Genomic DNA, 65,320 nt, shown 5'->3' on the forward strand with positions numbered 1-65,320 from the left:
CACCCTCGATTATACACAGTACACTCCACACTACATTCCACACACGCCACACCATACATAGCACACTCCAGACCACACACTGCCCACCACACATATACACAAGGAACATTCCTGTGTGTGTGATGTGGAGTGCACATTCAGTGTTTCCAAACATTGCCCATCTCACACCATGCACAGCACACTCCACACACACACACACACACACACACTGCTCTACACACAGTGTACACCCCACACCAGGTAACACGGATGATGTTACCCACACACCAGCTGAGAAAACATGCACTGCATCTCCATTGCTCTTAAATACTGTCTGTCATCTTTTGGACACAAGTTTTGGCCCAAAATAGTGCATAAGCTTTTGGGCAAACGTTTTGGCACCCCACATTTTGTCTAAAAGTTTGTAGACATAGGTCTATTAGCCAAACATACTGAACTGCTAAGCAACCACCTAGAATACGATAGCAACTGTTAGCCGATAGGTCTATTAGCCAAACATACTGAATGAGCTATTAAGCACTTAGCTGGGATACTAGAACAACTGCCTAGCAACACCTAAGCAACCACCTAAGAGACCATAGCAACCACTTAACAAAACCTTAGCAACCAACTGGGATACCACAGCAACTGCCAAGGAACACCTTAGCAACAATTTGGAATAGCATAGCAACTGCTAAGCAACCACCTAGAATACGATAGCAACTGCTAAGCAACCACCTAGAATACAATAGCAACCACTTAGCAACAGGTAAACAACCACATTGGATACCAAAGCAACAGCCTATTAACACCTTAGCAACTATCTAAGGTACCACAGATACCATAGCAACCATCTAAGCAACCATCTTTGATACCATTGCAACAATTAAGCAGTCACCTGGAATGGTATAGCCAGCATGTAGCAATTCCACAGCATCCACGCTCATACACTTGGATATGCACTTATACACACATGACCACCACAGAGCAGGTACTAATTGGGTGGTGGGTCATTCTCAGCACCACAGTGTTGTTGTGTTGCGCTGGTATGAGTGGTTTAGACACAGTAGTGCTGCTAGAGATTTCCATCCACTGTCCGCTCTATTAAACACTCCTACCTAGCTGGTCAAGATTGTGGACGCAAAATTAGAGACTCATCTCTGCTGCACAGTTTGTGTTGGCTATCCTCTAGTCCATTACCCACTGATATTGCCATTGTAACAGGATTATGTTGGCTGGATATGTCTGGTTAGTGGACTATTCTTCTTGTCTTCTGTGACATCAGCAGTGAAGTCGATGTCTTTAAAAACTCCAGCAACACTGCTGTGTTTGATTTACTTGTACCAGTGCAATACACACTAATACGCCACTACCATATAATACCTGCTCTGTGGTGGTCCTCTGAGGTCTTGACCATTGAAGACCAGGGTGAAAGGAGACTAACAAAGCATGCAGAGAAACAGATTAGGACAGATTTGGATAAGTGGAGCTAGTATAGTTCATCCCAAACCAGGGTGGTCATAAAATTCTGATGAGAGATTTCCTTACAATATTAAAGTGACAATATCCCTGTCAGTAGTCCATCATTGACGTTCATCCATTTACATCAGTTATCATTCAGTATAAGGCTGCACAATATTGGAAAAAAGTGACATTGCATTTGTCTCCTGTGATATTTTAAATGACATAAATTGTATATTATGCAACCCTACTTGAAAACAAGTGAAATTAATTAACCAAAAAAAATAAAGCTTACGCTGCAGATAATTATAAGGCAGTGTGTTATTGATATGTCTATAGTAACCCTGTAGTCATTCTGTCTGCCTGTATTGTAGTGGCTGTTGTGCCTCATTTGAAAGTTGATCATGGCTGTTTGTTTGGTTTGATCAGCACTTAAGGGCTTTGCCCTGGTGCACATATGCTCTGACTTGCCTGTGGCCTGACCACATACTATGATTTGTCTTGTATTTTGGATAAAAAAATATAATGAATAAAAAATATGTCTTCTCATGCCTACAGTGTGTAAATGTATATATTTATATATGTGTATGTAAGAATATGCCAATGGAGGGTCGCTTTATGAATACCTATCTAGACCAGACAGTGAAGAGATGGACATGGGTCAAGTAATGACTTGGGCATTGGACATTGCTAAAGGTAGGGCTATCTGCAAATGTGTGCAATCTTTTTTCATTGGAATATAATAATGTAATGTAATATAACTTTAGGAATTGACAATTTATTTTCCTTTCTTAGGAATGCATTATTTACATGCAGAAGCTCCAGTAAAGGTCATTCACAGGGATTTGAAATCACGGAATGGCAAGTTATATATCAATTTATATGCAGATGTATAGTTGTGTGCACTCTAAACAGTAAAGCCTTCAAAATGGCTTTGACAGAAATATGTTTTTTGGAATGTATTGTTTAAGGAATTAATTCAATGGATGGAAATATAATTTTCTCAAAAACATCATTTATATCCAGGTGTTTTGGTGCAATTCTTAAAACCCAATTATACAAATGCTATCCAAGATTAAATATCTTGGTCAGAAAAATATGAATCTCTTATTGGCTGGTGTGACCCTCACTCCTCTCTCGTACACCTCTGTTGATCCATCAGGACTTCACAATTGCAATCAAAGCTATTCATCCTCTTTGCAAATTTGGTTTATTTGCAAAAACTACAAACATTTAGCTGTTTGCAATAAACCAATCAAAAATATTCTCCAAATTCAACACAAAATGCATCTTATAATGACTACTGCAGTTTCAGAATTATTCAACTAATCATGGGCTTCATTAGTTGCATCATGTGTTTGGGATGCAACACATCAAATACCTGGACTGGCCAAGGGTTTCTTGATTATGACACTTCATCACTTTAGTCTAAAAAGTTCAAAGAAGTGTTAATTGCCTTGCACAAACACCGACATTGATGCAAAAACATGAACTGAATGCTCATAGAGATACCGTTGGAAGCATAGTTTATAAGTTCAAAGTTAAAGGATTTGGCTATGCTACCTGGATGTTAAAAATGAAACAATCACCAGCTGCCACTAGACCAGGTGGTCAAAAACAAGGGAGACTGCAAAAGACCAGCAGCAAGGTTTGGTGGTAGCAGGCCCTGAGGTTTCAGTTTGCACATGGAGATAAAGAATACTTTATCTGAAACTGAAAACATGCAGCATGTACAGGGCAGAATGGACTTAATCAAGTATCAGGAAATCTTAGGAAGAAATCCACTCATGCCTTCTGTGAGAAAGCTGAAACTTGGGCATGATTAGACCTTTAAATAAGACAATGCTTCCAAGCATATTTCAAAGTCCAATAAGGCTTAGATTCAGAAGACGTCCTAGAAGATTCTGGAGGGGCCTGACTTGAAGTTTGGGATTTAAAGAACATGGTTGCAGAACACAAACCCAAGCATGTTAGCGAACCATTGCCCATGTGGAATGGGCTAGGATCCCCAAGTTGAGCAGTGTTGAGCTATTAAATTGCCATGTTTGATTGGTTTATTGCAAACAGCTAAAAGGTTATGAAATTTAGCTAATAAACCTCATTTTTAATGAGTTGTATAAATTCTATTGCAACTTGTCATGCCGGGTCAGGCGTGGCAGTGAACACAAGGGGAAACACTCGCAGGGTTGGACGATGCAAGACTTTAACCTAAATGTGCAAAACTAGAGAGTAAAAGCAGAACACAAACCAGGCAAAGTACTACTCCTGGGACTGGGAGGTAGCTGAGCGGTATGGGAAAATGAGGAACACAAAACAAAACTAAACACTCTACAGGGTTTGGGCAAGGATACAGGAAGAAACAAAACAATGAAAATAAGATTGCAAAGCAGGGCTTTGGACAAAACCATAAACCAAACAAAGAACCACAAACTGCGAAGCAAGGCTTCGGGCAAAACCAGGGAGATAAAGACCGTGACAAAACAAACCGGATATATCTACCAGGGCAGACAGGGTATCAAGGACAACAGACGTAAGACCAAACAAGCAATGACAAGAGCAACATACTTCCCCCTTTGAGCAGACAGTAAACCACTGTGGTACAGAAGCTGCAATAGCACTAACTCACAACAACAAGAGAGTAAAACGCTATGGCTTATGAACCACCAGTCCCAGGTGTTCGTAGTTGCGCTTAACGAGGGAAGCCGCCCGCAGAGCACATGCGCGACCGACTTCCGGAATCCACGGCTCCTTATTTGGGCTTGGGGCGTGGGAAGACCCAGATAACACAGGCCTAAGACACTTTTATGAACATGAACGTGTTTGTCAGTAAAAACAATAATGACTTTCTGAACTAACTCTTTTTTCCAGTGGTGTTAGCTGCCGACAATGTAATGAAGGTAAGTATTATTTTGCATAGTTCCAACATTTTCACATCTTAGGGTTACATTTGTCATCAGTGTTTTGCTTTTGATGAGTATAAACTACTGTCCCACTTTTCATTAGATCTGTGATTTTGGATCATCTAAGTTCCTGTCTCACACAACAAATATGTCTTTGGTGGGCACATTCCCCTGGATGGCACCAGAGGTGATCCAGAGCCTGCCTGTATCTGAAACTTGTGACACATATTCATATGGTGTGGTAAGTATTTGGGTATTGTCATGCATATTGTCAATTTTATATTGAAGTCATTTTTTTGGGTCATTCTTTCAATATAACTTGTATTATGTATTGGTATGTATGTATTGGTATAAAAGGTCATTCTTCAGGCTCATAGACCAGCTATACAACATAACTTTGTATATGCAAAACACACTGAACAATACATACACAACACTAACAAAGCAGGACAACAAGAGAACATATCATACTATATACATTCAAGAACGTAAGAAATTCCCATACATTTTCTGGTATTTTATATATTTTTTTCAAAGTCCAAACCATTTTCTGCTCCATTTTTGTCTCTTGCAGGTTTTGTGGGAAATGCTGACCAGAGAGGTGCCCTTTAAAGGATTTGAGGGCTTGCAAGTGGCCTGGTTGGTTGTGGAAAAAAATGAGGTAAAGTACTGTGTATCCCACATTTTTCTTGTGGTCTCTGTAACTGAATGGTTAGAAAGAGAAAGCTCACTGCATTGGCAGCATTTGAATGCTTGTTTATGATTCCATTCTTACTTACCACCCCCTTCCTGGTTAGAGAAACAGGATACTAATGAATTTTTTAACGCATTACCCATTACAGTGTCATTATACAATGTTCATATCAGCCCTGTGTCATCATAGTGCTTGGACAGAAATTAACAGCTCATTTTATTGTGATCTAAAAGCAGCACTCACACTAAAGCATTCTGTTTATTTCTAACATAGCATATTTGGCCCTTTCACACATGCAGAATCACCAAATCCCTCCCCTAACCCTATGTTAAAAACCTAGCCCCAGGGGAGAATGTTTTCATTAGTTAAGTTCGTATTAATTGTATGTAATAATGGCCACATGATTTGTTCTGGTTTTGTTTTTCAGAGGCCAACCATTCCAAGCAGTTGTCCTGCCAGTTTTGCGGACTTAATGAGATCATGCTGGGTGGCAGAACCCAAGGTAAGTGTGGTTCAGTATATGTTTTGAAGTTACAAATAGGCACCTTTAATGAGGAATACATGTGCTTGTATAAGTGAATTTTGTAGCTGGTAGAAACTGTAAGTATTTATATAAATGTCATAGAAGAAGAATTACTATCTCTGTGCCTTTTCTTGGTGTGTTTGTGATTAGAATAAAATAAATTCCACAGGATGGAATTGTTTTGTTCGTTCAGTTCTCAGGTTACAATATTACCAGGATCACTAAAACTGTAAACACATCTGATGAATTAATTTACAGTTACAATACAAATGTTCTATTTTCACAGGAGAGGCCTGTGTTTAAACAGATCCTGTTTACTCTAGAGGCCATGTGTAATGACAGTAAGCTTTCTGACCAGTGCAATTCTTTCCTACATAACAAGGCAGAGTGGAGGTATGCCTGCTTGTATGCACACATACACACCCACCCACACTAAAGTTGTACAAGAAGTGTTAAAATAAATATACATTTATTTTTTTACATACAAACAGATACCAAGATGAGACAAACATCAGGAGAGCTGCACATAAACATATTTGCACCCAAAGAAAGAGAGCTATTTTAGAAAAGAAAGTGTCAGAGAGTGAAAGAGTGATTAAGTCAGAGAAAGTTGGTGAAAAATTCTGAGTGCCTGTCAAGAGAATTGCAGAGAAAACCAGTTCCAGCAGCAGGAGGGACAATTTAGAGAGTCTGTGTGAAGAGGGAACTTGGCAGAAACAGACAAGCCTTCAGGGGTAAAATGCACAAGTAGGGGATTTCTGGCTCTGCATTGCATACCTGTTTATAAATAGCTGTACCAAAGGCTTCGTGCCTGAGCAGCCATGCGACTAAGCAGAATGACCCCTGCTGGTTTGATTAGGTAAAACACAGTCGGATATGATAAGAAACATCCAAAGAAGATTTTATCAGTTGTGACTTTCGTATTTGAGTTGAAAGCCTATGACTTGTTTGTAGTACCTCTTAAGCCAGAGAGATTGTGCTGTGTGGAGGGCAGAGTTATACCAGCCTCTCATCATCTGTTCCTAAGGTGTGAGATTGATGCAACTCTGGAGCGGCTGAAGACCCTGGAAAGAGAGCTTACCTGCAAAGAGCAAGAGCTGGATGAGAGAGAAAGGAGACTGCGAGCATGGGAGAACCGACTCGTGGAGAGATCAAAATCATGTAGTCCTGTAAGAATTTCATAATGATCCTATTAGAGAACTTTTTTTATAAGAATGAAATGCATTCTATGCTAAGTTTCCTATCAGCATCTGCCTGTATGGGTTAGCATTGAATTATTGGGAAGTAATAATTAGCTATATTTCTGAATACTTCATAGACTTGATGTTGAAATACTGCATAACGTAAAAAAATTCACACTTCACTGGGCAATTTCATTTTAAATATGAACAAAACCCCACATAAGTACAACTTCTAGTAATTGTACCTGTTGTGGAAATATATAAAAACTGATTGATAATGTGATTATAAATTAAATATTGTCTCAGTATTTAGTATAAAATGAAGATGCTACTATTCTGAAAAAAATGTTATCCACATTTCAATGGTCTGTCTTTTTGTCTCATTCTCAGTTCTTCTCTCATACCTCTCCGATGACTGTGAGTGCTGAGTCTTTCTATGAGTCACGCTCTGAGGAGAGCAACAGCTCTAAGATGAGCTGTCAAATCTCCTCCTCCTGCAGTAATGGTGATCTGTGCGGGGCTGACCTGCAGGCAATCATGCGTGGTTTCGGAGGATTGTTTGATTTGGATGTGGGCATGCCTGGGAGTAGCCCCATGCGGCAGTCAGGCATGCAGGTGAACATGCAATCCAAGCAAAACTCCTCCAAGTCCTGCAGCATACGTGAGGGTCACAAACTTAATATGGCCATTACCATTGATCCCTTTGGATGGTCTGATGACGACAGCAACTAGAGGCTCTTGTGAAGGATGTGGTCATCGTCAGAAATGAAAAGGAACAAGCCAGTTGGTCAAAAAATCATGGCCAAATATCATTAAAAAAAGCTTTAATAGTGGCATTAAATCATTTTTACACAAGTTTGATGCTACGGTTGTGGTCAAAAGCTTACACACATTCATCATGGACATAAACACCATGACTAAGTGATTCATGAAAATGTTTTAATGTGTTTTTTTTTTGTGTAGATTATCCAATCTATTTTGTTTAATGTACCAGCGCAACTAGCCCTAAAACAGCCCCAGAGCAAGATACTTCAATTAATATTCTTGGGGTGAATGACTTGCTTGCAATCCTGCAAACATACCTCAGGCTATTGTGTCCAAACAATTAAATTTGATCCATATACACATAAAGTTTCTCTAAAAGCCCTTTCTTAGTTTGTATATTCAGCTGCAAACTTAAGTTGAGCTTGAAATTGGTTCCAGCACCTTCTGGTTCAGGGCAGATCTTAGTCATGGTAGCTCTTGGGTTTAATCCTGACCATCCAAACAAATTTTTGCTCAGTTGAGAGTGACTAAGTTGCACTGGCTCTGTATGTGGTAGAACTACTGGTATCATTTGTAATAAGCCCAACCAGAGTATTATAATCAGAGATGTAACAAACCATTTGTCATGTAAAACCATCCATTTGTGTCAACACCAATAATTGCTGCAGCAGCAGCAGCTAAATAGTTGATAGTATGACTTAATTTACGAATTGTGTTCCCTCCCCCTCTTTTGGTTAAATAAATAAAAACTACAGGGATTTATTTTTCTGGGATAAGCTTTGAGGATGTTTATTATCCAAGAAACACAAAGGCTCATCAGCCATTAACATGATGGCAGGGACAAAATTGACAAACCACTGTTTTTGGCCCAGCCTCCAGCATCTGAGATCGGTTGGATGTAAGGATGGAGAGACCCATTTTGCATGAGTCGTAAGTTTTTAAATACTGTTGGAAAGACTAGTCTTCTCAGAAATAAAATGTGGTTATGCACAGGGACTGCACATACAATAAGGATACAAATTTTTTTTTTTTTTTTTTTTTTTTTTTTTTTTTAAAGTTGGTGCAATGCATATAAGAGGCAATAATTCACACATTCAGCTTCTTCAGAACATTTATTAGGAATATTTTGTGTTTTAAGCAGAGTAGTTTGTTTCACAAACTAGACCCCACCCCACCCCCATTAGCCATCTTAGTACTCTTCTCCCTCTTCCTCCCCCTCATCCCCAACGCTGTCAGTGCCAACCTCTTCATAATCCTTCTCCAAGGCAGCCATGTCTTCTCTGGCTTCTGAGAATTCCCCCTCCTCCATGCCTTCTCCAACATACCAATGGACAAAGGCTCTCTTGGCATACATCAGATCAAACTTGTGGTCCAGACGGGCCCATGCCTCAGCAATGGCTGTGGTGTTGCTCAGCATGCAAACTGCCCTCTGCACCTTGGCTAGGTCTCCTCCAGGAACAACAGTGGGAGGCTGATAGTTGATGCCCACTTTGAAGCCAGTAGGGCACCAGTCCACAAACTGGATGGTACGTTTGGTCTTAATTGTAGCAATGGCAGAGTTAACATCTTTGGGCACAACATCACCACGGTAGAGGAGACAGCATGCCATGTATTTTCCATGGCGCGGATCACACTTAACCATCTGATTGGCCGGTTCAAAGCAGGCATTGGTGATGTCAGCAACAGAGAGTTGCTCATGGTATGCTTTTTCAGCAGATATCACAGGAGCGTAAGTAGCCAGAGGAAAGTGAATGCGTGGGTAGGGCACCAGGTTGGTCTGGAATTCTGTCAGATCTACATTAAGGGCTCCATCAAAGCGCAGGGAGGCTGTGATGGAGGAGACGATCTGACCAATGAGCCTGTTGAGGTTGGTGTAGGTGGGACGCTCAATATCAAGGTTCCTACGGCATATGTCATAGATGGCCTCATTATCCACCATGAAGGCACAATCAGAGTGCTCCAGGGTTGTGTGGGTGGTCAGAATGGAGTTGTAAGGTTCCACCACAGCTGTGGAGACCTGAGGGGCTGGGTACACAGCAAATTCTAGCTTTGACTTCTTGCCATAATCAACAGATAGACGCTCCATCAGCAGGGAGGTAAAGCCAGAGCCAGTACCTCCACCAAAACTGTGGAAAATCAGGAAACCTTGAAGCCCAGTGCACTGGTCAGCCTGGAAAAAAAGGGGACAAACATGCAATAATCACATTCATTCCGAAGCATCTAGCTCCAGTCCTGAAAGTGTTCACACCACAGTTGAATAATTGTCCTGCTTTAGTAAGGAGTTCAAACTTAGTAAGCAAGTCACTTTGATCTAGGACAAAAATTACGGCATGTGTTAAACTGGGGAGAAAAAAAAAAACAAAACTTGTATGCAAGTCAGGCATTTTTCATGTTTAGGCAATGAACATTTACCCTCCATTTTCCAAGACGACCGATTACATTTGTAAGTGAGGAAGTACACTCATCAGTAAACAGTCCTAGAAAATCCAAACACTGCCTTCGTGTGCATGTGTCCCAATTGTCACAATGTTAGAGTCAAACTCTGTCTCACCAGTTTACGGGTCCTATCCAGCACCAAATCAATGATCTCTTTGCCAATAGTGTAGTGACCACGCGCATAATTATTGGCAGCGTCTTCCTTCCCTGTGATTAGCTGCTCCGGGTGGAAGAGCTGGCGGTAGGTTCCTGTCCTTACTTCATCTACAAAGGGGGGGCAGCCCACAATCTTAAGTCATTGACAATTATTGCACCAGACCAAAAATATTGTACACATTTGTAGAGCCGATCTGTTTTACAATAATGTAAAAATAGTTTAGTTTACACTTTGCCAGAATTAAATGCACAATGAGAGTCTGACAATTTAAATATTCATATAAATAATTAAAATAATATTTACCAATGACTGTAGGCTCAAGGTCCACAAAGACAGCTCTGGGAACATGCTTTCCAGCTCCAGTCTCACTAAAGAAAGTGTTGAAAGAGTCATCCCCTCCACCAATGGTTTTGTCACTAGGCATCTGACCATCTGGTTGAATCCCATGCTCCAAGCAATACAACTCCCAGCATGCATTCCCCATCTGGGCTCCAGCTTGACCAACATGCATAGAAATACACTCACGCTGGTGGGAGAAAAAAAAACACAAAAAACAAGTCAGCAGCATAAATTCAATCATAAGTGCAAGAAAGTCTGAAAGAAAAGAGCCTAGCTGCCATCAGACATTTCGTCATAACAGAAAATGAGCGGGGAGAGCTTGCTCCGCCCCTTTGCTCACAAAGAGAAAATTTCAGAATACAAGTCCTGTGTTTCAGAGGAGATGAATCAAGAACTCACTTACCCTTCTACTGTTTGCAGCATTGCTGGTGCTACATGTGCTAGTTTGGCGTTTAGAAGCTTGTAAAATACTTGTCTTCAAACAACTACATTTGGGGTTTCTTATTTGCACATTCACGGTCAGACGAAAGAGAGTTGTTGAGGGTCAGTACCCAGACCCCCGCCCGCACTTCCCGCCTCATTCAGACAGACAAAATGGAGGGTGGAGCATAGCATAAAAAAACCCGACACACCTAACCAAGACGGAGTTTTGCAAAAACACAAGGAAATCTCAACACCGCACCACTGGCAGAAACACTAGCTAAAAAGCCTGGTATGCTTTCGCTCGTTAACCGTTGTCGCTTTTCACACAGTAGATGGCTACACTTAGCCATCAGTATAATCTTAGGTCGCGAAACGTACTAATGTGGTTCAAATTCTACAAACTAATGAGGGTTGGAGGTCGCTGGAATTATGGAATTAATGTAAACTACATCAAATACTTCTGTCGCAAACGCAAGCCAACCGTTAATCTCATTAAATGCAGTCAGTCACTCAGTAGTTAATATCGGCCCAATAACCAACCGTACGTTTGTCAAGCAAAATGGCGTTCTGGTAATGTCGTGCAGCCAGACCTAGCTAATGCGAGTGATGTAAATCTTAATCCCTTTTTTTACTTAGATGAATTTGATCCGTCCTTCGCTGCATTACCGTAGACAGTTACTCTGCATTTTTTTTGCTCGTAAAAAACGGTTCTGACATTTCTCGGTATTCACGCTAATCAAGCTAAAATCGTTTCTACTGTTAGATAGCTAGTTATCGAATACAACATACACATCTTTTGGACTTATTCTAATAACAATCATTTATCCATTTTTAAACTAGGACGTTTTATAGCTAGCTAGGTAACTAGCTAACCTGTATGACGACGGCACTATCATCTAATGTCCTAGCTAACAATATCAAATGTTCGTGGGCAAACATAGTAACAATACTTTAAACATTAACCATTCATGTAATTTCTTGCTTATAAACTGCTTAAATGATTCTCCTGAACAAAACACTCACCATTGTTGCAAAAATTCCCTCTGGGCCGACGTCGAGGATTCGGAGAACGAGGACAGTGTGGCTGTGGCTAGGACGACCAGAGTTTATATAGAGTGACGCTGCGCCGGTGTTACACCGAAATTTGTGAGCGCCGAATTATGTGATTATAGAGGGCGTTGTCCGGGTGCCGCGACATTTGTTAACATCACTTATGCAGTCTTCCGTTGTTACTCAGACGCGCATTAGCTTATCATTCGAGCGTTTTCGTCGCAGTTTTATTGTACAAAACAAACATTGTACAATGCCTCTCTGTGTTATTTCTGTTGTGATGATCATGTCTGAGATTCCTGTTTTTTATTTATGAAAAACTACCAATATAACTCAATTTAATTCCACTGCACACATGTGTGGAATTAAAAGACTACAATAAATGTCTGTAAATGGTTGTCGTCGGTTCTTGAAGGAAGCATAGCAAAAAAAAAGCTAAAGTCCGTCAGAGTTACTTACGTACTACCTCTACGGTGTCAGAATTCGGCGGTCACAGATTTCGGTGTAACACCGTTTCGGTCACTGGCGTGAGGCGGGGTGAAATACAGAGGGTAATTATCATTTTTCTTTGGCGGGAACGACAGTTAGAAAACAGTAGGCGGGGTCTTTATTTGAACGACACATTTGTGTGTGTGTGTGTGTGTGTGTGTGTGTGTGTGTGTGTGTGTGTGTGAGAGAGTGAGAGAGACAAAGAGATAATAAGGACATAAACATGCAATTTTGAGTCATTTAGTTTATATTTTAAGTATTTTGAGGTTATTTTTAAACTAATCTTTTTTTAGGTGGTGGTGCCTATCCTGGATCATAACTAAATGACAGTTGTACCTGTCTGCTAGGAAATAATAATAATGAGAGTGATAGTCTTTTTACTTCAGATTGTAGGTAAAAAAGACCAGATGTAATACATTTGATACATTAATATTCTGGAATATAATTGTTAGAGATGTACACTATGTATTTGTTATTGTTAATGTTCAACCAGCAAAGTCAAGTTATAAGAAGAAACTGGATATGAAACAAATGTAAATCGTGGATTGACAAAATGCAAATCTGAAATCTGAAATAATACTTTGCTTTTGTTTTAATTTGTTGTAAACATTTGTTGTAAACATGTCAGCGCTAAGTTCTATACTTCAAAGCATGTAGTAACAGCTGTCACGTTTTCACAGGTATATGAGATGCTAGGCTGATGCAGAGTTATGCGCAACATGTTTGAGTTCATAGAAAAAAAAATAGATAAGCTAGTCCAGTCAATCTGATGCATGTTTTATATTGTGTTTTGTAGAGATAACTTGATACACATATTAAATCCTGCTGCTAAATGTTTGCCATCGTTTAAGTCATTTACCATCAAATTGTTTTGGACATCATTATTGTGATTGTAAGAGAACATAGGTAGCTGGCATATATTAGACCATTCAAAATGAGTGTTAGGGCTTTTGTAGCAAAGTCTGCCAAAATCTGGCTGTCTGAATTTGCATCCATGTGAGAGAAAATATGCCCCTTTCTAACATTACTTTCATATTTTCAACTTAGCAAATGGTTATCTTACTCCTTTGTCTCTATGGAGATTACCCTTCGTCTGCTGGCCTGAAGTGGTCAGGTCCCTTCTATGTATATGGTAATTCAAATTAACCCTCAAAAGGTGACAACAATCAAGTGGTCATACCGATGACCTTTGTTGTGTGATGACCATTAACCCCCCTCACCTTCATCCCCCTCCTACTCCTCCTTAAACTCCCCTTCTTCACCCTCAACCTTCACCTTCATCTCTCACATACCCCTCCTTAAATTCATATTCTTTATCATCCTTTCCCATCCCACAGTTCCCAATGTATATAAGGTCCTCTTGAAATATCCCTAACCAGACTGGATTTGTTTAGACTGGATTCGATTAGACTGGATTAGTTCAGACTGGATCAGATCAGACTAGGCTGGGTTGGACTGGCCTGGAATGGAGTAGACATGGTCGGACTAGACTAGACTGACCACGAATGATCGAGTTGTACTCATACATCTCTGTGTGTATCAATAAACTCATCAACACTGAAGATCCAGTCTCCTGCCTCCTGTATGCCAGATTTCTAACACATGGCAGGGCAGCCATTAAGGAATTTTCAGAAGTAGCTGAAAGGTCAGTGGGTAAGAAGGGTAGGCAATAGATAAGAAGGACACAGGTTGGTTGTGGAAAGACAGCATGTACAGCTGGAGCATGGTGTGGAAGTATAGTAAATACATTGATTTCTCCCATTACTTCAGAAAAGGAGCATACACAGCATTAAGGCCAGGGCGACCAGACTGAGGAAAAGCTTCTTCCGGGATGTTCTGAGACTCTTAAATGCTGTATTTCACTGACCAATATACTGCTAATGTGTAGTTATTTTGTAGTTAATTTGAAAAATGTTCTGCACTTTAATACTGACAGTTCTACAAACTGTGCTGTACAAGTTTGTGATAAAGTGTGTGATAAATCAGGGCAATAAACTAATGAGACTGAATCAGAATTCAGGGAAATGGTGACAAAGGGAAGTGCCTACCTAAAGAGCTAACATGTCTATGTGGGGCCTGTATTGGTAGCTCAACTGGAAACTAGAAAGTTATGGATGCCAACCAGGGTTAGGGATGGGACCAAGAGAGGTTGTACACTGAATACTAAATACTACGATTTGGCTCATTTGGGAAGGCCAACTGGATCCCAATAAAACACATTGGGAACCCCCCTAGCCCACATTCTACCCATGCGAGCCCCACATGAGCATGTTTGCTGGGCAATGACCCCTGTGAGGAATTTGTGAGTTAGTGGGTAAATGGGATGGGTCATGTTATCTTTTAAATGTAATACAATTTTTACATAGTTCCTATTGTTTCACAGGCTCAAAAGTAATTGGAGAAATAACAAGCGTAACAAGGACATTTGTCCTGAGAATATTTGTGATGCTGTGAATCGGAAATTCTTTCATTATTACAACAAATGTTTTATTCATTATGAAGTGGCATCTCTTGTGTGAGTGTTACAAATAGATCGGGTCTAGAACTGCCTTCTGAAGTAAGACTGAAATTAACTTTAAACCAAGAGGGCAAATCAAGGTAAGCTTCATTTAAAGTGGAGTCTAAATTGATACAACTACATTCTACAGTCCTGGGCAAGAATCCCAGGTTGGTATGAATCTCCGCCTAGGATGTTCTACACATGCACTGTGGAGAGTATTCTGACGGGCTGTATCACCGCCTGGTACTATGTATGGCCAGTTAAACAGGGTCACATGAGTGTATAACACGATGATGCAAAAGTACATGCAACACATTTTCAAGAAACAAAATTGCATTAATGAAAATATTTTATTGACATGCAAATACTACATCTGTGTAAATAGCTTTAACACATAAGAGAAATTAAGGCTTAATTAAGAAAAAATTAAGAAGTTGTGTTAATACTCCTCTCCCTCCTCCTCCCCCTCAACCCCAATGCTGTCAGTGCCAACCTCTTCATAATCCTTCTCCAAGGCAGCCATGTCTTCTCTGGCTTCTGAGAATTCCCCCTCCTCCATGCCTTCTCCAACATACCAATGGACAAAGGCTCTCTTGGCATACATCAGATCAAACTTGTGGTCCAGACGGGCCCATGCCTCAGCAATGGCTGTGGTGTTGCTCAGCATGCAAACTGCCCTCTGCACCTTGGCTAGGTCTCCTCCAGGAACAACAGTGGGAGGCTGATAGTTGATGCCCACTTTGAAGCCAGTAGGGCACCAGTCCACAAACTGGATGGTACGTTTGGTCTTAATTGTAGCAATGGCAGAGTTAACATCTTTGGGCACAACATCACCACGGTAGAGGAGACAGCATGCCATGTATTTTCCATGGCGCGGATCACACTTAACCATCTGATTGGCCGGTTCAAAGCAGGCATTGGTGATGTCAGCAACAGAGAGTTGCTCATGGTATGCTTTTTCAGCAGATATCACAGGAGCGTAAGTAGCCAGAGGAAAGTGAATGCGTGGGTAGGGCACCAGGTTGGTCTGGAATTCTGTCAGATCTACATTAAGGGCTCCATCAAAGCGCAGGGAGGCTGTGATGGAGGAGACGATCTGACCAATGAGCCTGTTGAGGTTGGTGTAGGTGGGACGCTCAATATCAAGGTTCCTACGGCATATGTCATAGATGGCCTCATTATCCACCATGAAGGCACAATCAGAGTGCTCCAGGGTTGTGTGGGTGGTCAGAATGGAGTTGTAAGGTTCCACCACAGCTGTGGAAACCTGAGGAGCAGGATAAATGGCAAACTCTAATTTAGACTTCTTTCCATAATCAACTGACAGGCGCTCCATCAGCAGAGAGGTGAAGCCAGAACCTGTGCCTCCACCAAAACTGTGGAAAATCAGGAAGCCCTGAAGCCCAGTGCACTGGTCAGCCTAGTTAGAGAGTTGAGAATAAAGTGAATGTGTTTATTTGCCAGGCAAATGTTTACACAAGCTAAACAACCTACAACCTGTGTCATAAATGAATGTATTATATATTGTATTATGATGTATTATATCTCACCAGTTTGCGGGTCCTGTCCAACACTAGGTCAATTATCTCCTTTCCAATGGTGTAGTGACCACGGGCATAATTGTTGGCAGCATCTTCCTTCCCTGTAATTAGCTGCTCTGGGTGAAAGAGCTGGCGGTAAGTACCTGTGCGGACCTCATCTAGAGAAAGACAGCAGTACTTCAATTTTAATCTTCCTTGGTTCTAACTATTACACCAACATGCTCTTAGTACAGACAATAAATTATATGTGAAGAAATTATGATAATATATGGTAATATAATATGGTAATATACCGATTACAGTGGGTTCTAGGTCCACAAAGACAGCTCTAGGAACATGCTTGCCAGCCCCAGTTTCACTGAAGAAAGTGTTAAAAGAGTCATCTCCTCCACCAATGGTTTTGTCACTAGGCATCTGACCATCAGGCTGGATACCATGCTCCAGGCAATACAACTCCCAGCATGCATTGCCCATCTGCACACCTGCCTGGCCAACGTGGACTGAGATACACTCACGCTGAACATTAAAAAGCATGTGAAGATTAAAAAGCATGTGTTGAAATAATGTATGAACTGTTTACATGAGAGATGTTTATATGCCTAAAAGTTTGTAGAGACCTGGTTGCCTAAGGATTTTCTTTTTGTCTGGTAGAGAGTATTCAGGGGCATTGCACTAGGCAAACCATCACCAGGAGCCCCTTAAAAATGCTAATTAGATTCTACACAAATTAAACCCCAAGAAACTAATATGATAAAAATCTGAATAATCAGAATCCTCCCCAAAAATAAAACATCTGATAATGGAGGTAAATTTAATGACAGGAAATGCTCTTCTTTCTCAATTGTACATGAAATAAATTTTGATAAGAGTCAAGAAAGAAAAGTTTTGCAGGTTTGCAAGTACCAGTTGCTGTAGCCACCTGTAGACTAGTGTAGTGTAGACTAGATCTAGTGTAGACTAGATGTTTCCATTTACACATCTACTGTTGCTCCATAAATGAAAAATGAAAGTTTGATGAGTCAGGTTGATGACACTACGTTTAAGTGAATCTGAATAAATATGTTTTAAATGTGTTTCCAGGGGACCCCTTTCTTCTGTTTTGCATATGGCCACGAAAACATTTAATCCATCTTTGCTAACAGCGTCTTTATTTTTGGGAAGGCTGTGTACTAGATATTGGAACATTGCTGTGAGAATGTGAATGCACTCAGTAATAAGAACATTAGTGAAAGCCTGAAACTATTTTTAGTAATGACTAGTCCTGGAATGCAAATGGGCCTTCAACTCATCACAAATATATTAAGAGATTGTGCTCTGTCACTCCAGAGCCACAGTTCCATTGCACTACAGGTTAATGCTGGGGGCCTTTATAACACCTATGTGCTTGTCATTAGGCATGGTGACCTTAGGCTCATGTGTGGCTGCTACAGAGCATTCCATTTTATTAGCAATACTTTTCTAAGGATTACATGAGCTGTGTACGTAACAAGAATGGCTGCACCATTTTAAATAGTAAAGTTATTCTTTATACATTTTTATATCTTATAAATAGTTACTCTTACTTCCTTCCCTTTCAAATCAAATCAAATAAAGATTTCTATAAACACTACTTATGCCAGTACTTAAAGTCAAAATGCCATTAAATTTCTGAGCAAAATATCTTACCATTTTGATTTTCTGGCCCCGTTTGAAGAAGAGATCTTGTGTTTAGGTTTCTGTGGTGATGATATTGTTATATATAGGACACGATGATGCCGTGGAAACAAGCTTTGTTGTTGGCAACAAAGGGGTCAAGCCTGTTTGTGAGAATTGATTTAGAGGTTAGCCAGTCAAACAAGTCTGGAGGGTTCTGAATAAATATACACCTCATCAGAGCCCCTCCTCTTCAGTAGAACACCTAACACAGAGTAATATTTAACACTCATTAGTAAATATTAGCCCCTTATTACTTTTGTATTTTTCGGTTACAAACTGATTCACTCTTGTAATTCTGCTTGTTGAGATATTCCTTACATTATTATAAGTGAATTCTGTTCTTTGTCTCCCCATGTTTTTCACCTACCTAATTCTATCCATTACCATGCATGCAAAATCTCCTATCCGTTTTGTCCAGTTACATGTATCCTAAGTTACACAATGACATTGGATACCAGTGATTGTTATGGTGACCCTTCCCTTGCTAGCTTAGTGCATTTGCTCGCTCTCTTTGTCTCTCTACCTCCCTCTTTGTCTCTTTGTTAAGCTGGTATTTGCAGCAGGCTGGTAAAGAGAATTTGAGCAGAGACTGTCTGTGTCTTGCTGTGTATTTATTTTAACTGCAGGGGTAATAATTGTGGCTTGATTTTGGTGTGGTTTGACTTTGGTGAGTAATGTTGCCATCTAGTGGACAGATGTACGAAATATCACTTCACTGAAATATCAATCCCTTGTAATCTCAGTTATTTGGATCGTGGCAGAATTACAATAAGGAATCAGTTTGTAATGGTTACAGTGTTTAACGGTTGCACGCATGCTTGTGAAATTACTGTACTCTTTGTGTGACTGCATGCACAATGACCCCTGTGAACCCATACTGTTAAAATTTGGTACAAATATCATTACACCCCTAATGGCTTCGACACACTACACGACTTGTAGAGTCGTCAGGCTGCTGTACTGTTCAAACTACACAACTCGATCGCTTGTAATCGTGAATGTCGTGAAAGTCGTTGTGGTTTGTACATTACACGACTGTTCAATGACAGCAGGTCACACATTACACGACCGCTCCAGGAAAAATCGCAGATGAGTCTGTGAGGCTCTCGTTTTGTCACGAAAACACACGCTAGCAGTGACGGACGCGATACCGTGCGTAAGAATGGTTTATTTATTCCGTAAAACATGGATGCGAATGTCCGCAAGAAGCAATCGGTTTAATTAGTTTGTGTGCTAAAAAAAAGAGTAAAGAATATAGGTCAAGGAGTGGATTGTGAAGCGAGGTCAGCAGGGATTGTCTGTTCAGTTGGAAGTTACATTTTTGCAATTAAATAGGTATTATGGTTGAGTGTATGCCGATGTGTTCCGATAGAAACTTAACCTGCACGACACACACATGATAGGACCGGATTTAGGGAGTCCTTTCGATTTTCCTAGGCTTTTCTCTCTCCTTGCGTTCTTACTGACTGGAACGCGACACCGCACTTACTGCCAGTCGTAACCTGGTTGCGACACTTTTCACACTGCAGGATTTCGATTTGCCCATATTTAGCATGCGCGAGTGATCGGTGAGCTTGTCAGGTCGCGCCTTTGAACAATTCACACATAGCGAACTAGAGCAGATTTTTAAGCCCCGAACGAACACCGATTTGCCTCAGAGCTAATGTTTTTTTTGGCGACACCCAAAACCTGTCGGCAAGCAGATTTTATCAGCATAGCATAATGAAACTTTTCTTTATTTTATAATGTTTAGAATTCTTAAATGTTCTGTTTATTTTTATATTCAAAGCAAAATGAAAAACTATTTTTTCAGAAGTCATTTAGACATTAGTCTAAATCACAGCATGTTTGGACATGTCAATTTACATCCTTTATAATGTCAGAAACTGTGCCCAGGTTTAGCTAATGGGGTGATGCTTTTATGAATAGCTTTATGTTGCTTAATGGCAAATTTCATATCCGAGAGACTGTACTGCAGCTAAAGTAAGGTCCTTAGGGTCAGGGAGGAGGTTTGTGAATGCCAGTTTCAGAAGAGGCATTTTAACTGCAGTACTAAACCTAAAAGACCTCATTCACCAACTGTTGTTATAAAAATTTTCATTCAAAGCCACTTGCAGAGTTTTCACAAATTCACAACATTCATCAATATTTTCTTATTTGGGATTTGTTAAAATTTAAAAGACAATGGGATCTATCATTATAGGAGCATTATAAGAGCCTGCAAACAATCCTGCCATTTAGAAACACACCATTACTCCTATGTAGATCTTTTGTTTAGACTTTTAGACTTTTGGCTTCGCATTTTATATATTGTGCAATGCGTTTCATTGTGAAAAATGGAGCATACATTGTTTTTTTTTTGTTTTTTTTACATCCAGTTCAAAATTGCACAAACGTTGTCTTCTTGACATTTAGAGTCAAAGTCCACATACAACTTAAGCATTATTGACATATTGTACTCAAATACATACAGTAGCATACAGTGCTGTGCAAATGTTTAGAATTAGATTTAAAGCTGTTTATCTGTCAGTAGACTTTAGCTTGTAAAGGAAACACTGGAATAAACATAGGAAACAATGTAAACAAGAAAACAATGAATTGTAATTTGAATATAATGTAACATGTGAGTGAGCTACAAGTGGTCCAGTGGACTAATATGCTGCCACTATGATCCGAGGACCACTAGTTCAAATGTCAGTCATGCAGCACACTCAGGTTGGGCTGATGGCACGTCCTCCCCACATCATTTCTAGTGGTCTGATATTGGTCAGAACTGTTAGCTGTTGTATCGAAGCTGGGGAGCTGTACTATGCTTAGAGCGTGCTGGCCACCTAGCAGTGCTGCATCAGCGCAGTTTTAAAAATGGCAGCATTACATGTCGGCGCAGACATGCTGGTGTTGGGGGCATTGCTATGAACAGGGACTGGATTATCGGCCTTCCAAATTGGGTAGGAAAAAAAACCAGTATCAAAACAAATAACAATCTAAAGCTTTGAGACTTATCAGGTACAGACCAGAAGATGGGGAAAAAATGATGTTTTTTTTTGTGCTTGACAAGAATGAAATCAGAATGAATAATGAAGATTTACAAATGAAACATTAGCAGATTACAGGGTTTAGATTAAACTGATTACATGGCATATCTGTCCAGTCTATCCCAGATTTTCAAAGGGTCATAATATGCACAATTTAACAAAGAACTATAAAATAATCACCATGACAAAACATTTCATATAATTACATTGCAGTATTTGTTTCAATCAATATGCTGTTTGTACAATATAACCAAAATGGGTTTCATCCCAAATAGGATATACATCTTAAATAATTTTCATAACTCGGGCCACAATAAAATAACTAGACACAAACATATAAAAACCTAAAAGATAATATGTAGCTGTATGTCTAAATCGCTGAGGTTTGTTCCCCTCACATGCTGGAATACTCTAGTTCCACCTCTGCAGGTTCAAGTTTTCTAGATTTCCAAACTACTTGTACATTAATTCACAACAAAATCATCAGTAATAAGAATATTACTGGCACTGTGTGTATTTATATATCTCTATCAAAATCAACTGTAAAACCAAGTACACAGGTTTTTTAATATTGATATATAAAAATGTTTGAAAGTACCCATTGCACACATTTTTTATTGTTCCAGCAATGATCATGGTGTACTGTTCTGTCCTCTTGTCATATTCAAAAATACCTGAAAAACATTTAATAGCACATCACAGTGTGTAATTCTGTATCTAAACTTTTTTTTGCTTTTTTGTAAAGCCACTTTTGTTCAAGCATTTATAAGAGTTGGATAAGGGGGAGAGAAAAGGCGTCAGAAATAACTGGTTAAAAGAAATCAAGTCGAGAATTATTATGGACGTCCTGCTCACAACCTCTGGGTAAAGTTTTCAGGAAATACTCCTTTAGCAGTAAGGTCCTTATTCTGCAGCCAGTTTGACTCCTTCACACCAAGCAACCAGCCTTCATCCTGCGCGCACACACACACACACACACACACACACACACACACACACACACACACGTTTGAAAGCCCCACATAAAAGAGAACAGTTGTTTGTGTTTGTGCTTGTTTAATACTATCCTTTAATATCTTGGTAATGCCTAAAGGGACAGTTACTGACCTGTTCATCAGGATTGTCGAATGGCATCACAAGGACAATGTCTCCTGCTTTGAGGTCTAACTCATCATTGTCTGTGGCGGCATAGTCATGCATTGCCTTCACCTGCCATCACACACACACACACACACACACACACATGAACAAGAACTACTCTTTTACCACAACACTGCAGTACTCTACATCCATTTGGGAGTGTTCAGTCTGACCTTATAGAGAACTCCTGCTGGAACCTCAGCATCTGATGAACCATTGGTGACCATTGTAGCTGCCTTCTAAAAAAGGAAAACACAAGTGAACATCAAGCTCCCGAAGACTACACCTTTTTGGACAAAATCTATACAAATGCACCACTATTGGCACAGGTGGAAAAAGTAAAACTGAAGTGCTAATAATTCCAATCCTGATATTTTTTTTAGAACTAGTCCTTAAAAATACTAATACAAGTGTATTCTTCCATCTGTAATTTCAATAATTGTTTAAATAAATGTTTGTGATAATAGAATAAAGGTAAAATATTTAACAAAATTAAATTTGTGCTGCTCAGAATCAGGAAATACTGATCATCCATAATCCTGCTATGGCATGATTTTATGTGTGTATTTTAAAAGATTTAGGTGTACGTACCGAATGGGTAGTAGCAGTTGTTTCTGTCTGAAATGCAAAGAAATCATATAGATGGTGCTAGTCCAGTACAAATAAACTTACACATTAAGCAAGACCGACAAACATTCGCTGATATCTTACATATATCCAAAACCTCAGAATTTGCATCTGAAGCAAAACATCACTTCCACAATCTAATGTAGTTAATGATCATCTCAGACAAATGCCCTTCACTTTTTTCTACTAAAGTGGCTTTAGCTCTGTCCAAACAATGCGGTTCGACAGGAGCCTGTCCAGTCTCAACTGCTCCTGTCCTACCTGAGCCCTTTCCTTGCACCAGCATGTCTCGTCTCCATCTTTCCAGTCTGTCTGGCTGACCTCAGCCTGTGCTGCAAGTTTATGGTCATCCCAGCTGGGTCCTTCATAAGGTTGCACACCTGGAGTGCCATCATCATCCCGCCTTAGGGTTTTGTATGGCTTCTCACACAAAGAGCAGCAAGACTGCTCAGTAATGTGTGCAGCTGCTTCTTCATCTGAATTCCACTGCTTGTTTGCAGCTAGGATCTGCTCAGGCTGGGGCAGGTGGTGGGTTAAAAGAAGAGTAAGAATGTGTTGTGGGTTTTATGGTAGTTGGGCCGTTTTATAGTGGTCATCATAAGGAATAGAGGCAAGATGGCAATAAGGAGGATGGGAAAGAGGTCAAGACAAGGGTTTGTACAATGAACAATGGTGTTTATGGAATTATGAGTGGTATAACTACTGATCCATATTCCATTTGTTTTATCTTGTTTATGTATTACAATCTTGTATTTATGTAATTTTTGACACAAGGTTTAACAACCTTTGCAATCTTGAGAGTTCTGAGAAAGGTCTAGATACTGCTAATAAATAAATAAACTTTCATATATCTGTGATTCCTGATATCCCGAGATTTCCTTACTATTACAAACTGTAATCTGGCATGCTGTTAAATTTGTCAGACATTTGTTCATGCACATAGCCAGGCTGGAACATGGTCACAGACTAAATGTAGATTTTCATTGTGTGTCAAGAATATTCTTACCTCCCAAGAGTCCCCTGAGGCCACCTTCTGTGAGGCAGTAAGGTAAGAGACATTAAGAAATTAAAAATAAAAGTAACAAGGATAGGTGTGCCACCATAGCAAAAAAGATGAATATATACTAGTGCACCCTTAAAAATTAGAATGCCATAGAAATGTTCATTTCTTTTTCATAATTTAATTTGAGTTACACTTTTTTTTTTTTTTTTATTGATTAGTATGGCTTATAGCTCAAATTTAAAAATCCATTTTTTTAAATTATTATACCACTTCATTTTCGGGTTTGGGTAAATTACTAATTAAACAGTATAACTCTGTCTAGTTCAACACATGCAACCACAATCAGGGATAAGACTGCTGAGACTTGTCCAGAAGATGATCATTGACAGGCCTCCACAATTTAGGTCACAAAAGGTTATAGTTGAAAAGGCTGGCTTTTTGCAGAATGCTGCATCAAATCATAGTAATGGGAAGTTGACTTGGTGAAAATGTGGTAGGAAAAGGTAGCAACAGGGGTGACTGCAACCTTGAGAGGAAGAAAAGCCAATTTGAAAACTAGGACTGAGGCTGGAGTTAACTCATCAAAAGCCATAGTTATCAGGAATAATGATATCACAATTTCCAAATATGATGCCACTTCAAACCAGAGAATGTCAGAAGCATCTAATCTGGGTTATGGAGAAAAAGAACTGGACTGTTCCTCAGTGCCTCAAAGTACTCTTTTTAGATTAAAGTATATTTTGCATTTAATCAGTAAATCCAGATTACAGATACAGTGAGTCCAAGAAGTATTTGATCCCTTGCTGATTTTCTTTGTTTGCCCACTAATAAAGACACTATCCTTCTGCACTTTTAATGGTAGATATATTCTAACATGGAGAGACAGAATATCAAGACAAAAATCCAGAATATAATTTTAAAGAATATATTTTAATTAATTTGTATTTCAATGAGGAAAATAAGTATTTGATCCCTCTTGCCAAACACACTCAATACTTAGTGGCAAAGCCTTTGTTTGCAAGCACAGCGGTGAGACGTTTGTTGTAGTTAACCACAAGTTTAGCACACACACCAGGGGGAATTTTGGCCCACTCTTCTTTGCAGATCCTCTCTAAATCATGAAGGTTGGTGGGCTGTCGCTTGGCAACTCTGACCTTCAGCTCCCTCCATAGATTTTCGATCGGATTGAGGTCTGGCGACTGGCTGGGCCACTCCATGACCTTAATGTGATTTTTCTTGAGCCAATCCTTTGTTGCCTTTGCTGTATGTTTAGGGTCGTTATCATGTTGGAAGACCCAACCACGGCCCATTTTCAGATCCCTGGCAGAGGGGAGGAGGTTGTCCCTCAGGATTGTGCGGTACATGGCTCCATCCATCTTCCCAGTGATGCGGTGAAGTAGCCCTGTACCCTTGGCAGAGAAACACCCCCAAAACATTATGCTTCCACCTCCATGCTTGACGGTGGGCACAGTGTTCTTGGGGTCATAGGCAGCATTTTTCTTCCTCCACACATGGCGGGTGGAGTTGAGGCCAAAAAGTTCAATTTTGGTCTCGTCTGACCACAAAACCTTCTCCCAATAACTTGGTTCATCTTTCAAATGATCATTGGCATACTTGAGGCGCGCCTCCACACTCCTCTCTTCAGCAGGGGTACCTTTCGGGCACTGCAGGATGTGAATCCATTGTTGCGCAAAGTGTTGCCAATTGTTTCCTTGCAAACTGTGGTCCCAGCTGCCTTCAGGTCATTTGCTAACTCCTGCCGAGTGGTTGCAGGACGATTTCTGACTGTTCTCAGCATCATTGCCACCCCACGAGGCGAAATCTTCTTTGGAGCACCGGGCCGAGGTCTGTTGATTGTCATGTTATACTCTTTAAACTTTCTGATAATTGCACCAATAGTTGTTACTTTCACATCCAACACCTTACTAATCTTTTTGTAGCCCATTCCAGCTTTGTGAAGGTCAACAATTCTGACTCTGAGGTCCTGTGACAGCTCTTTGGTTTTACCCATGTTGGAGACTTGAAATCTGTGTGATCTGTCTGATTCTGTGGACAGGTGTTTTTCACACAAGTGATTAGTGAGAACAGGTGGCTTCAGGTCAGGTAACAAGTTGATTGGGAGTGTCTAACTGGTCTGTAAAAGCCAGAACTGCTAATGAATACTAAGGGATCAAATACTTATTTCACTCCATGAAATACAAATCAATTAATATATATTCCTTAGATTTATTTTCTGGATTTTCTTTTTAATATTCTGTCTCTCCATGTAAGAATACATCTACCATTAAAAGTATAGAATGATCATGTCTTTATTAGTGGGCCAACGAAGAAAATCAGCAAGGGATCAAATACTTCTTGGACTCACTGTATATAGTCTGGAGAAAAAATGAAGAGGCACAGAATCCAAGGTGTGTGGAGTCCAGTTTGAGGTTTTTGAAGTCTGTGATGGTTTGGGGTATCATGTCATCTGCTGGTGTTGATCAACTGTATTTTATCAAGGATCAGGATGCATCACCTGCTCACAAAGCCAAAACTACTACCAAACAAGTTGCTGGCATGATATTACTGTGCTTGATTGGCCAGCCAACTCTCTGGACCTAAACCCCATAAAGAATCTACAGGGGTAGTGTCAAAAGAAATATGAGAAACACCCAACCCAGCAAACAGGCCACTATCAAAGTAACCTGGGCTTCACTGGCCTCATAACATCTCAGCAGCGCTACAAGCTTACTGCTTTGAGCCTATATCTGAACATACTTGGCAGAATTCGGACATGTCTGCATTGTACATCATTTACTGTTTGATCTTAAGAAATATTATGATACTGGATTCCTGATTTTCACAAGCTGAAAGTCATATTGTTTAAAAGAAAAAGATAGAAAGACTTAAAATGTCACTTGTAATGAACATAAAATATATGACAGTATATGACAATTTTTTTTAGATGCACTAGCACAGGGCATATATTACGGTGGTCACAGTAGAATGCAAAAGACTAGGCACTTTCCTCCTTGATCATTTCATCTACAAATACACAAAGCCTTGGTGTAGTTGTGGTTGACCAATTATCTTCACAGCTCATGTTGCTAACCTGATTCATGCTGATTTCTCTTTACAGCATTCAGAGAATTTGACTATTTACTTGACTACTGCAACTCACACTTGGCCTGTCTTTCTGGCTTGTCTGTTATTACATGTCACTCTCTTGCTGTTTCTTGCACTCTCATGTCACTCTCTTCACTTGCTTCCTGTAGCAGCCCACATTAGATATAAAACCTTGATGCTAGCCTACAATGGTCCAGCTCCTCCCTATCCAATGGCAAAGGTCACAACTCAACCCTTTGTACTTAAAGTATAGATTGGCCTGACTCCTCGTCGCTCAGGACGTATGTAAGACTAGCAGGGGTGCAACAACTTTTTGATTTAAGCGACTACCAAATTATTTGTCAACTAATCAAAGAATCATTCTTGCCAGACTATGTCAAAATAAAAGTCACAAATACAAACATAACAGCAACAACAAATGACTTTCAACTGAAAGCTAACATGGATTCAATTAAATACCAGCAAATTCTAGAACATCACACATAAGGATGACTTCAACAGCAGGATAATGACCCTAATCACACCTCAATATACACAATGCACCACCTTAAGATGCACAAGCTGAGTTTTGCCATGGGTCTCACAAATGCAGACCCTCCCAATCTGCAGACCTCAAAGGAGAAGTACATGCAGGATGGTCCAAGAAACTCACAGAATTAGAATCATCCTATGCAAGAAAAATGTGCATGAAAAATACTTTATGCCTTTTAGAGGTCAGGTCATCTTTAATTCGTTTAGCTATTCACAGTAACAGAAATTTTGACCATTTGCATGCCCCTGTATTACATAAAGGTAATCATTGTTATGCCAGCATATTGGGCTGATCTGCACACCATTGGACAATGTGTTTGACTCTTGGATCTCTTTTTTCTTTTGCATAAGCTGCTCCAGTATAATGTGACCTAACCAGCCTGTCTAAGCTAAAGATTAGTGGGGCTACATGCATGCAGAAAATGTGGAGATTAATCAGGGGGAACATTTCTACTAAAGAAACTTTCTTTTTAAAAAAAGTAGAAGGTACCTGCAGGTTCTTATCTTTGTGTGTTCTCTTTCTCTGGTCATACTGAGCAAAGAACTAAATATTTTCCACAGGAAATTGTGGGACATCATCCCCAGAGTTCATGATAACTGGGCTTGCACTTTTCAAGTAAATAAGTGGATCTCACATTTGTCCCTCGTTTTCCTGTCGCTCTACAACAAAGTAGGTATCTTGGCCTTCTGGTTTCTGAACACTGACTTTTGTCCATCTTGACCTGTTACACCCACCTCGGGGTCTGGAGAGGTGTTGATCGCCTGCATAGCAGCCAGGTCCATATCCAGCAGACTGGGGCCATCAATCTGATTATATATATATATATATATATATATATATATATATATATATATATATATATATATATATATATATATATACACATACATATACACATACACATACACACACACATACATACATACATGCACACATACACACACATACATGCACACACACACACACACACACACACACACACACACAATTTTTATATATATATAGTAATATATATTACACAAGAAAATGCATAGGTATGCATTTACAAGTGCTGAATGAGTGTACTGACCATCAGATGATGTCAAGATGCAAGATTATGAAAAGACTAAGACTAATTGATGTATGCTCAATAATGGCTCCAAGAACGAATGAAGGGAGCGAAATGTTTGTGAACTGAAATGTTTGTGTACAGATGGTGCTCACAGACTGAGGGGGTAAGGGCCTCTGACCTGTGAGGGTTTGGTAACGTTAATGTCAGGCACCAATGCATCCTCAAAAAGGTCAATGATGTCCAGTTTTGCCTCTTTAGCTGGAGAAGGCCTTGGGGGCCGTGGGACCGGTGGACCCGGTCTCAGCTGTCACAGACACATGCACACACAAATTCATGCCACACATGACATATGCATGCACATAGTAAGGGAAACAGACAAATGCACATCACATGGTTAGTTAAATACAACAAAACAAAAGAGACAATTCTTTTTGTAAATAGTAATAATAATAAAAATATTTACTATTGGCACAAATATATTTTTTGGCTAAATAATTGAACTGAGAGTAAAAACGAACTCTATGTCTTTGTGTAGTTTGCACTTCGTGGATGTGATTGTGTATTTTTCATTAAAATACTATTGAATTACATCACATATACACAGATGAGCCATAGCATTAATACCACCTGCCTAATACTGAGTAGGTCCCACTTATGCCGCAACACCAGAAGGAATCAACTCCACAAGACCTATGAGGGCATGCTGTGGTATCTGCCACTAAGACAACAGATTCAGTGTTCACCAATTGTCCTTTCTTGGACCACTTTCATGGGTACTGACCACAGCATACCAGAAAAACTTAAGATTACAAGATCTGCCTGATGTTTTTGAGATGCTCTGACCCAGTCATCTATCCATCACAAATTGAGTCTTGACCAAGTAGCTCAAAGTAGCTAATGTTATGACTGATCAGTGTCTCTCGCTCTCTCATTTAGACAACAGTACCTTAGGTTGTGTAGTCATGTCTGCTTCAGACTCTGCTGTGGCATTGTGGTTAGCTGCTGCTTCACTACAAGAAAGAAAAAAATCCCATACATAACATTCAGAATTTCTGCCAAGGCATGGATCTATATATTTAAATATCACCACTGGGTGGCAGCAGAGAACTGTATGGAGATGGATGATTTTATCAAATGGTTAGGCTACATCACTGACATAAGTTTCATTAATATCGGCATGCGGTACAGACACACAAGAGAAGCAGTAGCATTTTGCAAGGGTTATCATTAGTGTCACTTTAACCATACATTATAAGGCTGAACCATATGCCCCTGATTTACACACAAAGACTTGCAGTCCTGGTATAATTACCTCTTCCCAGTAGTCTTGACAGGTTTTCTGGGGGGATTTGGGGGAGGATTAATTTAGTCTATGGGGAATATAGACGCTCCCAATGCACAGTTCTAAATAATGTTATCTGTACCAAATGCAACAGAACTGAACTAACAAAATTCAAATAACACTCACTTGGCTTGTCGTTGTTCCTCTAGTTTGGTCATAATATTGAAAAGATTTTGGTTCATCTGTAAATAATGCAGAGCTTTATTCAAGGGAAAAACATGGAACTGTTGTAATGAATGTTTTTGTTTTGTTTAAAAAAAATCTCACTTTGCCAATCTCTCTGTGGAACTTCTCTTCCAGCCCTGCTACACTTTGAAAGGTGGTCACATAGAATCCAACACGACTAAGGTACAAAGAGATCACATGAAAACCAACTTGAGAAAAATTCTTGAGCTATGTCAAAGATGAAGGAGGAGTACACAGAGATTGAATGTAGTATGAATTGACAGAAATGAAATGGTCGGTACCTGTTCCACAGAGTTGGAAGTTCTTCCTGGAGATCATAATTGATCTCTTCAAATACCTTTTGTGCTCTTCCTAATTCTTCCTCTGCCTAACAATACATAATACACAAATCATTCACCTAATTATAGTTTGGTCAAAACATATGCATCACCCTGAAAAATCACACTTACATGCACTTAGATAGCTTTGCACTCTGAGAGTTGTTAAATGACATGGCTTTAAGAGGCAGTTTAGTCTATGCCATGACCAAAAGTTAAAAGGCAGGTGTTAGAGAATTAAGGCAATTAAGGCTGAGGGACAGGTGCGTCACCTGGTTTCTGCTGAGGTTAGTTTGAGCAATCTGATGTGCTGTGATTATTCCCTGAGCCCAGCCTGGTGCAGCTTTCTCCATTAGAGCCAAGGGCTAATCATGCAGAGAGTGAGGTATAAGAAAGAGAGGTAGAGAGAAAGAGAGACAGAAAGATGCAAGACCAGTAGGTTTCGTTAGTACACAAGTTACATTGAGACAGACAATCCAAAATGTTATGCAGACTTTATATACACACACACACACACACACACACACACACACACACACACACACAGAGTAATATTCAAACATAAAAGCATCTTGGCACCTTGGCAATTTTGGCCTCATCCTTCTTTTTGCTTTTCTGTATGGAGGCAAAATGATGTCTGGCACTGTCAAAGTCCACCAACTTCCTCTCGCGCTTTGCAATGCGAGTCTAAAGGGGGTGGTAAGGGGGTTGGAGGGGTGTAAACAGATGTCTTCTACAGGACATGTATTCTCCCTCCACAGCAAGAATACTTTAATGTTTAGTTTAATGACAACTAAAACTAACCTTTATATCCGGAAACTGAGCCATGTAGGTATCCATGGAGATGAGTGCACTGTCCACAAGTTTTTGATAAAAATCAGTCCATAGGTGATCTGTGTCCTGCAAAGCAAAAGGCAAACCATTCCAACACACACACACACACACACACACACACACACACACACACACACACACACACACTCTAAAATGCATACAAATGACTAAAAGCATACAAAAGACTAAACACTCCACGTTGCCTTCACATGTATCTCTACGATTAACACTGCTAGCAACTGCACTAGACTAAATTCTAAATTCTAAAGCAGAGACATTAACTACTTTACCTCCAGATTATTATCCATCTCCTTCTCTATCAACTCCTTCACACAGACAAAGACAAAGCGTGTGCACAGAATGAATGGCAGCATGGCAGTGCAACAGAGTTGACAAGTGGAAAATTCTTAAATGTACAATTGTACCATTTTGGTAAGGTACAGTTTTTTAAGCTTTATTTATTTATTTATTTAGCGTATTTATAATGCAACAGTGATGTCAACTATTCTTTGACAAAAGCTACAAATTTAATGAAAGACTACTGGGGGCTGGTATAATCAATCTGATGACACCATGTCTGATTCGCTAACCTTACATAGCATTTAACCATTTGACCTCATATTTTGCTGTACAGAGTGAAAACATGTACACCTTGCACAGGAAGCGGGCCTTTTACACACCTCTGCAAGAGCATCCATCTCCTCCTTCCCAAACCAGTCTGGCTCATACATGTCTGCTAGACAGTCCTGCAGATGCTTGGAGCATTCGTGCATTGCTGAGGAGAAACAGACAGACAGCTGCCAGGACAACTAAAAACACAGGACAGGAAAACACAACATATAGTCTACTTCAAACACACACACACACACACACACACACACACACACACACACACAAAAACACACACACCTTACTCCTTACTTTTTATTGCTGCCAGATATGCCTTCAAGTCCCTCTGCAGTTTAGTGCCTTCAGCCTGTGCACAAATGGGGAGAAAAAGACCACTACAATGACAGTACTACTACAATGATCACTACTATGACTGGCTGATAGGACATAAGACACAAAAAATGCTTCAAAGCTTAACAGTAGCATTTGGCTCAGGAGTGAGAGGTTAGTGGCTATGTAAAGGAATCTCACCATTTGTTTGTTGAAGTTAGCTACTTCTTCTTCAAAAGCTGTGTCTTTGGTCTCATCAGCCTTCCCCAATTTCTGCATCATCTAAAACCAAGACCAAGCATGCCACACAAAAACAAACACAAATGTTACAAATGCTGTTTCTACTGATAATACTAGTAAGGAATTGTGATTATGTGATTGATTGATTGATTGATTGATTGTGATGATTATAATAATTAGAATTTTATGGCTAAACAACAGACATGGGCCTAACCAAACAATAAGATTCAGAGTCCCCCAGTGCAGGCTCAACAACTTAAGAATTTCTTTGTTCTCCTGTTTATCAAAGCTTTAAATAACAAGCTTGACAGAGGTAAACATCCGTATTGCTGTCCTGAATGTAATTAACTTGTTTATTGTTATTGTAAACTCAATATGTTTTTGTTTTGTACCTTTGTGATGTACCTCAATTTCTAATATTCCTTCTCCATGCCTGATGCATAGTAGGCCATAGGGGACACAAGCATTTTTATTTTTTTCATTAATTTAGACATATTCTCTTTATTAGTGACTGACCACCTCACATCTCAAAAATGTAACTAATAACTATTTTTTTTTTGTAGATAGCTCAATGATTATATAAATGTAGTTGTTCTGACGTTTTGCTAGTTGTCTGTATACACCCTAAATCTACAAGATATTTAGGAGTGACTGATCAAATATATATATTACAATTCATATACCAAAGATATGTATAAGACAAACATTTCGTAAAATGTGCTACCAAAACATCCATGCTAGGACCTAATGCTCCTAATAAACATTTTACATAGCTTTGGGCTTGCATAATGCTGTAGTGTTCAGATGTACTGTAGAAGTAAGCACAGAGAAGCAGTCAGCTGTTAATTCAGGGCAGAGTATGGAGGCCACTTTAAGCTCCTGGGGTCAGCTATCTTTTTATTGACACTGCTATCAACAAACAATTCTGAAAAAGCTGAATGAGAGAGCTGTCTGCATGTTTGTGTGTAACAATGTGTGAAAGAGTTTTGTTATATTTGGTACCGGTGACTGGAGATTCAGGCTGATCAACATCAAACTCAAGTGATACCTCCCACATTTGCTATATTTACGTCAAGTGGCTAGGATCAGTCACACAGTTTGACCAATCAGGCTAATAAGGCTTAGGTCGGGGGGAGATTTATCAGGAGTTACAAAGGTTTTCCATGTGTGTCTATGTTGTAGTGTGTGTATATTTTTAAATATATATTTTAAATTAAAGTTTTACAGTGCCCACAGACCTCTGACTGCTAGGCACTGGTGTTCAATGACGGGGCCAAAAATACACTAAGCCTCATTTAACCCTCCCCAGATAGAAAACCCCCGGAGGATTGTGAAGGATTAGTTTGTGGGCTACAGCCTGTCTGCTATTCATAGACTCTCTATGTCCAAAGGCCTTCTGGTTTAGAACAGGTGTATGGGAGTGTACTCTAGGGGGGTGGTTTGGACTGATCTGATTGAAATGTGGTTTGCCGACTGGAAGTGGCAGGCAGAAGTTAGAGCAGGGACACAAGAGCAGGGCAAAACTGATAAAATCCAATATTTTCCCAATGTATCACGGTATCAGATTATGTTTTCTAAGTACCGGTAACTCAGAGCTAAAAGAATACCATACAAACATTACATAGCTTATTTTGCATTGTAACATTAAATTAATTATTTTGTAGAATGTATCTATTGCTATATCAATATTTTCTATATATACTTCAAAAACTAAAAAAAAAAAAAATCAATACCATTGTGTGACACCTACACCACTAAAAACAAGATATTGGCCAACAGTACGAGAAGGGCAGATGAATGTTTCCTCTGAGGGGAAGGATCATAGCACTTATGAGTGTCTAATTCGGGAGCAGATGCCTGGGTGAATGTGATGCCTCGTGGCTATCCACTCCCATTACTCCCTGATCTGATGTCACACCTCTCAGACCCAAGACCACATATGCCTCTATAGCAACTGGACATGCCAATGTTTTAGAATGTTCCTAATTTAACAGTAGGCCTCTGACCAGGAAGAGAAATGACTCGGGACAAGTGATGCTCACAGCAAAAACAAGTATTGGATGGGGTGGCGGCAAAGGCGCAAATGGGACAAAGGGAACAGCAGAGTGTCTAAGGGGGAGTGAAAGAAGGAAAGGTAGAGAGCAGAGAGTGTTCTCCACTAGCTGGCTGAATTTCAAAATGGAAGAGGAGACTATGACCTCCCCTCAGATCATGGATGGGTCATATATCACAGAGAGGGAGAATACACTCACATCTCATGCAATTCTGGGTCCTATCACACTAAAGCTAAAAGACAAGTCCTGGTAGAGATTGCTTATGGCAAACAATTATGAATTTACCCATTACTTCTACTACGATTTAGGCACTTCTTTTAATAGGTAGTAAAACTAATTAACTATTGTTCTAAATATTGCAAACAGTACTTGGTGACCTGTCAAGATGATGAGCAGAGGACAAAAATGGTCAACTAGATATCAACCTCTGCTGACTCTCACTGTCAGTCAGAATTACAAGCCTTACATTTTTTATCCTTTCTTGATTAATCTTATCAAGGATCAGTGCTCTCTCTGATCAATTCTTGAAGTACTGGCATACGAGTACATACAAAAAAAAAGCGCATGGATTCTCGATCACATTAATTACCAGCATATGGAGGTTGAGGCAAGCATGCATGTGTAGAATCCAGAGAGCAGAGTTATAAACTTTTTCCACTTGCACATTTTTAATAATATGAATCTTCAGGTAAGTTTTTCCACTCTCAGCCTACCTGACCTGGTCACACCAGTGGGTTTTAAGCAGTAGAACACCCAGTGTTTGTGACCTCTCAGCTCATTATTTCCCATTACCACATTGCACACACATTGGTAGTGAGGAGACCTCTTAAATCCTATACCATGAACCCTGACAGGAGCAAAACTAGAACCACACCTAGTAAGAGGTCATAGCGGGGTTACTTTCACTGTTCCTTGAAGCCAATTTTGTTGACCATAATTCGAAATCAGAGCAGTCCACCAAGGGAGATTTAAACCAATCATGATTTCACTCCAAAAGACAGAACACTCACGGGGTCCGCGGTGAGCGAACAGAAACAAACAGCTGTGAGCAGCTGACAGGGAGCGATACTCAAGACGCAGGTCTTATTTTATCCGCTTTAGTCACCGTTTCCGCTAGCCTCGAGCTTCAATCCAGGGGAGTAAACCAGATTACAATCGAATTCGCTCATACAAACCAGGTTACATGTTAATGGAACAGATGGGATCTATTGTAGGAGAGCGAAACTTAAACTCGCCATGCAATAGCAAATTCCGTTGAGGGAGTTTCACTTCTCAATCAGCTAGCTTCGTTCTTGTCGCTTTGACATTTAGAGAGAAAGTAGAAACACAGACAATTTACAAACGGTCTCCGCACAAGCATGTAGAAGTATGTATAAGTGTATGAGTAGAAGAATGTAGGATTGTAGCAGCACACAGAAACTCGTAGAACATGTCGAAGCTCTTTATACGTGACACTCCAGAGAGTAGCTTAGAAACATAGAAAACCGTTAAGACTTTGGGAATATTTGGGAGGTTTTTGTTTCTGTACCCTACCTTCTCTTGAGCTCGAGTTATCCTCTTCTGCACATTGCTAGCCAGTTTCCCGGCGTTCACTCCTTTCCCTGTCTCAGCCATGATAGGCACTTTAGGCTCCCCAAATCTGTAGAACCCGAGTCAATACAACAAAAGGTGCAGGAGAAACTGCAAGAGGGTTACGCAGAAAAAGAGGAAACGCAACAGGAGGAACTCTGAGGGCTTTCTGGTCTCCGCTCGCTTAGATGGGAAAGCATCTTAAAGGGATAGCGAGGACAGAACGTAACTCTAATCCCTAACAACGACAGCCCATTTAAAGGTGAGTTCCACAAATGATACTGGCGCGCTCCCCAAACGTGTTCAGAAACAGTCAATTGGAAAAAATTATAAGGTAGCCTTGTTTTGGAAACAGCAGTTCGTTCAAAAGAGCTCCTAAATAAAATAGCAGGCTATATAGGCTATACCTGCTATATAACTATTACCCCTCTTGCTGGACGCCCCCCTAACGGAGCAATTAAAACCTACAGTGTTGGCCGACACTGGTTCGTGCTTGACACAGGAAGGATGTATTTATATATAATGATCTCTAACTTTAGCTGGTTAAATGGCATCATTTGAATCAACAATCTGCTAAACACAAACGCAAGACATGGTAAGATCTAGACTTAAATCTTTTGTTTGGTGGTGAAATTGCCATTACATGGCACCATACAAATAAACACAAATTAGCTTAATACGTGCAAAATAAGTCATATTATCACTGTACAAAAATGTGTACTTTATTTTAAATGTTTCTACGTCATTTAAAAATATCATTTGCCATTTACATTGCGTGAATATTTAATAATAAAATTACCATGATCATGATCAATGATCGAAATGATTGTCATTTTAGCTTTTTAGCTAAGTCATTTTACAAAAAAAACAGTTCATATTAATTTACTATTGAAAGTTTTAAGTACATTAATTTATTATTAAGTAAATTAATTAGGAGGATATCCTATTGGAGGATATGACTGTCTTTAATATGACCTTTTTCTCACAATTTGGTAGTGCCGATTTATCCACCCTGGTTTAAGTTATGCTCTTGCAGCATTGTGCCACAAATAAGTACACGCTTAAACAAACATTAAACAAAATTGTAGTTATACAATATACAAGTATATATACTATATACAAGTAATATAGTAGTATTACTTGTAGTACTAGTTGTTACCTTGTAGAAGGCATTTACAATTTTTTCGGCCAACCTGCAGCTACTGCTATTTTGAGGTCTATTCAGAATTTTTCAATGATATGTAGGTTGGGGACTGTGAGTTTACACTCACAGTTTGCACCTCTTGATTGTGGATTTTGATGTGTGTTTATGACAATTATGCTGCTGTAGAAGTCATCCTTTTCTCATCTTCAGGTATTTTTTTTTTTTTTTTTACAGACGGTGTAATGTTTGCTTCCAGAATGTACTGGTATTTAATGAAATACATTTGTCTTTGTGCCACTGACTGCAACGTAAAATATGGCTGATCACTGGAATTTTGTGTGTATGTTTTATGATTTGTTGATCTCTTGTTACTGGATTCCTATGAAGCTGCTTTGTCATCAGTTTTCACAATTTGAATTTGAACATTCCCTTGCTCATTTTGCCCAAAAGTTGCATGTATGAAGCCTCCCACGGGCGTCCACACAAAAAGTGGCAAAGGTGCTTCTTTTTTTTTTTAAACATGTCAATGTTTAAGTTAATTAACCTTGTTCTAACCAATCAAGCTGGGAAATAAATATGTTTATGGGATTTATGGAAAGATTAATTTGCTATGGATTAATCCTGAGCCTAAAAGAGTGAATTCATTCTTGCCACTGTTGAAAGAAAAATGGTTATTCAACAGGTATCCAACAGATATGAGTCAGATAATGAAAAGACATGAAAAACTTTGCTGGTCGAACTGGTAGATGGGACCCCAGCGGGCAGTCTTCCAAAAGGTAGGGCTGGGTGACTATTTACTCTGAGATGGTAAAGAGACAGAGTTAGTTCTGAATAGATGTATAGAGAGCAGAAAATGTTGAGCAGTATCAGAGTGTGTCTGACAACTCCGGCAGGTCTGACTATAACAGCCTAGGAGAGTGCCAGAATGTAACACAGACATGGGAGCACCTTGAAACGCTAGCGTCCATCTGCACCACCGTCCACAAACCTGAGTGATCGTGTACAAGCAGCGAGACGACAGCTCCAGCATCTCAGTATACTACAATTCCCTGTGTCCGTGAACCCCTGGACCTAGCTAAGAGGAAACAATACCAAAAGCTAAACAGTTGAGTTTTCAGCCTAGATTTAAAGAACTCCCGAACATTATCTGGAAGGTTATTCTAGAGTTGGGGGACTCTATAAGAAAAGGCTCTTCCCCCTGCTGAGTTTTGGGAACTAATTAGAAGACAGCACCCTGAGATCTAAGTAATCTTGATTGTTCATAATATGTAAGAAAATCTCGCAGGTGAGGCCATGCAGGGCTTTGTATGTTAATAAAAGAATTTTGTAGTCAATATGGAATTTAAGTTCTTAGTTTGGCAGTGTTCCTAAAATGTAGAAAGGCTGTCCTACTAGATCTTGTTACTGTTAGGAAGAAGAAAGTTATGTGACATCCAGACATCTTTAATCTAGATTTATTGTCAGGTTTGGCTGATACAGTTGAAACCAGAAGTTTACATGCACTATATAAAAAGACACATATGCATTTTTTTCTCACTGTCTGACATGAAATCAAAATAAACTTTTCCCAGTTTAGGTCAATTAGGATTACCCAAAATTATTTCTATTTGCTACATGCCAGAATAATAAGAGAGGGAATTTTAAAGCAATTTTTATTACTTCATAGTCAAAAGTTTAAGTAGATTTTATTAGTATTTGTTATCATTGCCCTGTATGATTTATGCTGTATCATTGATCATGCCCTGTATCATTGCACTGTATGACTTAGGTCAAACATTTTGGATATTCTTCCACAAGCTTCTCACAATAGTTGGCAGGAATTTTGGACCATTCCTCCTTACAGAACTGGTGTAACTGAGCCATGTTTGTTGGCTGCTCTGCTTGCACATGCCTTTTCAGCTTTGCCCATACATGTTTGGGATTGAGAGCATGGCTTTGTGATTGCCACTCCAAAACATTGACTTTCACCCACTTTGTAACCAGTTTGGTAGTATACCTCGGGTCATTGTCCATTTGGAAGACCCATTGGTGCCTTAATTTCCTGGCTGATTTCTTGAGATGTTCCTTTAGTCTTTCCACATAATGTTCTTTCCTCATGATGCCATCTATTTTGTGAAGTGCACCAGTCCCTCCATGTTTCACAGTTGGGATGGTGTTCCCAGGCTTGCAAGCTTTCCCCCTTTTCCTCCAAACATAACAATGGACATTATGGCCAAACAGTTACATTTTTAGTTTCGTCAGACCACAGGACATGTCTCCAATAATTGAGGTCTTTGTCCCTCTGTGCATTTGCAAACATTAATCTGGCTTTTTTATGTTTCTTTTGGAGTAATGGCTTCTTCCTGGCAGAGTGGCCTTTCAGCCCATGTCGATACAGTACTCGTTTCACTGTGGATAATGACACACTCTTACCAGCTTCAGCCAGCATGTTCACAAGGTCTTTTGCTTTTGTTCTTGAGTTGATATGCACATTTCGGACAAAAGCAACTGATCCATGGTGCCTGATATGCGATAAATAGGTCCTTCAAACTTCAAAGCATTAGAAACATCCCCAAACCATTATGCTTGCACTTCCACGTTTTACAGTCTTCACAGGGTAATTAAAAACAGTTTTGCTCTTATCTGTCCATAGAATGTTGCAGCCCTTCGCTTTAGGCCAGTCAATGTGTTCTTTGGCAAAGTGTAACCTTTTTAACACAGCTTTTTTTTTTTTTTTTTTTTTCTTCATGTTCTTTTTTAACAGGGTGTTATTACAAATAGTTTGGTTTTTATTCTCTTTATTTACATAAACTGGAACAGGTATGGTGGACAGTCAATTACAACATACAAAACACTCAAATCAATAATAATAATAATAATAAAAAAATCCAACTTATTTTAGATTTCTTAATTAAAGGTTAAGTGACGTTGATGAGAAAGAAAAAAAAAACGTGGGTCAGCATCATCGAAAGAGTCCCACAGCTTTCTTTTTCTTGGGACGTACAGTCGAGACGTCTACAGGTGCAGCAGCAGGTATAAGTGGCAAAGTCTATTTAAAACAGTTTATAATAATGACTTATAGTAATAGTCCTCAAATATGACTCTTTCCAACAGAATGGGGTTCTAGGACTGAATGGCATACACTAAAAAAAAAAAATGATTATGCAGAAGTGAAAAACATCAAACCTGTTCAATGTCAGCTTCCTGGGTTTTTTCAAATGGCTTCTGGACAGCTTTTTGATTAGACACAGAAGAAACAGGCCTCAGACCTACAAAGCAATACAACCAATGGAAATAGTGGAGCAGCATAAATGGATTTCTGACAGTTAAACGTATCATGAAAGAACTAACCTGCAGGCACACTGCCCTGGTTCTGGTCATGTGCGATGTGTTCAGGGACAAAACTTAAGATGTCTGCTGAAGCAGAGACAGGGCGTTTGCGCTTTTGGTCGCTTCTTACAGTATTCACAGCCACATATAGCTCTTGCAACTCAGAGTCAAACTCTAGGCAATCCTGAAGCGCACTCATCTGAGGAAGAGTCTATGAAAGAACACAATATATTATCATCAAGACATTTCACCTTTTAAAAGGTACACTCTGAATGTTAGGAATAAAACATTTTAACACACACACACACACACACACCTCCAAGGACTTGTCGAAATGTCATGTAAGCAACTTCTGCTTTTGTACAAGTCACACAAGACACATGGTCACTGATTAGACTTTGTATGTCTGTCCAACAATGCTAGTCAGACATAGACATGCACAATGTGGACTATATACACTGTTAAAAAAATAAATAAAGGGAACACTTAAACAACACAATAACTCCAAGTAAATCAAACTTTTAGACAACAGGTGGAAATTATTGGCAATTAGAAAGACACTCAATAAAGGAGTGGTTCTGCAGGTGGGGACCACAGACCACTTCTCAGTACCTATGCTTTCTGGCTGATGTTTTAATCACTTTTGAATGTTGGTGGTGCTTTCACACTCGTGGTAGCATGAGACGGACTCTACAGCCCACACAAGTGGCTCAGGTAGTGCAGCTCATCCAGGATGGCACATCAATGCGAGCTGTGGCAAGAAGGTTTGCTGTGTCTGTCAGCGTAGTGTCCAGAGGCTGGAGGCGCTACCAGGAGACAGGCCAGTACACGTGGAGGAGGCCGTAGGGGGGCAAAACCCAGCAGCAGGACCGCTACCTCCGCCTGCCAGAGCCATGCAAAATGACCTCCAGCAGGCCACAAATGTGCATGTGTCTTCACAAACTGTTAGAAACCGACTCCATGAGGATGGTATGAGGGCCTGACGTCCACAGATGGGGGTTGTGCTCACAGCCCAACACCGTGCAGGTGTGCTCTTCACAGATGAAAGCAGGAGCACGTGACAGTCTGGAGACGCAGTGGAGAGCGATCTGCTGCCTGCAACATCCTTCAACATGACCGGTTTGGCAGTGGGTCAGTAATGGTGTGAGGTGGCATTTCTTTGGAGGGCTGCACAGCCCTCCATGTGCTCGCCAGAGGTAGCCTGACTGCCTTTAGGTACCGAGATGAGATCCTCAGACCCCTTGTGAGACCATATGCTGGTATGGTTGGCCCTGGGTTCCTCCTAATGCAGGACAATGCTAGACCTCATGTGGCTGGAGTATGTCAGCAGTTCCTGCAAGATGAAGGCATTGAAGCTATGGACTGGCCCGCCCGTTCCCCAGACCTGAATCCAATTGAGCACATCTGGGACATCATGTCTCGCTCCATCCACCAACGTCACGTTGCACCACAGACTGTCCAGGAGGTGGCGGATGCTTTAGTCCAGGTCTGGGTGTTCAGCGGCTCTAGTTTGCGGTTCATGTTCAGGCAAAGTTCCAAGGCGCCCCACGTTTAAGGCAGTACGCTGCAAAGTCAGGTTAGGTCGGCCTTGCCTTTTGGTCTAGCGGCTGGTTCCCAGCCTCCCTCCTTTTGTACACAGAGCACGGCTCTGTCCTTGGTTTTGGTATCTCCCCTTTAGTTCTCCCCCTAGTTCCACTCTCGATCAGCTCCCTGCTCCTCCCAGTCCCAGGTTTGTTTTGTTCGCCATTTTGGGTTGTCACGTTTTGGTTCCGTTCATGGTTTTGCCCACGTTGCTGCACTTCATGTTTTCTTATCCCTTTGTTTTTTGTTTGGTTTTGTAAATAAATCGTCTTGCTTTGATCTCAATCTCTGCGAGTGGTCATCCCTTCAGGTCTGGCCTCAGCTGTTTGTATGCGGCTAGCATGTCCTTACAGTCCACATCCGCTGCAGACTTCACACACAATATGTCTCTATGCTGACCCACATTATAACATAATGCTAATATTTTACCCGACACTTTTAACATTTTAACCTCATTGAAGAAAATGCCCATGAAGCGTTGATCTGAAATTACCATTTTATATACATGGTAAAGAAATAGTATTATTAACATACAAATCGATGACTGACACCAGGATAACAGAAAGTATGATCAATCAGTCTAAACTTTCAACAAATTACAAAACAGGAAAATAGAGGCAACAGAATTGATCAAACTATCAAAACAATTATTTATGCACAATACATCCTCGGCCTGATATAGTATTTGCCAGATGCGGATTTTAGTTATCAGCTTGATCTTGGAATTGTAGCCAATAGCCAACAACACGCAGGGTGAAAATGTCTGCTGTGAGGTAGTCCTTTACTGGACTTGATGATGGTACCCTTAATTTATTATTTTGTTGCACAACCTTTTGAGGCAATGACTGCAATCAAACGATTCCTGTCAATGAGACCTCTGCCCCTCTCAGCAGGTATTTTGGCCCACTCCTCATGAGCAAACTGCTCCAGTTGTCTCAGGTTTGAAGGGTGCCTTTTCCAGACGGCATGTTTTAGCTCTTTCCAAAGACGCTCAATAAGTCAGGGCTCATAGAAGGCCACTTCAGAATAGTCCATAGTTTTTTCTCCTAGCCATTCTTGGGTGTTTTTAGCTGTGTTTTGGGTCATTATCCTGTTGCAAGACCCATGACCTGCAACTGAGACCAAGCTTTCTGACACTGGGCAGCACATTTCTCTCTAGAATCCCTTAATAGTCTTGAGATTTTATTGTACCCTGCACAGATTCAAGACACCCTGAGCCAGATGCAGCAAAGCATCCCCAGAACATAACAGAGCCTTCTCCATGCTTCACAGTTAAGACAGTGTTCTTTTCTTGATAAGCTTACACTTTCTGTCTGTGAACATAGAGCTGATGTGCCTTGGCAAAATATTCTATTTTTGTCTCATCTGACCACAGCACATTCTCCTAGAGGCTTTGGGGCTTGTCAACATTTTTTATGATTTGTTTTCAACAATGGTGTCTTCCTTGGTCGTCTCCCATGAAGCCACCCCCACAGGCTATAAATATGTACATAGCCCTAGATTATCAGGCAGAGGAGGTGGAGTATGTATATTCTATCAGAATACACTAGAGATTATTCAAAAACACTGTAACACCTTCACTTCTTTTGAGCTTATCTACATTAATATATCAAATCCGGCCACAAATAAAAATGTTTTCTCACTGATTAATATTTATAGGCCTCCAGGGCCCTACTCTGAATTTTTAAAAGAATTCAGTAATTTTTCTGCAGACTTGGCAGTGTGCAGTGACAAAGTTATAATAGTAGGAGACTTTAATATTCACTTTGAAAAAGCAGACGATCCATTAACAAAGGCGTTTGTATCAATTTTAGATTCTGTTGGCATTATACAAAACGTAACTGGACCCACACATTACTGAAGTCATACCCTAGATTTAGTCCTGACCCTGGGTGTTAGCATTGATCAGCTAAATATTCTACCTCAAAGCTCAGTAATATCAGATCATTATCTAATCTCCTTTGAGCTACATCTTAGGCAAAATGTAAATTCTTCTCCCCAACACTGCCTAAAGCGCACAATAACCCCAGTGACAGCTGTACAGTTTACTAAAAATCTCCCACCCATATCGACCTTAGCTTACACTCCGTCAGACCAAACGGAGCTCGTTAAATTAACAAACGATCTAGAGAATACCCTCCGATCAACCTTAGACAAAGTAGCACCGTTCAAAAATAAAATTATGAGGCAAAAAAGGCTCGCACCGTGGTACAGTGATCAAACTCGTACCTTAAAACAAACAGTGCGGAAACTAGAGCGTAAATGGCGGACGACCAAACTAGAGGTGTTCCACTCTGCGTGGCAGGACAGCCTTAGTCAATATAGAAAGGCACTCATTAAAGCTCGCTCAGTGTATCTGGCCTCGCTGATCTAGAAAAACAAAAACAATCCCAGAGTTCTTTTTAATGAGATCTCTAAACTTACTAAAAGCCAGGCAGATACTCAACCCCAGATCCCAACATCTTTAACTAGTCATGTTTTTATGGACTATTTTAATAATAAAATAGAAAATATTAGACAACAAATCCAACCCTGCTTATTAAATCAAACATGGCCGTCACCTGATGTAGTTGCTTTAGAACAAAACTTAGTTGTAGAACAAAGGCTGGAAGCCTTCTACCCACTTCCACAGCCTGAACTAGAAAAAATTATATCCTCAGCTAATTGTACAACATGTACACTCGACCCGATTCCCTCTAAATTGCTAAAAGAAATTCTCCCAATTATAATCGGACCTCTTTTAACAATTGTAAATTCATCCCTTAGCCTTGGGCATGTACCCCAAACCCTTAAAATAGCAGTTATAAAACCTTTAATCAAAAAACCAAATCTTGATCCTAGCGTATTATCTAATTATAGACCCATCTCAAACTTAACATTCGTATCTAAGATATTAGAAAAAGTTGTGGCCCAACAACTCTACTTATACCTGAGTAAAAATTACATGTATGAAAAATTCCAGTCTGGATTTAGACCCAATCACAGCACAGAGACAGCCCTAGTGAAGATTACGAATGATCTCCTTCTTGCCTCTGATCAAGGCTACGTATCTTTATTAGTCCTACTAGACCTTAGTGCAGCCTTTGATACAATAGATCATTCTATATTACTAGAAAGATTAGAGAAAATGGTTGGAATCACAGGGACAGCCCTATCATGGTTCCAATCATATCTAACGGGACGCTTCCAATTTGTAAAGATAAATGATTTATCCTCAAACTACGCAGAAGTAAGATATGGAGTCCCGCAAGGCTCAATTTTAGGACCACTATTATTTATACTATACATGTTACCACTGGGCTCAGTTATAAGCAGACATGGCGTTAATTTCCATTTCTATGCAGATGACACACAGCTCTATATATCAGCCAAACCTGACGATAAATTTAGACTACAGAAAATGGAGGACTGTGTAAAGGATATAAAACTCTGGATTTCACATAACTTCCTTCTCCTCAACAGTGACAAAACCGAAGTTCTCCTTTTAGGTCCAAATGACTCTAGAAATAAACTATCAGACTTAATGTTAGACTTGGCTGATTCTTCTATCATTCCTGGTTTAGCAGCTAAAAATCTTGGCGTCACATTCGACTCAGATTTATCATTTGAGCAACATATAGCTAATATTAGTAGAACAGCCTTTATGCAGCTTAGGAACATCTCCAAACTAAGAAACTCCTTATCACTACAAGACGCAGAAAAGCTAGTACATGCTTTTATTACCTCAAGGCTAGATTACTGTAATGCACTACTGTCAGGTTGTTCCAGCAGGAACCTCAATAAACTTCAGCTGGTTCAAAATGCTGCAGCCAGGGTCCTTACTAAAACTAGAAAATTTGACCATATCAGTCCAGTTCTATCAGCACTTCATTGGCTCCCAGTTAAATTCCGTATCGAATAAAAAAAATTCTTTTATTAACATATAAAGCCCTACATGGCCTCGCTCCTGAGTACCTGCAGGATCTTATAGTATATTACGAACCATCAAGACTACTTAGATCTCAGGGTGCTGGCCTCTTACGCGTTCCCAAAATTCAGAAAACCTCAGCAGGGGGAAGAGCCTTTTCTTATAAAGCCCCCCAGCTCTGGAATAACCTTCCAGATAATGTCCGGGACTCAGACACAGTCTTAATCTTTAAATCTAAGCTGAAAACGTATATGTTTAGTTTAGCTTTTGGTAATGAATGTTTCTTAGACAAGGGCTGCAGGTCCAGGGGTTCGCGGACCCAGGGAATTGTAGTACACTGAGATGCTGGAGCTGTCGTCTCGCTGCTTACACGCGATCACTCAGGTTTGTTGACGGTGGAGCAGATAGATGCTGGTGTTCTCAGGGTACGCCCATGTCCGTGTTACCTTCTGGCTCTCTCCTTTTAATTATGCTGTGATAATCAGACCTGCCGGAGTCGTCAGACATACCCAGATGCTGATTCTCAACATTCTCTGCACTCCATAAAATTCCTTTTAGAACTAACTTCTCTCTCTTTACCTTCCCCGAGTAAATGGCCACCCAGCCCGATCTGCAGGAAGATTGCCCGCTGAGGTCCCCTCTACCTGCGTCTAACCAGCTGCCACCTACCAGTCCGGCCAGCGGGTCCCCCCCCAACCCGCCACCACCCATGGCTCACCCGCAAGCTGCTGCTGCCTGTTTGGTGGCCGTGCTGAAACCTAGATGGACTCGTGCCTGTCTGACACTATTAATATCACCACTATTAACTTTCTGTTGTATCTGCTTTGCTAATTTTTATCATTAATGTTTAAAACAGTCTGGCCAGAGGAGGATGGGTCCCCCTTGTGAGCCTTGGTTCCTCCCAAGGTTTCTTCCTCCAGCTCTGAGGGAGTTTTTCCTTGCCACTGTCGCCGTTGGCTTGCTCACGGGGATCTTTGATGCTTCATGTTATTCCTTTTTTCTTCTCTGTCTCTGTTCTTTATTAAGTACTAATTATGTAAAGCTGCTTTGTGACGACAACAGTTGTAAAAAGCGCTATACAAATAAATTTGACTTGACTTGACAACATAAATAGACTCAAATGACATTCAAGCTATTATTGAGGGCTGTCACGATAACCACACTTTCACAATATCACACTATTAACAAGCGAACCGCAGGGAATGGCAAGCAAATGCCACACCGCGGTGTTCATGTTTTCTCTGTTTTGTAAGATGGAGACAACAGCAGGTTCACTGGACACAAAACCAAACGCAGCTTTACCAGTTTAGACTAGGCACTGTACACAATTTGAGACAAAGCCTGAATGTTCTACATCAGCTATAGGAGTCATGTCAAGGAGTAGATGAAACCATGCACTCAAAGAGATGCTGGTAGTGAAAGAGAGACCACCCAAAACATGGTGGACAGACATCACTCAGAGCGCAGCGCATCACTCAGCACCATCAGAGAGAGTGTTTGGTGTGGTTAGGCATATTGTTAGCCCACTCAGGTCCTCTCTAAACCACACAATTGAGTACATATACATATACAAGGACAGATAGTAAAACCGCATATCGCGATTGTTGAACCACCCTAAATCACTGCAGGGTTAATTCTTTTACCATGACAGCCCTAATTATTGACTATTTTTCACGAGATCAAAAATGAGCAATACACATTATTTTAACAGTCCAGTCTAGTGGAGGTGGTGTAACAGGTTGCAGGGTGGGGTGCACGGATTCATACTGTTGGTATAAAATTCCATCTGTGTGCCTTAGCAGAGATTCATTAGACCTGACTATGTTTTTTCCTGTCTTTAACTGTAAAGTTTTGTTAAGCCTATACCCACTGCAGCTTCAGCATTCTGTTCTTGACTGACATAAGCAGAACCGGACATGGTTTTCTGCTATTGTAGCCCATCTGTCTGAGGGTTCGATATGTTTAGAGCAAAAAAAAAAAAAAAAAAAAAAAAGAGCATGTTTTTTTTCCCCCTGATTGCATCTCTTACCATCAAGGCATTTACATCTACAAAACTGCTGCTCACATGTATTTTTTTCCTTATTACACCATACTGAGTAATATCTAGAGAATGTTGCAGATGAACATTCCAGGAGATCAGTGAGTACATAAATACTCAAACCAGCCCGTATCTCAATAAATTACTTGGTGAGTACATATGGTCATTATACAAGTTAGTTTTGAGGCATATTCATTTTTAATCCCTTAGATTTGTTTAAGATTAGATTATACTTTTTCTTATACTTAGATTAAGTATAAGAAAATGCTTCTCACCTGAGCAATAAAGTTCTCTCGAAATGTCTCTCCCTCAAATGGCTCGGTCTGAAGTCTGCCTGCAGTCACAGATACACAAGCAGTAGTAAAGGGTTAAGTACACAAAATTTAACAGCTGGATACATACACTACTATGCCTGAATGTCAAATAAATCAAAGTATGACATTTAATTGTAATCACAAGCTTTAACAAGTGCTTAGAGAGAAATATTAGAGTTGAATTAAATGCTTTTAAAAGTATTTAGTCAGTGTTTGAAAAAACCAAGCAAATCCACTGTTCAGACATGGCAAGTTTGTACCACCACCTTGCTGCCATGACAGAAAAAAAGTGCAGATGCTTGTCTTTCTATACTTGGGTTTCAAAGGATAGTGGGTCAAACAAAGGCTTACTTGAAGCTAAAAGGGCGAGTAGTATTGGATTTTGATTACTGCCATCAAGCACGGAGGGGCTGGTCCGTCTTAGCTTTGTGGGCTAGCATCAGAGTTTTAAATCTGATGCAGGCAACTATAGGAAGCCAGTGATATGACTGCAGTAATGGAGTGATGTAGGAAGGAGCCAGGCAAGAAGGCATTGCAGTACTCAAAACCTGAGATGACAAGGAACTTGAGCACCTGGGTGGTGTCCCTAGAGAGAAAGGGTTGAATTGCCCAGGTACTGTAGAGGATTTTTTCATGGCCAAGTCAGGTATTCAACATGAGTCATGAGCAAGATCACAGAGATCAAAGGAGGACCTGTAGTTCTAGGAACACCCAGCAGCTCAGCTGAGCTTCAGGTAGAAACCTTGGTCTCACAAGGTGCAAAAGCAGGATGAACTGAGTTTCATAAGGATGTCCAGTATTTCAACAAATTTAAACAATGTTAACCAAGGGAACAGGAGCATGATAAATAACAAAAACATAGTGTAGGGGTAAAGATACCGTAACAACAGGGTTTTCAAAATAGAAAAGAAAGATGGAAAAAAAATGTTAGGGTTAAACACGCCTTTAAAAGTAATCCACATCTCAGTTACAGGCAGGACGTTGAGTGAATAAACAAATGCAAAAAATAAAAAGTCTACATTCTAAACTCACTGCAAATTGGCAATTGCCTTCCAGTCACCATGAAATGCACAGTGCCATCCTTCACATGCACATGCACGTTCTGACTTGAATTAGGAGCATTAGCTGGAAGGAACGAAGCGTTAACATAGATTAAACAGCCAGCCAACATTATATTAAAGTCATGAATAGCTTAGTATCACTTTAAACTTACAGTCATTGCTTTCTGACTGGTTAATGCAACAGGTTGAACCAGATGACAGTACTATAAACTTACATGAAAATAGAACACTTTCTCTTTATGTTCAGATTTCCGGTAGTGCAAAAATTTTTTTTACTTCCGTGTACATTAAAACAAAGGTTCCGCTATCATGAAACCATATGAAACAGTGAAAGATTAACAAACACTTTTTTAAGGTTACTTAAGAACAAGTCTAACAATATTCATATAAAACATTCTATTGTTTTAGATTATAACATTTCATGAACATCTATAACAAAGTTAATCTAGAATATTAGGTAAAACTCCAAAGTGGCTCTGTGCTTACATGTATGGATAGAAACATTTATCAACATACGTTTGACCAATTTCCACAATTAAAATATTATAATATTTAATTACAAATATACTTAAAAAATAAGTATACTGACTTATGTTGATACAGTTATTAGACTTGAAATAACATCCCAGAATAGTAAGTATCCAATGGTTTTATTTGGAACTAAACACATATGTAGTCTTCTGCAAATGTTTGGGCATTCTTGGTAAAATGACACATTGATCAATAAGTATTAAACACAGCTGATTTACTGAAAATATTTACTTTTATTTACATTTACAAACATTTGGGTACCTTACAGAGTCAGTAACACTTACTTTGGCACAGCTTGCAAATGGCTTTTTGTAAAAAGCTAAACGTATTTTAGTTCTAATTGCAGTTGTGGATCAGCGGTTAGAGCACTGAAGACAGGGTTTGCTACCCTGGTTTGGCATGCTGCCACTGTTGGACTATATGCTACTATAAAAGTTTGTTATATATTATATAAAATTACAGTGTGTGTAACAAGTGTTCATTACATTACATTAAATTTTTCATGACTTTTAAGTACTTTTCAGTAAGTTATTTTCAAGGACTATTCAGTACCGGAATTTATCATGTTTATTTTCCATGACTTTCCAGGTTTGCTCACTAGGTCTCCGGGTGGTCCAGCGGACAAAGTCGCTGCCATGATCAGAAGATCATGGTCATGCTGCTAGCCATCAGCAGCCAAATTTGAGGGGGGCTCAGCGGTTAGAGCTGTGGGTTCGGCAAGCTGCCACTGTTCAGCACGTGAGCAAGGCCTTTCACCCTCTCTGCTCCCTAGGTTGGCTGCCCACCGCTGTGTGTGTGCTCACTGCCCCTAGGTCACTAGTATGTGTTCACTACCACAGATGGGTCAAATGCGGAGGACACATTTCGCTGTATATAGTACAGTGACAGATACAGATATGTGTGTGTTCACTGCATGGATGAGGCCAAATTCCATCCGTGTCAAACACAAATGCTGCATATGGTTATCTTGTCTTGATATATTCTTGGTTTGCCTTTTTGCAAAGCTTATTTAAAGTATATATTTACACAATTTCTAAAAACGTTTGGCCAAAAAGTTGTCTGTTTTTCATGTGACATACAGAAAGTCAAGATCTCAGTTAGGGCTTCCTTCTTATAACTCTTCCATGAAGATTGTATGAGCAAGCTTTACTCAGCTAAACATTCATGCAGATTCCTGGATGTCTATACAAATCAAGCTGAAATTCTTTCTACAGCCTTCCCTTACAAGCTCAACGTCAGACAGACAACCAGCTATCAATTACCTTTGTAAGGTAATTGGTTTGGAAAGGTCAGATAATTAATAAAGCTGGTTTGCTTCTTAAGGTCTGAGACGTTGTCTAAAAGCTTCCGCATAGGCCATACTGATTACTTTTTTTTTGTAACGAAACAGTATCTGTGCATTACAATTTGCTTGTTTTATGTTTGATTAGAAACAGAGGCTGTTCTCAATACAAAAGACTAAATACATCATTTGACCACCAGGCCTTCCTGGAGTTTGAGGTATGCTTTGGATAATTGTCCTGTCGGAGGTTTCAATGATGTCTAATTTTGGGCTCTATAGTAAAAGGTTCATGTTTAAACATGAATTAATATTCAACATGGGGCTTTTTCCAGATTCTGCTTCCTGTAATCAGCTGCAAGAGTTAGTGGCAATAATAAGGCACATTTTAATGCAATAAAACTATTAGAATTTTACTTAATTTTAGATCAAATTTGCTGTAGTAAGCTATAAAAACAGGGCACTCCAGAATGTTTTACAGTCTGTGACCATACAGTAAAAAAAGCTATTGCATTTTCAGAATTTAAAACATTCATTAAATGTTCAACACAATGATTTCTTCAAATCCTGCTTCCTGTAGTAAGTTGCAGTAACATAGCATTTTTCATGCATTTGGTTTTCCAATTTTGGGTCCACCAGTAAATAAGGTAGAGATTTATTTATGTTCAAAACACTGAAAATAAATTCTAGAGTTTACTGAAATTTTAACTGCTGTAGTTACACCAATATGGCACTCTTTAATGAATTTGGTGTTACAATTTTGGGCCTTACACTATAGATACTGGATTCAGGACTTGTACATAAGGATGTGAACTTTGATGATGGTACCTTGAAGTGAAGATCCACTTAATGCGCTATTCAGTTCAGGATAAAAGCCATTAAAATTGTCAAATGTAGGGAAAAGCCATACCTCTACTGAGCACAGATCCATTCTCTCGATAGTCTTGTATCTCTGCATCTTTCCTAACAAGCAGAGCGGCCAGCTCTCCAACCTGTCTCTGCAGTACACGAGTCACAGCTAACAGGGGGCGCATCATCTGTTTGGATACCTTTCACAAAGGACATGACAATATACATACATTACACATTTCAAACCTACATTATAAGTTGTCCTAAAGCTCAAAGTAATCTTACAGCTAGACTACTTAATTCTCAGACACAAAACACAGATCATACCACTGCTATAGGTGCAGGGGTGCAGCGGAATTCCCAGTAGAAGGGGAGTCCTGCTAGCTCACTTTTGAGTTTGACAGTCAGATGGCTGCTGTGATGCTCGAGGAAGAAGTGTGACAAAGTGTTCAGGGCATTTGACTGTCCAGAGAAACAAGGTGTGGCCACAGAGCACAGGTGAGCAAAGAACGCCTCTACTGGAGCCTTCAAGCGCTTATTTAGATCCTGAGAGAGAGAGAGAGAGAGAGAGAGAGAGAGATTATCTTACAGTTACTACACTATGTGCACAATTAGGCAGGTCTTTTTTTTGAGGACTATTTTTATTAATCACCAACTACAGTTCTCTTGGTTAATCCAAAAGGTTAATAAACCTCAAACATGAATGTTTAAGAAAGTAAAAGTGAGGTTTTGCAGGAGTGACCACAGCCTCCCAGACACTGTTCAGAGAGGTGTATTTTCCTTCATTGTAAATCTCCCTTTTAATAATTGCTCGCAAGTTTTCAATTAGGTTCAGGTCAGGTGAGGAAGGGGTGCACGTCATATTTTTTTTAAATATTTAATGCCTTTACTGGCTAGCCATGCAGATGAGTACTTGGATGCATGTGATGGAGCATTGTCCTGCATAAAAATAATTGTCTTTTTGAAAGATGCTTCCTGTACCACGTTTTTTTACTGTTCCTGTACCACTGCTTAAACATAGTGTCTTCTAAAAACTGGCAGTAGGCTTGGGAGTCGATTTTGAGCCTTTTAACCCGAAAATGTCCAACCAGCTCATCTTTAAATCATACTAGTACCCCACTTCCACCTTGCTGGTGTCTGACTCGAAGTGGAGGTCTTTGTCCGTTACTGATCCAGCCATGAGCCCATTCATCTGGTTCGTCAAGAGTCACTATCATTTCATCAGTCCAAAAATCTGTCTTCTGATATTTCCAGGACCAGTCCAGACGCTTCAGGTTATGTGTCTTGTTCAATAGGGGTCGGGTTTCAGCCTTCCTTACCTTGCCATGTTTTTGAACACTGAACATCTTGTAATTCTTGGTACTCCAGGTAGGTTGCAGGTGACAGAACTGGAAGATATTGGGTTCCTGGTAGCTTCAGGTTTAATCCTTCTCAAATCCATTGCAGTTATTTTGCGCTTTTTTAAAAAACATTTTTCTGGCGACCCTGTTGACAATTTGCAACAAAAAGTTTGATCTGTGATCTTAGCAATTTCAAGAGTGCTGCATCCCTCCAAGAGACTTTTGGTAATTTTTGACTTTTCAGAGTCAGTTAAATCTCTTTTTTGGCCCATTCTGCCTAAAGAAAAAAGCTGCCTAATATTGTGCACACCTTGATATAGGGTGTTGATCTCTTTAGGCCACACCATCCCTCATTACACAGACTTAAATCCATTTAGCATTCAAATTTATCCAGTTTGGAGTTAGAAAATATGCCTCAGAATGATAATATGGTCAAAATACTCTAATAATTGCCTAATTGTGCACACAGTATATGTTGCATGAGTTACATGTTAATATTCTTACCTGTGCTCGACTCTGGATGCTGTCTTTGCTCATTTCTTCCTCCCAAATGTTAGACAAGTCGCTCAAAAGCACTCGATATTCAATATTGCCAAAAAAAGCTTTGGCCAGCAGTTTAGAATTCCCTACAGTCACTGGCACCCATGGCAATGCTGAAACAGCTGCTTCAGAGTGATTCATGCTCTCCATACCACAATGAAAATTCCTGGACAGTGGTTTCTACAACAGGAAAGAGAGTAGGGATGGGCACTACATTGATATTTTAAAATCAGGAAACACAGTATGGGCTGAGGCAATATTATTTATATTGAGTTTGTGAATAAAATCCTGTTCCAATCTTGCAGAATACCTTTTGTCTGCTCTCCCATTGTACCCACTCCCACTGTGATCACAATTATGTTTGACCCTCACACATTGCCAGTGTACAACATGCTTCTTTGGCTCCCAGCCGTGGCGACAGAGATGGTTAAGCTGCTGCAGATATTTTTTTTTGCCAGCTTTCTGACGCACCATGCAGAGTCCATAGCAAAGGGAAAAAGTAGAAGAGAGCCTCTACAAAATTCTCTAGTAAATAATCTCATTGAAGTAAAGATATGATGCAGTTGTAAACTAAGTGTCAAAAATTTAAAAACTGCCAGCATATTAATATACCATTTAGTACATGATGCTTTTTGTACATACTGTTGTCATGACCATTTTATTAACTTGACTACTACACTTTGGCAATTTACATACAAGTACACCACATGTCTATATTACACACCCTTATATTTTACTGAAAATTGAAAATCAGAAAGTTAGAAGCAAAAAACACCCAATGGCAACTGCCCTAAAGTGAACACACGTTGATAAACAGATATCATAGTGCTGTTGCCCCACACTACACCAAACAACCTTTCCTGCTGCAGAGAGCTGGCAACCAAAGGAGCAGAATCAGCAGTTCAAACTCAACAGATCATACGATTCCAGATGTTATAACTATTATAAATGTTCACCCAAAGCAAACACCAGAACATCACCAAAACATTAACTGTCTGTGTTTCATTTAACAAATGTCTTCTTTTGGTTTTTGATTCTTGCTGTGACACATATGTTGTTCAGTCCTAAAGATAAGGAGTTTTTTTTAAACAAGCAAAACAGTCCTAAAGATCCTAGTTTTGCCAGACCGCCACTGGCTGCATAGACTTGCTTTTGGGACCAAAATATATGCTCTTTATTTTTGTAGCATAAAATATCTATTGTAATTCATGTGCCAAAGTGAGGTACCATCACTAAGGTAGTTACTTACTACTTAGCAAAAGGTATGTTTCCCATCTCAACAGTTGAGCAGGATGGCTTTAAAAGCCTTATTAAAACTCACTAGGTAATACAAATTGCCCTGTCGCAAATATTTTGCACAAGAAGCACTGCCTAACACTTCTGCTCAGGTCAGTACCCTTTTTGTCTGTATCGCTGTATCGAGTAACACATTTTACGTTAACTGACTGTGAGCCATATTTCAGAGTACATTCAGCTACTTTAGGTTGCACCCATTGCTGACACACAGCTTGTGTAGGCCTTGTATAAAAGTACTGCCAATAGAACTCTGGAGCAGATAAACCTCTATCTATTGGCTCTTTGCTTAATGCCAGGTATGGGCTAGATCGTTATAAAGCCTCTCCAGCACTGAACTGTGGAGAAGTGGAACTGTGTTTCTCTCAGCCCCGACCCCTACCCCACTGTAAGTCGTATACCTACACTCTGCCAATATATCTAGATATGTTTTATTGTAATTCTATTAAGTTTATTGGATTTTGTTTTTTAAATATGCTTTGTTTCACAAAAGTGACATGTGACCTGCCTTTGAATAGTTCAATTAAATGTCTAATACAATTTGCTTTTCTTGATATTGTATGATCTGTTAGCCATGTGGATTCACATACTTGTAAGTTTTACCAATACAGTACTCTCTAGTCAATGGCCCGAATTACTGTAATTGACAAAGCTTACAAGCATGTAAATCAGGCAAAATAAAACTGCTGAAAGGGAAGGTTCGTTTAACTGTTCTGACGCAGCCTTTATCACAGTTCATAGTTATCATAATCCTGCAGTTGTTAGGAAATGGATAAGACATCGCATGACAATAGAAACCTGTAAGCTAGCTATAACCTGCAAGCTTTTTTAATTCTCCTACTAGCACTTCGTTAGCTAGTTAGGCGAGAGAGCTAGATAAAGTTCAGAGCTAGAAAACTGTTTTGGTATGAAACTGTCTAGCTAGCTATGTAGATTGAAGCAGTTTGAAAATACCAGTAACGTTCTGAGAACGTGTCCTGTAAATATGAGTTGAAACGTTGAAAGAGGGACTTAGAAACAGTTAATGTGACGATTTAGTGGAAGGGTAGATTACGTCGAACAAAAACAAAACAGCTGTACTCACTGTTTCCAAAGTCCCAAAAGTCATAGAGTCAAGGCTCGCTAAATGCTGTTCAGTTTTGCCCAATTTTTGAAACACAGCTGTAAAAGGCGTCTGTTTCTAATAGACCTTTAACGACCCACAATAGCTAGCTAGCTAGCTAGTTACTTTACGCGCGGAGCAAAACAAAACAAAAAGAGATGCTGCAGTCGGAAAGTCAGTTAAGAAATGTACAGGAGCGTTAAATAATCTAGTGCTATCTTTTTTGAACATAGGATATAAACGTTATCTCAATCAGATCTTCTACACTAAATGACTCTGTATACCAGTGCTAGAAAGATCAGCCCTACCTCGTCACTTTGCGAGGCATCTAACTACGGTTGTGGGGACCGTTCCGATGCTTGCACTATCCCCCAATCTAACTAAATAAAGCGTTCCGCTTAGGTTTAGAAACTGAGGAAAATGTAAATTGCACTCGAACGGTCAAACAACGGCGAAACTCGGGATACACATGAGATGTACACCTTTTAAACCAATGCAAAACTAAAGACCTGGCAGGGTTTGTCTAATATAACCAACACAACCGTCTAATGGGCATTCCGACGCAGCACTGATTGTTTTATGAGCAACGTAAACAAAAAGCGCGTGCATTTTGGCAACGAACGTTGAGATTTGTTCAGTCTGAAAGCTGTATATTTTCCTTCATAATGATTTATGTGTCCTGATTAAGATTATATTAATAAAATGCCAGTGCAAAACTGTATTTCCCACTAAGTAAAGTAAAATATATGTTATTAGTTATTAATTTGAGTTACTTAAAATATTTTAAGTAACTCAAATTACCCCCACACATAAGCTTTTAAATTATACCCTTTTCCTAAACTAGTTTATAATTTTTAATTCAGATAGTCAAACAAATATACTACTAATATAAATAATAAAATTATGGTGTAGTATAACTTAATATAGTCATGGCAGTGATGTTAAGAGTAATGAGAGTTAATAGTGGTAATATAGAGAGTCCATTTAGGTTGGTCATTAGGCAGGTAGCAGTGGTAGAAGGGTGTGCTGCTGGTCTGGCATGGGTGGTGGTGGCGGTCCTGGTGGTCTGACGCAGGTAGAGGTCAGTCTGACCAGCAGTCAGTCTTCCATCAGGTCGGGCTGGATGAGTGGGTGACCATTTACTTTAAGAAGGTAAAGAGACAGAGTTAGGCCTGAATGGATTTATGGAGAGCAAGACGACAGCACAAGCATCTCAGTATACTACAATACCTTGTGTCCGTAAACCCCTGGACATACAATCTTTATCTAAGGGGAAACATTAATTACCAAAAGCTAAATTAAACATAAGTTTTCAGCCTAGATTTGAAGATTGAAACAGTGTCTGAGTCCCAAACATTATCTGGAAGGTTATTCCAGAGTTGGGGGGGCTTTATAAGAAAAGGCTGTTCCTTCTACACAGGTTTTCTGAGTTTTGGGAACAAGTAAGAAACCAGCACCCTGAGATCTATGTAATCTTGATGGTTCATATGTAGTAAGATCAGCAGGGTAGTGGAGAGCCAGGTCTGGCAGTACCAGGATGGAACAGTTGGAACTGGGCATCTCAATACATGAGAAAGAAAACAGAAAGGAGTGAAAACAAGGAGTTAGGAGGAGCACAGTAATTGTGTTTGGTTGAATTATAGATGTATTTAGGAAAGGGTGGTACCTTCAGCCATTGCTAACCAGGAATGACAAATTTGGGATTTCTATGGGAATATCTTTTATGTATATGTAATGTATTTAGTAACCTTTGTTTTGTGTTCGAAGGAGAAGAATGCAGAGACTGGCCTAGAGACCTTCTAGGACCTCTACTGTATTTGTATAGAGGTCATGCCTGGCCAGGCATGGCAGAGGAAAACCAGTAAACACTTGCAGGGATGGGACAATGCAAGACTTTAATAAGCACAGTTAGGGCAAAACAAACAAGTTTACAAACAAGATGGGATAAACCAAGACAGCAGCAACTGAGGGACAAAACCAACAAACAATACAAACTTAACCAATCAGACTGGACTTTAACAAAAGAACAGCAGACTGGGAATAGAAAGGAGCTTGAGGATACTAGCTAGCACTTAACAAAACCGAGCAGGATAACGAAAAACTACTGAGCCTAGCTCAGGAGGGGGCAGGGGCATAAGGAGAACAGAAAACCACCTGCAGCGCCAAGGTGCTAAACAGGGCCGGGATATAAATAACAAAAAGCCACAAGCCAGGCTTAGGCGTACACAAACAAAACACCAGGACACCCAGGGGAAAAAGGGCTAAGTGCTAATAAGCACAGCTAACACAGAAACCAAACAATAACAAAAGCAGGTTAACCCAAGATAAAACAGAGCACAAGAGACGTTGCCAAGAAGGGCACTACTTGAGCAGGTCGTGGAAATCTCTGGACCTTGGAAGATTCAATGAATTCACGGTTCATTAAAAAGCCTGAAGCTTTTGTAGCCACCGTCCCAGGTGTTGTGCATGAGGTTAACGAGGGGGGAAGTGGCTGCAGTGCGCATGCTCAGCCACTCTCCAGAAGTTTGGCGGCTGATAGGGCTCTGGGATTGCCCCAGCGAAGAGCACGAGGTCCTGACCGTAGAATACTTTCTTTTGCTGTTTGATGCATCATACACACAGAAAGGTGTAACAGACATTATAAATTGTTTATTTGCATTTTTTAAAAACGTTTTACTGTTTGTGTTATGTAATTATACCGCATTTACAATTTGTTTGCGCAGTCATTTTAAAAGTGTCTCTTTACTGGCTTCCTGTAGCTGCCCGCATCAGATTCAAAACCCTAACGCTGGCCTACAAAGCCAAGAACAGGGGAAAAAATAAAATCCATGGAAGAAAACGTCCAGGCTTTTTCTGTCCTGGCACCAAACTGGTGAACGAACTTCCCCTGGGTGTCCGAACGGCAGAGGAGCTCGCCGTCTTCAAACGCAGACTGAAGACCCACCTCTTCCGAGAGTACTTGGGTGAAGAGTAGAGCATCATGGTGTCCTGATTGACTTGTGTTTAGTAGTGTCTAAGCTTAGAGGTATCTTTGAATTTTTAGCCTATTCAAACTGGCTGAGGTTATTCTTGGGTAAATAGCAAAGCACTTTTATACGTGTTGCTCTCACCAAGACAAATTCCTTGTATGTGTAACATACTTGGTGAAATAGAGATTCTGATTCTGAACTCTTTAAGAGTGTACTAAAGAGCAGTACACATGCAAACACTCAGAAGCATCTTGCTCAACATACAAATGGCATACCAGTGATGACATTGATCAGGCCTCCTACTTCTTTGCAAGCGCAGATGTGTAACTAACTAATTACTTCGAACTATTGTTAATGTAATTCAGTAGATTTTGATACATTGTAAGTCACATCTGTTACCAAGTTTAAAAATGTAAACAAAAAACAAGAAAACATTCTATTTTCCCATATTTCTTAGGTAAGACTAAGAAGATAGGGCCATTTGTATTAGATAAACCTAGCCGCCTCTCTCTTAACCACTATCATTTTATATCCCACAGTCACGCTGGCTAGGCTAGACAATGACCAGGAAACACTCGCAGGGACGGTGCAAAGCAAGACAATTTAATAAAACCAAGGATGTAAAAGGATGTAAACAAAACCAGAAGTGGCAGCAAAGTACAGGGTCAAAACGAGAATAGAAAAACTCGGACGGGGCAGAACAGATAAATCACCTGAGGCTGGTAGGTAGCCAGGGAGCTAAGCGAGACTGGGTGAAACAAAAGGAGGGAGGAACACTAGAACATAAAGCGACTGGCAAGGCTAGTAAAACAAAACACAACCCCAAACTGCGCTCGCCAGGCGCAACTAAACTTACTTTACTCGAACACTAGGCAATCAGCCATCGAATCCCACAGGCGACCAACCAGTCAGCAAAGAAGCGAACTCCTTCTGAACAAGCACCGACTCTTAAAGAGCGTAGTCCCGTGAACACCATAAACGAACATAGAATGACCGTAACAACGTTACGTGGCAAGTACAATTCTCAGCACGGAGGAGTCCGCTTAAGATCCCTATATACCCCAGCTCCCAGTTGAGACAAATCAGAACTCATATTAACCGTGAATGAACAACACATGGACTGAACAGAAAACATGGCGTCATACACAAACAGCTGTCAACATAAAAGTCCTTCGTGACTGACGTGAACAAGAGGAACAGAAAGTCTGTGAGCAGGGAAATCAACCAAACAACTAACTTAAAAGTCCCGAGGAGCCTGCGGACCGAAACCGCCCCCGGGGCGGGCGCGGCGATGCGGGCCTGACACCCACTTCCCAAACAAAGCAGCGCCTCTCATTGGTTGCAAAATAGTTCTCTCAACCTAAAGTTAGTAGCCATCCCTCAGTACTCAATAATGACACTGTTCTTATGTGCAATAATTTGAGAGGTGCAATATTTGAACTGCTTTATACAGCATGTTCTATATTTACGATCACAGTTACAGCCTCTTTGCCACTTTATTATATTCATATAATGTATAAACATGTGCATTTATTTTTCTTTTTGATTTACATTTTATTTTAGTGTTTATTTACAGAGTGTTTATTTTTACACAAAATGTTGCAACTGTAACAACTACAATTTCCCTCCTGGGATCAATAAAGTATTTCTGTCTTGCAGATAGATGTCAAGGTAGGCATGATAATCCTACATCTGACTGTCACTGTATCTGTAGTTCTATCAGTGTGTGTACAGGTTATATGTACCGAGGCTAGTGGTGATGATGGGTCTTTTAAGAAGGCTGAGCAGTAAATATGTTACAGCATCTCAGTCTGACCTCAATATTTATTTTGTATTAATTGCCCCTGGCTGTTAAAACAACGTAGTTGTCTAGGGAATAATAAAGTTAGCTAACTAGCTAGCAGTCTGGTGGTAACTACTTAATATTAGATAATGGATAATGGTATTAATTCCAGAGGGAAAGGCAGGTATTACAGCACCACAGAAGTACAGTGAAAGCACAAAAGAGCAAAGCAAAGAGCAAAGTAGCCTCCTATATGTAAAAATACATAAACAGAAGGAAACTAATGTGCCCATAAGGCACATAAATATTATGCAGATGACAGTGCAGTGTGTATTGTCATACCAATACCAGTAAGACATCTGAATATGAGGTGCATGTATAAAGTGACAATGCATATAGACGAGTAGAGAGATGTAGTAATGTCCAACTGGTCATAAGAGATACTCAGAGTATACATTCAGACAAACATTCATGTCCCGGCACAGTGATGAGATGTTTCCAGCGTGATTGCTGTTGGATCTCCTGTACCGTATTACAGAGGTGGGCCAACCTAGTGTTAAGAGTCTTGCCCAGGAACTCTTATTGGTGTTGCACAGCATAGTCACCCAGACCGGGAATCGAACCCCAGTCTACCACATGGCATGGTAGCTCACTGCCAGGTAGTGGTGTTATCTGTTGCGCCACACCAACCATAGTATATACAGTCATGCCCGAAAGTATTCATACCCCTGTCAAAGTTTGACTTAAATTTACTTTTATTTAACCAGAAATTATATTTTTGCCTGGAAACGACACAGGCATCTCCCAGGAGATAACACGATGATGTACAAGAGGCATCATTGTGGGAAAAAATATTTCTCAGCTTTTATACACATTTGAACAAAAAGTGGCATGTCCAAAATTATTCATACCCTTCTCAATAATTAATAGAAAAGCCTTTATTGGCTATTACAGCAATCAAACGCTTCCTGTAATTGCTGACCAGCTTTTTGCATGTCTCCACTGGTATTTTTGCCCATTCATCTTTAGTGATGAGCTCCAACTCTTTGAGGTTCGAGGGTCTCCTTGCCATCACCCTGATCTTTATCTCCCTCCACAGATTCTCAATTGGATTCAAGTCAGGACTCTGGCTGGGCCACTGCAAAACATTAATGTTTTTGTCTGCTAACCATTTCTTCACCACTTTGGCTGTGTGTTTTGGGTCGTTGTCGTGCTGAAATGTCCACCGGTTCCCAAGGCCAAGTTTCTCTGCAGACTGCCTGATGTTGTTGTTGAGAATCTTGATGTATTGCTCTTTTTTCATGGTGCCATTTACTGCGATCAAGTTCCCTGGTCCATTGGCTGAAAAACACCCCCAAAACATTAGGTTCCCACCACCATGTTTGACAGTGGGGATGGTGTTCTTAGGGTTGAAGGCTTCTCCTTTTTCACGCCAAATGGTGCACACATCATTGTGGCCAAACAATTCAATTTTTGTTTCATCTGACCATAAAACAGAACACCAGAAGTCTTCTTCTTTGTCCAGATGAGCATTTGCAAAGGTCAAGCGGGCTTTTGTGTGCCTTTTCTGGAGAAGTGGTGTCCTCCTTGGCCTGCGTCCGTGGAACCCAGCAGTGTGCAGTGTCCGTTGAACTGTCTGCCTTGAGATGTCGCCACCAGCAGAGTCCAGATTCACCAGGATGGCCTTGGTGGTGATCCTTGGATTTTTCTTCACCTCTCTCACTATTCTCCTGGCCAGCACAGGTGTCACTTTTGGCTTCCGACCACATCTTCTGAGATTTTCCACAGTGCAGAACTTCTTGTAATACTTTGCACTGTAGCCACTGGAACTTGAAAACATTTTGATATGGCTTTATAGCCCTTTCCTGACTTGTGAGCGGCCACAATGCACAGCCGCAGGTCCTTAGTGAGCTCCTTTGTCTTAGCCATGACTGTCCACAAACCAACTGCAGAGAGCTGCTGTTTTTCTCCTGTTGAGTTGATTAAAACAGCTGTTCCCAATGAATCAGGGTAATTAGGATGCTTTAAAACAGCTTGGACTATTTGGAATGGTATAGAACTTTGGATTTTCCCATATACTGTGACAGTTTTCAAAGGGTATGAATAATTTTGGACATGCCACTTTTTGTTCAAATGTGTATAAAAGCTGAGAAATACTTTTTCCCACAATGATGCCTCTTGTACATCATCGTGTTATCTCCGGGGAGATGCCTGTGTCGTTTCAAGGCAAAAATATAACTTCTGGTTAAATAAAAGTAAATTTAAGTCAAACTTTGCCAGGGGTATGAATACTTTCGGGCATGACTGTATATAGTGGGTGTGATGTGTTTTCAAATATAGCCATGAGTTTGTTAAGTGACCTCCGTCCCCTCAAAACCTTCAAGCAAGCATCCCAAAACTGAACCAGCCTTCTTTATCAGTTTGTTGAGCTTTCTTGCATCTCCTTCTCTGATGGTGAGGAGCACGTCATTGAGCGAGGTGCTGGAGTGCTTGGCACTAGAATCAAACACAACTCTAATTTGGCCAGGCTTATGGGATGGTAGACTCAAAAGGTTGGCAGATATCAGCATTCTTCATCTTCCCTCAATGGCAGTGCTGGTTGAGCATGTTGATTCTTAATCATCTTCCCCATAAATATGACAAATTTATTTCAGAGTTTCTTAGTGAGGAGAACCGATTCAGTGCCAGCTGGCGGTTGTTGGGTAAATGCTGTCTTGGTACTCTGAAGGGGAGGTTCCAGGCTTCGAGGTTAATGATTTCTAAGAAAATTGTGTTGTTGACAGATGGGGCAAGTTTGTTGTCTGTCCCAGTCCTGTTACACAGTTTGTAACTCTCCTGCTCTGAGAGAATTTCGCTGTTTTCCAAGACAAACTTTCTCTTAATGAAACCTTCACAAGTGATGAGGTGAGTAGAACAGTCATCCAAAATGGTTGTTTTGAATGTACTACCTGGACAGAATGGGCAGCAAAGTTACTCCAGCAAAGGCAGGATAATACCCTTGTTTCTTCTTAAATCACTAAGCAGTTGTCCCAAGACTTTTAACCATACATTTTACATCTAATATTTTAAGAATCTGATGTATGGTTCATGGTTCCTTTTTTTATTTCTATGTTTTTCTTGCTGTTGAAATTAAAAGTTATGTGTTTTTGATCTGCATGTTTTGAATTACACAAAGAAAGAAAAGCTCTAGTAGTAGTTTACTAGTAGTAGTAATTTGACAAATACTACAGAACAGAATTAAACTGGAAGCTGGGTGATATATGATGTGATTTTAAGAGGTCACATACCAGGGTATATATATGAAATAATTATTACAGTACATAGGGGTGAAATTGTATGTTAATAATATAATTTTATAGTCAATACAGAATTTAACTGGGGAGCCAATGCAGTGATGATAGTACTGGACTGATACAGTCAACTTTTCTATTTTTAGTAAGGACCCTAGCTCCCCCATGCTGGCTCTCTCACCTCTGTCCCCTGCTCGTCCTCCATCAGCTTCAGGATATTTGCAGGCCATCAGCAGACAGAAGATAAAACACTGCTGTGACCAGCTAGCACCAGTCTTCACCAGCATCTTTAACAGATCACTGGAACTGCTTCAAGACCTTCACCATCATTCCAGTTCCCAAGAAACCAACCACCTGTAGTCATGAAGGTCTATGGACCCCCTGCTGCACCCCCTCAGCTTTCTTCCATCCAAATTTTTCCATCTGTCAGTGCCGGACTCCAGTGTCCATGTGTCAGTGAATTGTACATTCAGTACTGGAGTACCACAAGGTTGTGTCCTCTCACCTATTCTTTTCAGCCTCTACACCAATGACTGTCTCCCCCAGGAATTAGCTGTAAAGATCCTGATATTTGCAGGTGACTCCACTCTGGTGGGCCTCATAGCCAATGAGGACGTCTACATATAGAAAAGAGGTCAAGCAGCTAGTCCCCTGGTACAGCAACAACCACCTGCTGCTAAACCCAGAAAAAAATAGAGATTGTAGTGGATTTCTGACGCAACCCCCTCTCTCCCTACCCCCTTTACATCAACGGCTCTTCTGTTTCCACTGTGGAGTCACTCAAGTTCCTGGGTACCACCATATCCAGGGACCTGAAGTAGGAGAGGAACACAGTCTCTATCTCCAAGAAAGCACAGCAAAGAATGTTCTTCTTGAGACAGCT

The 65,320-nt window shown here is 40.1% G+C and overlaps 5 protein-coding genes across 21 annotated transcripts in view; 1 reads left to right on the forward strand and 4 right to left on the reverse strand.

The window, feature by feature from the left end:
- Positions 1–7,593, forward strand: part of map3k20b (mitogen-activated protein kinase kinase kinase 20b) — a 10,499-nt gene extending 2,906 nt beyond the window's left edge. For both annotated transcript variants that reach the window (XM_072683918.1, XM_072683917.1), the window contains 9 exons: positions 2,035–2,136; positions 2,236–2,301; positions 4,309–4,337; positions 4,444–4,581; positions 4,915–5,001; positions 5,462–5,536; positions 5,844–5,950; positions 6,585–6,726; positions 7,129–7,593. In XM_072683918.1, coding sequence (XP_072540019.1) covers positions 2,035–2,136; positions 2,236–2,301; positions 4,309–4,337; positions 4,444–4,581; positions 4,915–5,001; positions 5,462–5,536; positions 5,844–5,950; positions 6,585–6,726; positions 7,129–7,470 — 1,088 coding nt within the window. In that variant the 3' untranslated portion in view covers positions 7,471–7,593. The remainder of the gene's footprint in view (positions 1–2,034; positions 2,137–2,235; positions 2,302–4,308; positions 4,338–4,443; positions 4,582–4,914; positions 5,002–5,461; positions 5,537–5,843; positions 5,951–6,584; positions 6,727–7,128) is intronic.
- Positions 7,594–8,596: 1,003 nt separating this feature from the next.
- LOC140559991 (tubulin alpha-1A chain-like) lies at positions 8,597–11,981 on the reverse strand. The gene is made up of 4 exons (XM_072683915.1): positions 11,882–11,981; positions 10,400–10,622; positions 10,055–10,203; positions 8,597–9,673 (listed from the first exon to the last, which is right to left on the reverse strand). Exons 1-4 carry the CDS (start codon positions 11,882–11,884, stop codon positions 8,693–8,695), a joined length of 1,356 nt encoding a protein of 451 aa, XP_072540016.1. The 5' UTR covers positions 11,885–11,981; the 3' UTR covers positions 8,597–8,692.
- Positions 11,982–15,336: 3,355 nt separating this feature from the next.
- On the reverse strand, positions 15,337–18,121 carry LOC140559992 (tubulin alpha-1A chain-like). Its single transcript, XM_072683916.1, has 4 exons — positions 18,104–18,121; positions 16,732–16,954; positions 16,448–16,596; positions 15,337–16,317 (listed from the first exon to the last, which is right to left on the reverse strand). The coding sequence occupies exons 1-4, from the start codon at positions 18,104–18,106 to the stop codon at positions 15,337–15,339; spliced, it is 1,356 nt and encodes a 451-aa protein (XP_072540017.1). The 5' UTR covers positions 18,107–18,121.
- Positions 18,122–20,564: 2,443 nt separating this feature from the next.
- bin1b (bridging integrator 1b) lies at positions 20,565–36,308 on the reverse strand. Of its 10 annotated transcripts, XM_072683904.1 has the most exons (21): positions 36,072–36,308; positions 32,446–32,526; positions 32,227–32,281; positions 31,986–32,080; positions 31,596–31,631; positions 31,276–31,371; positions 31,051–31,158; positions 30,744–30,836; positions 30,436–30,521; positions 30,236–30,311; positions 30,095–30,150; positions 29,939–29,965; positions 29,573–29,636; positions 28,805–28,930; positions 28,310–28,381; positions 23,942–23,968; positions 23,197–23,451; positions 22,900–22,926; positions 22,482–22,547; positions 22,276–22,377; positions 20,565–22,121 (listed from the first exon to the last, which is right to left on the reverse strand). In XM_072683904.1, exons 1-21 carry the CDS (start codon positions 36,150–36,152, stop codon positions 22,020–22,022), a joined length of 1,731 nt encoding a protein of 576 aa, XP_072540005.1. In that variant the 5' UTR covers positions 36,153–36,308; the 3' UTR covers positions 20,565–22,019. The 10 variants fall into 10 exon arrangements, with proteins under 10 accessions (XP_072540005.1, XP_072540010.1, XP_072540006.1 ...); XM_072683909.1 differs by lacking the exon at positions 30,744–30,836; XM_072683905.1 differs by lacking the exon at positions 29,939–29,965.
- A 2,407-nt stretch (positions 36,309–38,715) lies between these two features.
- nhej1 (nonhomologous end-joining factor 1) lies at positions 38,716–60,472 on the reverse strand. 7 transcript variants are annotated; one of them, XM_072683924.1, is made up of 10 exons: positions 60,221–60,472; positions 56,704–57,537; positions 53,965–54,180; positions 52,448–52,666; positions 52,182–52,320; positions 49,433–49,525; positions 48,362–48,420; positions 40,582–40,771; positions 40,417–40,499; positions 38,716–40,279 (listed from the first exon to the last, which is right to left on the reverse strand). In XM_072683924.1, the coding sequence occupies exons 3-10, from the start codon at positions 54,148–54,150 to the stop codon at positions 40,193–40,195; spliced, it is 1,056 nt and encodes a 351-aa protein (XP_072540025.1). In that variant the 5' UTR covers positions 54,151–54,180; positions 56,704–57,537; positions 60,221–60,472; the 3' UTR covers positions 38,716–40,192. The 7 variants fall into 7 exon arrangements, with proteins under 7 accessions (XP_072540025.1, XP_072540023.1, XP_072540022.1 ...); XM_072683922.1 differs by having other exon boundaries at positions 57,853–60,472; XM_072683921.1 differs by lacking the exons at positions 56,704–57,537; positions 60,221–60,472 and adding exons at positions 54,311–54,462; positions 56,378–56,693.
- Positions 60,473–65,320: the final 4,848 nt, after the last annotated feature.

The sequence above is a fragment of the Salminus brasiliensis genome, chromosome 7 (genome assembly GCF_030463535.1).
Source record: "Salminus brasiliensis chromosome 7, fSalBra1.hap2, whole genome shotgun sequence".
Classification (NCBI taxonomy): Eukaryota; Metazoa; Chordata; class Actinopteri; order Characiformes; family Bryconidae; genus Salminus; species Salminus brasiliensis.

What these genes read in the sequence shown, in the direction of transcription:
- nhej1 (XM_072683919.1), bottom strand. Translation starts at nt 56,401, where the DNA reads ATGACTTTTGGGACTTTGGAAACA. An exon ending in CTTTTGGGACTTTGGAAACA is followed by an intron (nt 54,181 to 56,377) that starts GTGAGTACAGCT and finishes TTCCTGTTGTAG; the next exon opens with AAACCACTGTCCAGGAATTT. An exon ending in GAGAGAACTTTATTGCTCAG is followed by an intron (nt 40,772 to 48,361) that starts GTGAGAAGCATT and finishes GTTCTTTCATAG; the next exon opens with ACTCTTCCTCAGATGAGTGC.
- LOC140559991 (XM_072683915.1), bottom strand. An exon ending in CCTTGAGCCTACAGTCATTG is followed by an intron (nt 10,204 to 10,399) that starts GTAAATATTATT and finishes CCCCCTTTGTAG; the next exon opens with ATGAAGTAAGGACAGGAACC. An exon ending in TGGATAGGACCCGTAAACTG is followed by an intron (nt 9,674 to 10,054) that starts GTGAGACAGAGT and finishes CTTTTTTTCCAG; the next exon opens with GCTGACCAGTGCACTGGGCT.
- bin1b (XM_072683904.1), bottom strand. Translation starts at nt 36,152, where the DNA reads ATGGCTGAGACAGGGAAAGGAGTGAACGCCGGGAAACTGGCTAGCAAT. An exon ending in ACATGACTACACAACCTAAG is followed by an intron (nt 28,931 to 29,572) that starts GTACTGTTGTCT and finishes TGTCTGTGACAG; the next exon opens with CTGAGACCGGGTCCACCGGT. An exon ending in CCTCAGGGGACTCTTGGGAG is followed by an intron (nt 23,452 to 23,941) that starts GTAAGAATATTC and finishes CACCTGCCCCAG; the next exon opens with CCTGAGCAGATCCTAGCTGC.
- LOC140559992 (XM_072683916.1), bottom strand. An exon ending in CCTAGAACCCACTGTAATCG is followed by an intron (nt 16,597 to 16,731) that starts GTATATTACCAT and finishes GTCTTTCTCTAG; the next exon opens with ATGAGGTCCGCACAGGTACT. An exon ending in TGGACAGGACCCGCAAACTG is followed by an intron (nt 16,318 to 16,447) that starts GTGAGATATAAT and finishes CTCTCTAACTAG; the next exon opens with GCTGACCAGTGCACTGGGCT.